General features: G+C 37.6%; 1 protein-coding gene across 5 annotated transcripts; it reads right to left on the bottom strand.

The window, feature by feature from the left end:
- Window positions 1-497: 497 nt before the first annotated feature.
- STK24 (serine/threonine kinase 24) lies at window positions 498-51,650 on the bottom strand. 5 transcript variants are annotated; one of them, XM_079306911.1, is made up of 12 exons: window positions 51,209-51,606; window positions 38,515-38,563; window positions 26,771-26,908; window positions 16,864-16,920; window positions 13,984-14,092; window positions 13,713-13,870; window positions 9,259-9,444; window positions 8,863-9,008; window positions 7,860-7,983; window positions 6,835-6,903; window positions 5,818-5,954; window positions 498-3,490 (listed from the first exon to the last, which is right to left on the bottom strand). In XM_079306911.1, the coding sequence occupies exons 4-12, from the start codon at window positions 16,897-16,899 to the stop codon at window positions 3,454-3,456; spliced, it is 1,002 nt and encodes a 333-aa protein (XP_079163037.1). In that variant the 5' UTR covers window positions 16,900-16,920; window positions 26,771-26,908; window positions 38,515-38,563; window positions 51,209-51,606; the 3' UTR covers window positions 498-3,453. The 5 variants fall into 5 exon arrangements, with proteins under 5 accessions (XP_079163037.1, XP_079163034.1, XP_079163036.1 ...); XM_079306908.1 differs by lacking the exon at window positions 26,771-26,908 and having other exon boundaries at window positions 38,333-38,563; window positions 51,209-51,650; XM_079306910.1 differs by lacking the exon at window positions 26,771-26,908.
- Between the last annotated feature and the right edge of the window lie 6,781 nt (window positions 51,651-58,431).

Here is a 58,431-nt window from a genome sequence, read left to right as displayed (position 1 = left end):
GGTTACCGTAAAACTACTACAAACCTGGTACCATGCAGTTTAAAAAGTAATACAGAACATCACATAAAGCTGTGAGAGCTAAAGAAGACATTTCCCAAGTACATAAAAAGCACTTTAAGAGGCTTTTTAAGACGGGGTGCCAGGGTATAGGAGGATGAGAACTCACACTGAGCCAGCCACTTCTCAGTGAGGTGCCAACACACCCAGCCTCACCTTCCCTCTCCACCCACCCCTCTTGCACAGTGGGTCCAACACCCCAGTTAGGGAATTCCACAAAAATCAGTTTATCATCTTTTGTTCCCACAAGCTCACACACAATGCTGGAGCTGCACAGGAACCATGGCACTGTAGAGTGAAGTTAATGCTTTGTTACTGCACCTAAAGCATTCTGTGCACCAGCACCTCATCCTTCAGTAAACTGGTCATCACTACAAAGTGCAACTGCAGGGAAAATTAAGGTAAAGAAACAGACTGGAGCATTATAAAAAAAGCAAGCCTTCAGTTCAAATAACTGATTTTATTGTTTTTAAACAGTGAGTTTATTTACTGCCTAATCATGAAATCCCTGACAAATAAGCAGTTCTACTAATTTAAAGGTTTGCATAAATAGGGGTAGCTTGTCATTTAGTATAGTTAAGACTGTGTGAAGTACTACCTGCACAGAAAAATTATCAGTGCAACATCATAACATAGACATGTTTTAAGCATGAAAAAACCTCTCAAAAATATCAATACACTTTTTCTCTGAGAAACTGAGGTGGTGCTTCTTTCAAATGAAGCTCCTCTTCTGTTACCAATATAGACCTGATTTTTAAAGCATCAGTTCTTTTCAATAGCAAATGATTGTACTTCTACATTCAAGATACAGCACACTTTTTTTCAGTGAATCTCAGTTTAAGATAGTCTATATTTAAATAATCTGTATATTACATATAAAAATACACATCTCTACCATAAATGAGGTCTTGTCTTCTAAATGCCCAAGCCTTTTGCCCACCTGCCCTCACCATAAGTTTTACTCAAACTCTGACACATTCATCAAGCAAATTCTGCCACCATCTACTCAGAGAAGTACTTCCTCAACATACAGTCCTGGAACACAATTAAAATGCAACTCAAAACACATACATATAACTTTTCAAATGAGTGTTCAAAGAGTGTAGTTTAGAATTTAATTCAACTTGTTGATTGAGAAATCCTTGACATTCAAGCCAGCAGCATAAATTTTAACTTCCCCACTATGTCTCAGAGTTCTGTGTATCTCCAAGTAAGCTCACTTTAATTTCCAGTCCTTACATTAACAGATGACTAAGGAACAGCTTACACTGGTCAATTTATATTTCCAATGCAAACACACCTGTTGATTTCCTTGTGCAGACACAGCACATGGATCTATTGAAGGCTGAATGTTCTCATACTGAGAGATATCAACAGGTAAATTTCCCCTTGCACTACATTCTGATGCACATTTCACAAAAGTAGTGCTAAATTTGTTTCCTCAAGAGTGAGCCTATCCATAACACTTAAGAGCACACTAAACAATATAATTAAAGATATTAATCAAAGTGGAGTTGTAAAACATTGCTCAGATTTTAGCATTGTTCAATTTACTTTAAATTCCCTTAGCCACAAAGGAAACTCATTACTTCATTAGGCCAGCAAATGAGTAGTGCCTCAAAGTATGGCCACAAGATGAACACACACCCACATTTCTTCCAACTGTTGTTTCAACCTGGGCAGAAGTTTATTAGCTCTATTAGCAAGACAGTGTCCTCTTACTGTTAAATTCTTAAATTAATAAATTAAGGCTATTAATATGCATAGACTAAGGGCTACCATGGTGATAGAAGTCCTGGAAGGAGACCTCACCAGCTTCCACAATGGTTAGTGTACCTGGGTTTCTTGTACCAGCACAGGCAGATATGCCTGTACTTTTAAATGTTAATCCTTTCTGTTCAAAGCTCCCATCTATATATTTTTAAAAACGTAAATATATGTTACCTCACTGTCATGCAAAGCATAAAGTCATCAATTTCTTCATTAAAAGAAGGCAAAAATGCTCTCTTAGCTACTGGAGTAAGTACCTGAATATAGTCTTGGTGAAACCAAGATAAACCTCAGAGTAATACTGTGGGGGAAAAAAAAAAGTAGCAGCTACCTAATCAACTGTGCATACAACTAATGAACTAGTGTTACTATTTCCAAGATCTATTAACACCTGAATCAGCTATCTAGAAGTCCTCACAGGAATAGTAGGAATTTCAAAATTCAGGATTTCAAGAAGTAATTTTTCTCTGGGGAGGCAAGAACAGGGCTCAACACACTGCACTCTGGCTGCTTTGCAGTGTCTCTGTCCAGCATCTGTCAGTTTTGGTAAAGAGATGCACAGATCAAGGCAGCGAGACTGAATATTGAATCTATGGATAATTTTTCTTTTATGCTGAAAGACACTTGTTTTAATGATAAAAATAGGCATTGATAAAGAAATATTTGCCACTGCCTCAGAATCTACACTTTAAGGAGATACTTCAGAATAAATGAAGGGAATAAAGATGTGTGAGCATTTAAACATTTGTGAAAAAGAGACTATCTGAATTTCACAAGCTTCACAAATACCTGTTACTAAAACAGAACTACTTCAGAATTTGCCTTGGCACAATTTGAAACTGAAGATATGAAAGAACTCATTCTCTAGGAAAAACAATAATTTAAATGTAAAGCTTTGAGAGACCAGATGTATGAAATTTAAAACAACTAGAAGTAGTACCATAAACAGAAATTCACACTCAGAATATAAGTAAAAAGAAAGAAATGCTGGAGAAACAGAATAAAATTGTGTCTGTGCTGAGGTACAAATAGAAGGTTCTATAATAAAGGATTAACTCTTTCAATGGCAAATACTTCACATACAAAAATCTAACAGAGATTCACTTACCACATAATTCAAACTTTACATGTAATAAAGGCAAGGCAATACTCAGTTATGGCCTGTCAAATGTTTACCCCACTAACATTATCTACAAAAGCACTTGACCATTTTGTACACAGTGATTCCTTATGCACATTGAAAGGCTTTCTGTTAAAAAAGACATTATATACATATCTGTACACAATTCCAACAACCATGCTCCATCTCCCAGTGGAATTCTTAAAGCAAGATACCTGAGGTTTCTCAATATCTTCAATTTCTCTATCACAAACCTAAATATACATTTCAGATTTTACAAAAGGACACCTCCCTGGAATATGTGCATTATAATTTTAAAAAATTATAGCTTTAAGGAGCTGAAAAAGATTGCCTCCATCCAAGAGACTTCATTTTCACTCTTAGGAATGTCCTTCCTCCCAAGGACTTTTGAGAGACTGAGGCAGAACAGCATTAGGGTGCACACCTCCAATGCAATCACCACAGGATCTCTGCTGTCTTCGGAAAGCCAGGAAGGAAGAGATATGTCAGTAGGATGAAGAACTTCCTCCAGCTAGGGAATATCTGAAGAGGAAAAGAAATAGTTACTGTTGCAACTTTTAGAAAGGCATTCTACAAGAAGCAGCAATGAAGTTACTCCATTTTATGCCATTGAAGTTCTGGCCTTTTTCCTTGCACAATGGCACTCACCACTGCCACCACACTTCAAAGAAGAGCTGTGGAACTGAACAACCCTGCTGAGTATCACTGCTTTCCTAACAAACAGCAACAACTTCTGCTCAGGTGTGTTACTGAGCAGCACTTAATGATGGAAGAACATTGAGTGACTCCAACTTTTCTACTTTGCAAATTTACATCAAATCTTTTCAAACTATTACTGGGCCAGGAAACCTGTATTTCTTGATCTAAGCGGATTCTTAAATCATCCAAAGAAATAAGTACACCTTTTAATCACATTAAGCTTCTGGTAAACTTCATCAAACATACAAGATCAAAACTGGAGGAGGAAGGTAACTAGATTTACTCACATTACTGGGCAGCTCATCTGAGGGTCCCAATTAATTCATTCAGACAAACTGACAAAATCCAGTTCTAACCAATCATAAGAAGGAGTAAAAACTTCTTATTGAAAACCTATCTTCAGTAACTAGCTACCAAACTCAGAGGATATTGAATGACTTAATGATGAAACAGAACATACTTCTTGTAGCACTCAAACAAAAAGAATTCTTTTTTTCAGAATTTGACTAGCTCCAAATAATAGCTTTATCCCCAAGGGAAACCTACTAATCTATGGAATGATTCAAGCTCATTTTTAATGGGAGTTCTTGCTATTTATTCTTTTACTCCCTTTCTGGGGTCATTATCTCATACTAGCTGGAATACCATCCCTGAAAAAAAGAGAAATTTCACCCAGATGTGATCCACTGACAAACATTCTCTATGAATAATTTCTTCTCTCCTTGAAAGAGAATGAAGTTGCCTGCCTTCACTGTTCTAAGACTTTATGACCAAGAAAAATAGTTACAGTCCAAGGAAGCAGAACAGAAGGAAAGCAATGCTAAATAGGCATATAAAGGGTTCTAAAAATCTTTCTTGTAGCACAAAAATTATTAATGTTGCTGTAAAGACAGAACAAGTAAGATCACTTCCAGCATCCCTAAAAGTGCTTTATGGTCTGGGAATTGTCTCCACATGGTCATTTTCAGCCTCAATTGCAGCATCAAGTCTTTGAGGTTTCCATTTCCAGGAAGATCCCATACCAGACTGATAAAAATATGACACTGAAATATTAGCTGATGAAAGACTGGATGCAATTTTGGAACCACTAATGGAAACAAACTGAGATGGAAGTTCCAGCAACTCTTTCAAGTCTGCCAGAATCAAAAGAGAGGACAGGACATCTGGCACTAGAAGTAACCTTTCAGCACTAGAGATGCTGACTGGGCTTCATTCTTAACAACCCATAAAGCAACAAACATGACTGCTTGCAGGTTTCTTGGCATTGGTTTTTACTGAAGGGGAAAGTGTCAGCCTGGAAATCCTGTGCTTCAACCTCAAAGCTGTGAATTCCTAAACTTTACCAAGCTGTGGTTAGAGACAGTAGAAGGGAGACACCTGCTCAGAGTGATCTTTCTCCATGTAGTGGTCCATGATTAATCATTCACATGAGGTTTTTTTCTAGTACCAAGCAATCCAATCTAGCTGCTGTGAGATTCACAACAGCTGTAGGCTCCTAGATTCAAGGTTGAATTTATAGCCTCTTTCAGCAGCACTTCTGAAATTTATACCCCTTATCTTTTCTTGTGCAGTATTTAAAGGAACAGAAAATTGAGTATTTGTCCATAATATATTCCTAAGCAAGGCAGTTAGAAAATCTCATTACATTTGGCCTTTTTAAGTTAAGACCAAATATTGATTTTGAAGCTGCCACCAAAAGGCCATACAGACTGTGTTTCATGAATGAACAAGGAACCACTGACTATGTGAGTGAAAGAAACACAGACCAACTGAACAGTCACTTTACCCATGTGGGTGAAAGCAACTAAGAGTGACAGAGTGCTCTCTGCAACACACACCCAGACACCAAGAAAGTGTGTGTCCCTTACATGAACTGCAAAGGCAAAAGCCTGTCCAGTCTCATTTGACACACAATATGAACACCAACAGGATGAACATACATATGTGCTATCATTTGAAACTAAAAATTAGAACTGCTGATGTGATTAGGTTTTTTTCCAGTAAGCAAACACAATTGCACAAACTGCAAGCACAAGTGGTTTTCTTGTCCATTAGAAACAGAAATTAATGCTTTCAATTTAACATAAGGCAGATATTTATAGAATCAGATTTGCAGCTTTCCTTAAGCCATACTGAAATAGTTTCATTACCTCTGAAGCCTCTGCACAAGGTGTGACACCATAGTATCTGCAATGCCTGGACAAGCCTCTTCAGCTAAATAAACTGATTTCCTCAGTTCTTCTATGGAATCTGTATTACCACCACACACCTCACTCTTCTCTTTCAACTGAAAGGAAACCAGGAAGAAATATATTAATATGATAATAATAAATATTTCTATACATAATGTAATACAGAAGTTTGTTAGGAAGTGACCATCAGTGTTTACAATGTCAGCATTTGACTTTCATCATACACCCTCACATACTGAAGACTTTTTTCAAGCAGAAGTTCATATTAACAGTACTTATCAGGATGTCATCATCTTCATACATCTTCAATCCTCATATATTCTTTTCAGAATGCTCACAGTTAAAATGACAACATAGTACACCAAGAAAAAAAGCTGTTTGGTTTCAAGATGTGCTTCCTGTACTTTAGTATCCATACTTGCACACCTATAGCTTATACTTACATCCTGCAGTAATTTTATCAACTTTTTAAAATAATCTTATCTTCATAAATTCTTCTCTTACCCTTCATATATTCTTTTTCAAAGTTGCTTTTAAGTATTCAGGGGTAAAGTATAAAAAATAAAAAAATCAAGAATGGGAACAAAATACAGTTTTCAACACTGAAATTCAAAAGTGAAATTCTTGATGATGTGGTTCACAACTGTATCTTGGAACAGTGAAGAGCTTGAAATTTTTAATAAGAGGAATACATAAAGCAGTGTCAAAAACAGAATGCTGCAGTCCAAACATTTACACACCTTTTTCTTGTCATGTTCATTGCTTTAGGCCAGCATGGCTGATGCTATTACCATGCACATCAAGTATTGTTAGGAGCAAAATGCAGATCTCAGAAGCAGACATACCAAAGGCACAGCTAAAACTTAACACAGTAAGTTCAGAATGGGTAGTAACAACCTTAGGTGCCATTTATTAAATTTTTCAATTTTTTAAATATAAACCTTGGAATTGTTAAGTTTTAAAGCAATGACTTACCTCTGCAAATAAAGGGGATATAATTGTAGACAGGCATTGGGATAGAGGCCTCTTTGGGATATCCTTTTCCTTTAAAGAAAAAAAAAAAATCTGACCAATTTTATTTCTGAAAATAAGCATCCTTATTGTATTCTAATTAATGACAAAATGCAGTTCCAACATGCTACACTTTATGAAAGCTCTGTTTCCATATATGGAAAATGTTCCACAACATACTATTCCAAAGCACTGTGGAAAATAGAGGCTCAATTAAAATTTGAGAGCACAGCACCTCAAATACATGCAAGTGCAGAATCAGAAGGGGAAAAAAAACCCCAAACCACAAACCAAAACCACCAAACTCCTACAGTCCTACTGAGCATAAACTAAATCATAGGTATGGTGATATTTACTAGGTTCATCCTATATGATACAATATTTTTCTTATATTTTTCCAGAATTTTTAGAGCCAGCACAACAACAACCTGCTCTGGCCACACAGGTTTCAGAAAATACAATGGAGCAGTTCCTAAACATCCCTTATTCTGGGTTGTTTGGACTTCTTTTCCTTCTTCTGCTTTTATTTTTTTTTTTTTTTTAATTTTGGTTTGGTTTGGGGTTTTTTTGGACACAGGCACATTCAATTCTTTGTTACATTGGTAGTCTTTTTCCTTAAAAGACGAAAATTCCTTCTCCAAAACTCCAGCCTAGATTTGCACTGTACTGGTTTTATTTTACTGTTCAGAATGAAGATTTTAAAAATACAATATTACCTGCTCTTCCTCCAGTGGTTGTATTTCAGAAACTAGGGAAATATTTTGGTACTTATTTTGTCAACTACAAAAAAGGACACATTAACAGAATGCCCAAACTTCAAGACTTATTCAGAAAATTTTGTGAAAGGCAACTGTAGAAAATATGTTCTTAGCAAAAGTTCTGAAAATTTCACAATATAAATGCTTTAAAAGGCACAAAGTATAGTCACCCCACTAAATTATTAAAGCAAGAATTATCTCCTTGTATTATGAAGTCAATATTTTGAGCACCTTATTTCTTTGCAACTCCAAAGGCTGGGCTGCTCCATTCTCTAGATTCTTGGGGTCTTTTTCTCTTATTGTAAAGATCCACTCTTCTGAATCACTCCCACCTGAAGCCTGACCATCTGCTTCACTTCAAGGGAAAGGGGGGAAAAAATATCAATTTTTATTACCTACATCTTACCACTGGTGTTCACTCAATATACACACTAAACATAAAAACTACAGTAAAGACCAAGACCAGGATTCTATTGTGCAGGCCACTACATATAAAGATAAGTATGAAAATAAGGGTAACTTATCTTTCAGATAAATTAAAAAATTTAAACCAAGATATTCATCAAATACAAGGAAGTGAGGCATTACAGATTGAAAAAAATTTCTAAGTCACATTAACAAGTTACATGAAGTGTTTTATTGCTATCTGAAAACTGATTTTAGCAGAGTACTTCAAATCATTAGGGAAATTAGAAAATTTAATTCACTTTTCTTCCCTAGAAAAATAGCTAAGACACTGGAACTGTGGTCACTGGAAGGCATGAAGCCATTAATACCATAAAGAAATACACAGCTGTAATGTCATCCAAGAAATAATCTGATGCTTGCCACTAGCAAGCAGCCTGGAATTGCAGAGAATAGTTGTGTTTTCTTTACTATGAGGTATTCAAGCCATTTGTGAATAAGTTGTAGCAATCTCTTCACTTGAATTTCATTTTCACAGTGTTACTTGGCTGTGCAGCTTGAGACCTTCTGCCTGCAGAACAGCTGGCCTCAGGTCTGGAAAGAACCCTGAACCCTAGATAAAAGAGAAGGCCCCCCAGAATATGGGCCAGAAGAGTTTTTCTCAGTGACTATTACTTGCATGAAATCCCTGGCAATACTAAAATTAAGCCTGCATTCATTTACCAAGGCTGCTAAGCTGAAAAGCTACAAATAACAGAGCACAGGAATATATGTGCTAAAAATAACTCCTTGGCTCCTCACAAAGGATATTTTATAGACTCAAACTTACGTATCTGAGTCATCAGAACTGGAGTCATCATGACTTTGCTCAGACTTCCATCTCTTGTGCCTGTCAATGAGGTCAGCCAAGTACGATGTCTTCTTGGAGTTTCGTAAAATGAATTTGTGTTTTAAAAGCTCTTTTGCTGTAGGTCTCTTAAAAGGAAAAAAAAGAGAGTTGGAGGGGGTTTTTTTACCATGTTGAGAGCGTTGAGTGACTCACTATAAAAACAAAGAAATCCAGAGTTTAGTCTTGATACAAAATGAGATTTTAAATATATACAGTATCTAAAAATATACCTGTCACTTGTGTCACGCCATATTAGAGAAGCTGAATGACACTTACTCATGCAATTCATGTAAAGCAGTCAAGTTCTCTACTACACACTGACAAACAGAAACTCACAAAGCTTGGGTCCTTGTTTAAGCAGGCCTCGACAAATTCTTTGAGGGATTTACTGAAGTTTCCTTCCAGCGTTGGTGGATTGTTCTTAGGAATGAGGAACAAAACTTTCATTGGATGTAATTCTGAATGAGGTGGCTCTCCTTTTGCAAGTTCTATGGCTGTTATGCCTAATGACCAGATATCTGCCTGTAAGAAAGAATGCTTTTAAGATTAGGCTGGAGACAGAAAAGAAAATAGCTGGCTTGCTATTCTAGTTTAACCATCAACAGAAATCTGCTTGCTCACACTGTCCCCTGGTGGAATGGGGGAGAAAGAGAATTTGAAGGGTAAAGGGAAGAAAACTTGTGGGTTATGAACAGTTTAATAATTGAAATAAAGTAACAATAATAATAAACTAAAACCCAAGAAAGGAAAGTGATGTAAGTGGAAACAGCTGCTCAACACCAACAGAAAGATGCTCAGCCAGTCCCTGAGCAGCAGACCCCAGCCCACCTTCCCCTGGTTTTATTGCTGAGCATGGGACCATATGGTGTGGAATAACCCTCTGGTCAGCTGGGATCAGCTGTCCTGGCTGAGTCCCCTCCCAGCTCCTTGTGCACCCCCAGTCTGCTCACTGCTGGGTGAAAAGCAGAAGAGGCCTTGACTCTGTGCAAGTGCTGCTCAGCAATAAGGAAAACATCCCTGAGTTATCAACACTTGCAGCACAAACCCAAAACACAGCCACATACCAGCTACTGTGAAGAACATTAATTTTACCCCTGTCAAAACCACCACACTTGTAAAGGCAGATTTTTAAGTTTTAATGTAAATAACTTAATGTGTAAATTGGTTTTGTTACCACTGTTTTATGTGATTAGCCACATATCCCAAGTAAACAGAGCTTCTTGGTTGTCTCCACTTCTCAGCATAAAACAGTTCTACTAAGTAGAGTTTAAAATTTTTTTTATAATCAATACTACTACACCAAAAATCAATGGCAGAGTTGTTATAAACTAGCATTTTATCTACCATATTCAAGCACACTGTAAATACAGGGTAAATCTAAAATATTTGCATAAAGTAAAATGTTTTAACTTGCACAAGATCTTTCCTCAACAAAAATTAGCTAGTACAACCACCAGAAATTTTTATATATCATTCTTATTCACAGACTAGAGAAATGCAGTCTTGAAAAATAATATTCAGCTTTTTCATTCAAGTAGCCTCTGAAAGTTTTCACTATCAAAATGTGCTACTCTTTCTAGGGAATCATGTCTCCCTTGATACAAATCCTACTGCAAATCTGCCTGAAGTAATGTGAAGTGATGCATTATAATTCTCTTATGTTTTGCTGAAATCACAGACCCAGTAGTCAAGAGAATAGAAAATAAACCTGTCAGAAAGGTAAAAGAAAAAAAAATTCACAGAAATGTCTGTTTCAAGGACAAGATACCAATTAAAAATATTTATGTTTGGGTTTTTTCTGTTTCTTTTTAAGTGAAAGCAGAACAAAGACTTATTCTGAGGAAAAGAGGAAAGATCTGACATGAGCTGTCTGGTTTTATTCCCAAACAGAGCAGTTGGAATTTTGCTATGTTGTAAAGACATCTATTTCCAGGTACTGAATAGAGCAGAGATTTCATTTGTCACTGCTATCTTTACTAAGTACCCCTCAACCCCACCTGTATCAGCCCTGTGAATTCTCATGGTTATCATTGACTGACTTGCACACATCCATTCCACTATCACAGCCACAGTGCCTGGCCCAAAACAAGCTCCTCCTTACTTGTTCAGACAGTATCCTACTGTTAAGAGCTTAGTTATTTAATTTTGCAAGTAAGAATGAAAAAAAAGCAGAGTCAATTAGCATACCATCGAATTTATGAAATGCCGTTTTGTTAGCCCATGTTACAGAACAGTTCCTGAGCACAAAGAATTACATAAGCACATGAGCCCCAAGTTTCATTTATCTTAATAAGAGATTTATCAGCTAAGCTCTTCTCAAGCCTAACTGTGAGTAAATTCCTTCTAGCAGGAAAGCTTTTCTTTGTTACAAAAGAAAAATGTCACCTGGAAAGATGAGTCTTCATGTTAACAACTAAGTATTAATATTTCTGATTTATTAATAATTTCAGTTTCTCAAGAGTGAAGTGTTAAAGCCACATAAATGGATAGATTTTTTTCTGCCAGACTTTCACTCACAGGTGGAGCATGTGTATATACAAGTATAAACATCAAATTTACATGTGTATGAGTACATAAATATTCACTTGCACACACACATATCTATATAAATACTTCCTTTTTTCCCCATGTATTTACAACTTTACTGCTAGTGACCTTCCTCTACCAGAATCAACAAAAAGGTGCAACAAACCATGGCTGCACACTAGACTCTTTGAAGTCCAAGATGGGTGTTAGAAGTCTATTCCTGCTGAAAACATCAAAAATAACTCATCCCATATTCCTCTAAAACCATATCCTCCCCTTTCACAGATAAAAAAGGAAGTATCAATTGCATGTGTATCCAATTAGGCATTTCTAGGATGCACTTGACTGTGACAAAGAAACCCCAGAACAAGCACAAATAGTTCTCCAAAAGGAGAGGGATAAGCATGACCTCAGGAAGTGGTGACACTACGTTATCATTATGTTTTATCACATTTTGTGATTTTTAGAGTTTCAACAAAAATTCTTGAATAAAAATTCTTCTTCCAAGTTGACATGACAGTCAGCAAGTCACTGTTATTGCAATACTGTCATAAGCCTTCCCTCTTCTAATCTAATGACTAAAATTCAGCCTGGCTCTGAAGTTCTTGTAAGTCAAAGAAAACAAGTTATGTGCAAGAGAAAACCATTTTCAAATTAAATATCTGGTTTTTACAGTACAAGTTTTATGGTAGAAAGAACAGGGAACTAGATATATGAAAAATTAAGCATGTTAAGAAAATATGTTTTCAGATAAGACAGGAATCAAAACAGGAAGCAGAAGCACTGCCAAAAACTGCAGCCCTTTCAAGGTTTTATTGGGAATCATTCATCAAGTATCCAAGACTCTTATGTCCATGTGACGTTGCAGACTGAAACAGCCAGAATGGAAAACTCAAGGGCTGAATCCTACTTTGTCCAAGTGATGGTCATTGCCAGGAGGCAAACCTCAGAAAAACAAAAAACCCAAACCAACCAACCAAAACCAAAACAAACAAACTAAAAACCCCCCACAGAAACATACGAAGGGGAGAAAAAACCAACACCATTCAAAAAAAGTTTGCTCAGTTTTAAATTGGGATTTTGGGGTCATCTAAGCTTCTACAGGTTCTACAGTGTTTTGCTTATTATAGCCTCTTTACAGAAAGATATTAAATAGGGAATTAAGCAATACTGCAGCCTAGACCAGAGTGGAAAGTGGAAAGAAACATCCCAACTTTTCTCACTGCATGGAGATATGGCCAATCAACAAATCCCTGCAGAGATGGGCAAGGAAGATGAGCTCAGGGAAGAATATAAGGAAATACTGCTAATTATCATAAAGAAAACTGATCTTAACACAAGTTGGGCTTGAGGGTGACCTTTGTTTAAGACCTACAGCTGCAGCAGTAGGTTGGACAGAGAGCCTTTCCTGATAACATGGGTGTCCTGCTGAGCTAGCCAGGCCATGTGGGGCAGGGAGAAGGCAGGGGCAGCAAAGAGTTGTGTATGTATCTCAAACAAATAGAAGCATAAAAAAAACAAGTAACCAACACGATGAACTTTGAAAAATGCAATAGGCTTGAGCTGGCTTTAATGGCATATTCCTTCCTGGCAAGTAGGGACACACAGTGCCACACTCGTGAGAATACAGGGAACAGTAATGGAATCACATTTCTATTGTGACCCAACTATGTATTACAATTGATATATCCTGCTTGTGTTGAGAATTCAATATGCTGATGTGCCACTGTGTTAAATCAAATCCCATATATAGATAAATATGGTATTAAATATTAACACCTCCCAAATGGCAAATCTGAAAGAACATGGTCAGAGTAGCACAGACCCACGCAGCACATTCTGTCAGAGATGAGTAACAGCCCTTTCAAACAACACTTTCACATCCATCACATCCATATTCTTCAACTGTGTTGCTGGCTATTTTTTTCTAAAAACAAGTGGAAGAATGTTAACATTTTGTATATATTTGGACTCTTCTACTTTTAAACATCCAAAAATACTCATAAATAGAGTGGGATAAACAGTGATGGGATGTACTCGTGAATACTGTATCATATCTTGCCATCTGGATTACCTTAATAAACTGGGAAACTAAAACTTAGGATACAAATTAGGAAACCTTTCCTCACTAACAGCTTTAAGCTGCTAGGGGTCACCTGAACACATTATCACAGTCAAAGTTATTAGCTGCATTCTGAAGACCAACTTATGTAACTCAAGATAGAAAAAGGAGGGCACTTTGGTAATACTTTGGAGTACCTTACCTTAGAATCATATGCTGATTGCTTTATTACTTCAGGTGCCATCCAAAATGGTGTTCCCACAAAGGTATTCCTCTTTATCTGTGTATCTGTTAGCTGTCCAGCTACTCCAAAATCTGCCAGTTTTACTTCCCCTTGTTCAGACAGTAATACATTAGCAGCTGGAATAGAGAAGAGGAAATACCAGAAATGAAGATATTTGACCCCATTTGACAATGTAAGGTTGCATGAGTTCTTCTGATATTCTTTCATCACAAATAATAAAACAATTTACCTTTAATATCTCTGTGGATTTTCTTTTCTGAATGCAAGTAATCGAGTCCTTTGAGTATCTCCCTCAATATTGTAGCAATTTGAGTTTCATCAAGTGAACCAGGTTCTAACTAGAAGAAGCAAGAAATGTTTAAATATGCATAAAAAAGGGACAAACAGAACAGAACAGAAATAATACTGTGACTATAAAAAGAAATTACTCCTACTGTCACCCCTCAAAATTTCCAATTTTCTAACTTCACAATGTGAGACAAAACAGAACATTCTTTTTAAAAACATATAGTTCTAAACTAAGTGGCCTAATGAACAACAGGCAAAGAAATAATTTATCTAAAATATTATGCAAAAAAAAAAAAGAGTCTCAAATTACTGCTTTGTGGTCAGGTCATAGATATACTATGCCTTTGAAAAGCATCTGATTGTTAACATTACACTGAACTTAGATGTGCAACTACAAAGAGCCTATGTGGACCCAAAATCTCAAAGCCTGAGCAAGAAGCTAGGGCATTCAAGGTACTAAATCAATCAGTCTATAACTACATACCACAGTGGATTTTGAGAAACTCTCCAAAACACAACTCAAATTGATAGGCTGAGAGAACACTACATATTTTAAAATGCTAACTTTCTTCGTGTAACACTGGAAATACAGATCTGCTAATTGTTAAAATATTCCAAGTAATTCTTATGAGAAGAATCAGTAGTGTTAGATGATTCCAAGATCTTTACATCTGCTATGAATTTTAAAAGTGAGACTAACAGAAGAAAGGTCAATACCCAGAGAAATTCAAACAATAAGGGCATCTTAAGAGAGACACTGAAACTTTGTGTCCAACAGTTAATATTGGAAATATTTCACTATTCTAGTTTACTCCACAATAGCACTCACTGAAGCACAATCAAAACATTGTACCTCTAAAGCTTCATTCTGTGACAAGGAAAGCATTTCAGATAAAGATTTTCAGATGAAAATTAAAAATAGTACATCCCTCAGAAACCCTCATGCATAGCAACAGAGGTAATATTTCATGTAACAATGCATTTGCTTTATCTTTGCAGCTTTAGTTACAGTATTATTTTCCTTAGCCCTGATAATACATACCATATCACCACTACCTGAAACCCACTAAAATATTCTCAAAGCTTTGCTCCTGCCAGGCTGCAAGCACCAGTTTGAGATCTGGGAATATGACACAGCACATCTAATGGGGGAAAATCTCTTACCAGCTCACCTTAGTGAGGAGGAATTATTGAATAGAGCAAATCTGAGAATATGGTCACAAACTTGAACTATACTCAAAGTCTGAACAATAAAATGTACATGCAGTTGTATTATATGTACTTTTTCTTGTGAAATCATTCAATGTATATTCAAGTACAGAAAACATCAAGTTAGCATGACATTCTCTAAACACAGAATTCAAGGTACCAGGTAATCCTTGCCTCAAGTATGAAAATGTGGCAAAGCATGCCAGACTCTAATTGAGAACCATAATGTGCATGTTAGAACTAGAACATGCACCAGAACATAAACTGAAAATTAATCAAGCACACAAAAGGTACTTAATAGACACTTAGATGATTATTTCAGTTCTGTGGTGCAATTTCTTCAATAACATTTTAGGATGTGAGTAAGGACTTTCTACTATTTCTAAGCAACAAACTTAGTGAATAAACCCATAGTCATCACACAAGTGAAATTTGTGTGATGAAAATAAAAGAAAATATGGTAACGTGTTTTCATTCTGCTCTTTTATACCTTTCATTCTACCTTTTATACCTATACCTAAAATATTAGCTAATTTATAAAAGTAAACCCAATTTCTAATTGCTCTAAAAAGCAATCACAACTATAAATAAACATTTTTTATCATATGTTTATGGGGAACAGCATGAATTTTTACACAACCACAGAACAACCTAACAGATGTGGGAACTAAAGGTATAAATGGGTTAAAAAAATACACAACTGCAGGGCACCCACATTGAATAACCACCCCTGTCTTCTGAATGTCACCAACAGAATCCCTTTAGAGTGACCTTTCTCCTTTTGCTCTTTCCTCAAGCATTTATCAGTTACCTCATTTGACAACTGCAAACTCTGCTACAAAGACATTCTGCCTCAATTTGTATAACAATTTTAACATACTTAAAACATGCATTATTATTTCTATTATATGGTTTTAAAATCCACAATGAACATAAGAAGGTGTGTCCTTTGGGAGGTGGCTTGGGTGCTTTTTAATAGCTGAAGTGAATGTCAGCATCCAGTCACAGAAAACATGATCTACACTGACCCTTTGAATTCCAATTCAAACCTGGGTACTCCATCCCAGGTGCAGAATGAGGCACTTGCTCTGGTTAAATTTCATACACTTGGTGATTGCACAGCCCCTTGGTCTACCCTCCATGCAGTCCACAGCTTCTCCTATTTCTTTGAAATACTATTTTTAATACCAGCCTAAATTGTATTTCAGTCTGTTTAGACTTCAATCAAGGAATCTTTTGTTTATTTGTTTGGGGGAGGAGGTGGTGAGGAAGATACATTAAAATGTATAAACTAAGAAGAGTTGTGGTGGCAGAACTAAGAGATACAAAAAACTATTTTCAGGCACTAGTGCTCTCTGGCTGACTGAAGATTAGTATTCTGAGATGTTTATATCCTGCTTCCAATATTATGTTGCTTAGTTCCCCTCTATTTACACAAATAATCAGTCATGCCTCATGGAAAGTAACATTTTTCTGGCATTGACAAATACTCTTCTTCTTTACTGAAAGTGAACATTGCCACAGCCAAGTGATCTACTCTAGTTTCCAGAACTATAAAGTAGGAAAATAATTACAGGAAGTAAAGTAACAAAAAAAAAGTGAATTTACTTACTAGATCAAGGGCAGAGCCTCCACCTAGATATTCCATTATTATCCATAATTTTGTATCCTGCAAAACAAAAAAAAACACCAAAAATGTACTAAGGGAAAAAAAAAAACAAACAACAAAGTAGTAAATGGAACTTGCTCCATTCTTTTGGCTGAATAAATTGTCCGTAGTTTTGAAACACTACTAATATTTAACTGTTCCTCAAAAGAATCTTTGGACTCTTTACTCAAAAGTGTGTGCATGGAGGAGAATGCAATTTCATTTTCAAATTAAAATTATGGACATTCCAAATATTAATAGTGTTGCATATATTTCCTTTTGTTACAAAATATTATCTCAATTTTTTTATCGTCTTTATTTGTACAGATACCTCAAAATATTTTCTTTAGTAAGCTTGATTCCTGTCTAGTTTAAATTGAAATAGAATTTACTCTTCATATTTGTTTCATTTTCTTGAACAGTCAAGTAGTTTTCTCCACTAATGCTTATGCATCTGATATATGGTATAGAAATTTGCATAGCTGTGTTCAAGAAAGAAGAAGCAAGATTGTTTAAGATGATTGTAACAATTTACTAGCTTCAGCTAGTAAAAGAAAAGGCAACAACAATAACAAGCTACTGTATTTCTAAAGAAAACCTTGATACATATTCCAGGACTGTTTAACACAGATATACAACACACTGTGCTAAGAGATTGGACCCAACCATTTCTTCCCACTGTTTGCTGCATTTTTTTCCCAAATACACTAAGAGAAGTTCATCCACCTTTTCCTTGTAGTACCAGCCTTAATACACACAATAAAGCCAAGCCACAAATCTATTCTCTGTCTACTACTACTGTAGAATACAATAGTATTCAAATGAAATTGCTGCACAAAACACACTGGTGGTTTAGTTCTTCTGATTATCAAGTTACTTTAAGCTTTATTAGTTTCACCTCTATGGTATGTACCAAACTTTCACAAGACCTCTACCATAATAGTGTAGATATATCTCAGACCAAGGAGCACATAAATAGCAATAATCTTTATCTGACATAAAAAAACTTCATGTAAAAATAATGGCTCACAGCCAGGGCATCTGACTCTGAATTCTCATCTGTAAGGATGGATTCAAATTTTTAGAGAAGTGGTAAATGTATTGCAGGACATAACTTCATCTAAATCCTCTGAGGGATTAAGATTTCAGTCCTTAGGACTCACTTAAGTCTTTTAGTCATTATTATATCTATAATTCACTGCATGCACTCCCTCTCTGGACTTAGAATGCACCTGCTGGAGGTAAATGTGCATTTTTCCTACCTCCAGTTACACATACTGTTCTATTTTTAGATAAGACCCTGGATTAGAGTTCCTTCATCATCCACTATTTTTAACATACATATTCAACTAAATTTAGACACCTTTCTTCAGGAATCAACTCATGCTATTTGACCAACATAGTCTTGTTAAAAATATTTTAAGAGAGCCAGAACACATTTTTTAGGAAGAAACAGTAATTTAAAAATACAATTTATCTCAGCACTGACAAACAACAAACTGATAGTGCTTACTTCTGCAGACACCACAAATATTCCAGGAACTGCAACTCATCTTGAAACAGTCCCTTTATAGTACTGAAATACTTGTTTTTCTGCTAAAACTTTTTCATGTTTTTCCTGTCCCTTCAAGGCTCCAGGTCCTAGCACTGATAAAATGTGTTTTAAACATACATGGAATTAAACACAAACATGTCAAGTCATCACTACTTCCTAGTTCACTGAAAATGCCTGGCTGGGAAAGAACAAGGTAAAGGAAGTCCTTTACAAGGGCTTTACAAGGTAAAGTAAATCCTTGACCCTTTCAAGAATAAGGAAGAAAAGAAGGGAGGGAAAAAAAAAAAAAAAAAAAAGGAAAACCCCCAAACATTCACAACACTTCACACAAAGGTCAACAAGAGGTGCATCTTCCCTTTTTTACTACCTCAATTATCTCAAAGATTTAAGGAGTTAACAACTCAAAATAAGATATAATTTCCCAAAAAATAAACCCTCTAGAATGGAAGGTATCAAATTCTCCAGTTGAAAACTAGAAATTAGAGGTAGAAAATAACTAACAAAAATATTTAAGAATATAATTTTAATTACATAGTTACACAATTGCACTACTATGTTATATTACTCATAGTCTTTTAAAATAATCATTTATCATTTTAATTATTTTTCTAGTTCAATTGGTTTTTGCACCTGAAACTTTCATCATCAGTTACCAGAGGCCACATGTCTGAATTTACAACACAAAAGCCATAGATTTAGTAAACTTAGTAATTCTACATTTTAAAACAAATGAAGTATGGAAATACAGTTAAGAAAAGCACATACACACAACTGTATCTGTAGACCCGTGTAAAGCTGAATAACAGCAATCTATTACAATGATGGCATCTTTTTACCTGGATCCCTACATTCAAAATTATTTTTAATTCTCTACGGCTCCCCCTTGCCTCAGAAATATTACTCAACTTCACAGATGGTTTTGGGTTTTTCTTTTTAAAGTTTCCATCATTCATATGAAGTATCTGAACACATTCATATGATTCATAGAGGTGAAACTAATCAAATAAATTTAATTACTATGGTAGCAAATCTTACTACCATCTTTCCCTAATAATTTTGGGAATTTTTTTAAGCTTTCTTATATAAAATCTGCATATATTGCTTAACAAGAAAATACAAATAAATCCTTTTGGTGAGACAACTGTAATGAATTTTTCAATATACATTTCATCTTAGAGCAAATAACCTATAATATCTACTGACTTTCTGGCTGTGGGGGCTTTGATGCTAGGTATCCCCCAAAGCATTCTGTCACTCCCTTTCTCACCTGGATATGGGAGAGAGAATACAGCAAAAGGCTAATGGGGTGAGATAAGGACAGGGAGAGAACCATCTCCAGTTGCCCTCATGGGTAAAGCAGACTAAAACTGGGAACATCAGTTTAATTTACTACCAGTCAAATCAGAGTAGTATGATGACAAATAAAACCAAATTTTAAAACCCATTCCCCATTGCCCCTCATCCATGGGCTTGAATTTCTCTTCCAGTTTTTTCCATCTCCTCCCCCCAGTGAACCAGAGGATGGGAAATGGGGACTGTGGTCAGTTCATCACATGCTGTCTCTGCCACTCCTTTCTGCTCAGAGGGAGGGCTCTTCACACTCCTGTCCTGCTCCCACAGGAGACAGCCCTTCATGGACTGCTCCAACATGAGTCCTTCCCATGGGCTGCACTTCTTCATGAACTGCTCCAGTGTGGGTCCCTTCCATCGGGTGCAGTCCTTAGGGAACAGTGCCATAAGTCCTGTCAAACCTGCTCCAGAGTGGGATCATCTCTCCATAAGGGTAGTGGTCCTGCCAGGAGCCTGCTCCAGTGTGAGCTTCCCACAGGGTCCCAGGCAGACCCACCCATGTGGATGGTGTGGGTCTCCCCCACGGGCTGCAGGTGGATCTCTGTGCTCCCACTGACCTCCATGGTCTGCAGGGGAATCTCAGCTACAGCATTTGAGCACCTCCTCCCCCACCCCTTCTCCACTGACCTTGGTGTCTGCAGGGCTCTTCCTCTCACTTATTCTCTCTCCTCTCTCCAGCTGCAGTCGTGCAGGCTTTTTCCTCCCTTCTTAAATCTGCTATCCCAAAGGCACTGCCACAGGCTCAGCCTTGGCCAGCAGCACATCCATCCTGGAGCCAGCTGGCACTGGCTCTATGGGACTTGGGGAAAGCTTCCAGCAGCTTCTCACAGAAGCTGCCCCTGTGGCCCCCCACTACCAAAGCCTGAGATAAAGCCTTGTAACAACAGCACAAGGCCAGCACAGCACTACTATCAATTGGCTTTGGCATCACCACAGCAACGGGCCTCCTCCTTTCCTTCTTTTCTGAGTATCTCTGGCATGCTTCACATTCCCCAACACCTACCATCACTTGCCTTTTTAAAGCTGCCCAAATTCTTTTTTTGCTGAACTTCTCACCCTCTTCAGCATATATTCCCCTTTTGCACTCAAACAGAACTCTGAAAGCACTACATTTTCATCCATAGCCTAGATTAGTAATTATATATTACACATAATCACACTTTCAAGAAGATACAACATTTATATACTGACACTAGCAATATTCAGTGCTCCATTTTAAGATCCGAAACTAGACCAGCTTTCTTCTTTTAAGCATCAGCCACAATGCAGTATTACATTTTCTTCACAATACAGTGAAGCTATGGTGAGTCATCCATCCAAATTTAGGATTATTATTTCTCCATAAACTTAGATGAGCAGATTAATGAGGGCACATGGAACATTTCCTCTTCCACAGCAAGAACAAGAGGCTTTCCTCTGATACCCTAAAAATGAAGAAAGGAACAGCTTTGGAATCCAGAAGAAACTCTTAACAGAGTTTCTGTAGATCCTTTCCAAACTATGTTTGCTCTTCTTGAAGTCTGACTTCTGATTTTAACTCTGGAACCACAGATAACCTTACAATAGCACTTTACCTTCATCAAGTTACTTCTATACCATGAAAGCATTTGCAAAGTAAGTGCAGATACAGTAGGTGGAGAATTTCTAGTATATAAAAACTGAAGAGTATACACTGGGGGAAAAAAGGGCCATCCACCAAAAAACTCCTATAGATTCTCAACAGTATTTCAGTTTAACTGAAATATGAGGAAGACAGAAGACTTACAAAAACAAGTAATCAAGGACTTTTAAGTTAAAAAAAAATCTGAATAAGCATGGGAGAAGCCTACCTTCAGAGATGCTTCATATTTCTTTTATGTGAAGAACATACACATTTCTTGGCACATTGATATGATGCAGGAGAGACCACGCTAAAGCAATCAACACAAGTATGTACTGATGAAATTGTTTCTAAATCTCCTTCTTGTGGGAAGGAAAGACTGCTGAGGAAAATCTAACACAGTCACAAAAGAGAAGGACTGGAAGGACATTGAAGTAAGTGCATTGAATGACCCGTGCAATTTGAAAACCGTAGTAACAATAGTAAGCATATGTTTGTTTTTAAGGGAAATAAAATCTCCCTACACCTATTGTAAGAAAGAGAATTTCCCAACTTGAACTCATTGTGGGAAAAGGCATTTCCCACCCTAAATTTACAGTACACAATTAGCAGCAGAACAAAGTTTATTTATAAACGTATGTAAAAAGCTTGTTTAGTTATGGACACAAACCATGTCCAAACTCCACTTAGAATCTCTATTTACAAGCATTTAAACTCCAATGAACAATCAGAGGCTAGAGATAATATATTTGTTTGATATAATAGATTTGCTAAATTGACCTATATACAGAAATTTTACCATCACTGCATTAGGAGACCTAGAATACTGAAAAACAAAAAGACAGAACTTAAACTGATCTGAAAAAAACAAACTAGTACCAAAACTGATATTCACCACACAACTTGAGATGTGATAATTTGTTTAATATTTTTTTCAGTTATGCCAAAGTAGTAAGGCCCAGGAAAAGACTCTTATATTTAAGTACTGGTATAAATTTAGTATTGATATTCATAATTCTCCAAGCATAAGAAAATAGATTAAAGAATCCTGAAGTACACAATGCATGCAACAGGATAATTTCTCTGAATTGTATTCCTGCGACAAGTAGTTGGGGATTTGTCTTCTGTTAATCTCATATTTAAAAACCCAGAGAAGTCTAACAGGTGTAGCAATCAGAAGTTCTTTAAATACTTGCATACTGATTCTTAAATGCTTGACTTGAAAAACGAGATGCAGACATCAAGGGTCTTGTCTGCCATATCTACTTTAAGCCACCTTTCCAACTGATTCCCTCCATTTTTGAAATAAAGAAGGATTTTTTTCAGGATCTATTCACCCTGGTACTTTTAACTGCATCTGAAGCCCCTGCTGTTTGTCAATGCCACCAGGTGGCAGAGTCATGTAATGCCAAAGGAAATGCCAAAGATACTTTCACCCATCTCACACCCACAAAGAAAAAGAAGGGCCTGCCCCAAAACATGCCATGGTAACCCACCAAAAACAGAAGCACAAATCTACCTGTCTAAAATGAATCTGAAAACATTTGTAATCCTGCCACCCTTCATAACAAGAGGAACAATGATTAACCAGAGAACTATACCTCCTTAAGGAATACGATAGTTCATGTATCTGAATTTTTCAAAGTGCCACCCTTTCCTCTCAGTCATCAAGCACAGCTTCAGGCACCTTCTTATTTATTCACCCTCTCCCTTCAATACCAAGTCACAACTGTAGACCCTGTCTCATTATACAGGATGAAGAACCCTGGTATTTGAGATGATTATTTATTAACACACGTGGACATTGGGAGATTACACACAAAGATACAGATCAGACATAAAAAAAATATTACATTCTGTGAGATGCCATAAATGATGAATTTGGGCAACGACAGAAAATGGCATTTATGTATTTGTGATTCCTGCTCCCAAAACTTTCCACAACAATAAAGGTACCCAACTGTCTCAAATCTGAGAACACACATCAAGAAGTATCAAGACCTCCAAAACATTGTAAATTGTCCTTGCCCTGGAGCTCATCCTATCATAACAAATATGACTCATACAAGGAAATAATTATTTAATGCTTTAGAGAGAGGATGCCTATGAGTTGATGTATTGCCATTACATCATTGAAATTCATCAGGATTTGCAAACTTTCCAATAGCTGACTCTTCAATTTGTAAACCCACAGATTATTATTATAACAGGTAACAACTGCCAAAATCAAGTTCTTCAGGAGTAAGTACAAAGTGGCTATTACTGTTATGCAGCAAATCAACAATTTTGCTATCTACCTCATGGCTTCAATTCTTGCAATTTTTTTACTAGTTATAAATGTTACATATATATATATATATATATATATATATGTATATATAGACACATGTATTTTTGTCTCAATTTAAATCAAATGAGATCTACATCCAGTGCTGCCATATGTTAATAGAACAGAATGAGTAGCATATCACTCACTATCTGCTCTTTCATTCCATTCTTTCCAATACACAATCATTGGAAAGGGACAGAAGGTAAGCAATGCACCCCTAACTTCAAGCAGCCTATCCAGAAGCCAGTCTGATTGCTCAATGCCATAGAATAACTCTTTCAACAGACAGCAAGGATTTGACAAAGATAGGATCACTGATACCAAAAGGCAGATACTCACATTAAGTTTCTCCAAGATTTGAACATTATAGGCACCCAGTTCTGTCAGTGTAAGTAGTAAATAAAGTCCTTTGCACTGCAAATGGACAAACCAATCCTATTACTCTAAAACTCCAGTCCAATGGCTGTTAACAGTTTCAGGAAAGGCTACAATGTTTTCAAAAATTTTTGGACTTGTCTTTGCAGAAAACAAAGTCAGAAAAAAAATATCTTTCTATACTAATTCACATCATCTTTCTAAGACGGTATAGTTTGTGCTTGATGGCAAAGGCATTGTAATTTTTTTTCCATATCTGAAAGAACAGCAAAATTTTAGCCTCATTAATAAGAATACCACCATTATTCCAACAATTCCTTTGAAACACAGAATTCCACAGAGCACCTAATCCTTCACTTGAGCTTTTCTTTGACAACCTAATTGCCTGCTAATGTTTTCCATCTGATTTCTCCTACTACTACAACATGAATTTGTATAGATTGGTATATTATTTGAAAGCTATCTGCTTATGCTATTTCAAATTTCATTAAGTAAAATCAAATTCTAGTATTATCTAAAGACACTCGTTTCAAAGCATTTGAAAGTCAGATGGCATAGAAAGAAAACTGCTGGTTTCAAAGAACAAGAGAAACTATTTTGTGCAGCAACAACACTACACATACACAGGTATGCCACCAAAGACATCCTCTGAATAAACTCTCCCCATCCTGACACAACTAACAATCCATGCTTTAGAGCAGAGTCTTCAAGTACTGTCCAGTTTTCTTAGAAAGGTGAAAAAGTACTGAAACACTAACAGATGCCATGAATTAGTTACCTTTAACCTTGCAAATTCATACACCACCTTGGGGTTTCAAGGTGTAAGAGAAGCAAAAGCAGATGGTATGAAATAGAGATTAAGATAAACTATTCACCAAGAAAGTATGACTAAAAATTTTGCCATTCTTAAGTAGATCATCTAGTATACTAGTAAAGAAAACAGTTAAAATCGATTTTGCTTCCCAAATGAATGATTGAGTTCTAATATCAATTTGAAAGGCTCCAAAGAGAAAGAATGTTGCCTTGAATATCAGCTTCCTCCAGAAAAAACTGATGAGAGGAGTAACTAGATTCACCTTAAAAAGGAATTTTTAAAGTGTTTCACTTCCCCTCTATAGCTAGGTCTCTCATTTTACCAGAAGAGATGTCCATCAACAGACACCTAGTTAGAAAGCAGCCTAGCAATTCTCAGTCCTGCTTCTACTCTTCCTTGCTGAATTTCTAAAGAAGCAGGAGTAAGACCAAATTTATGTAAAAATACATCCCTGCCCAAAAAGAAACCAAAATACACATATAAAAAAAACCCAAGCAAAACAAAACCAAAAAACAAAGAAACACACACCAAAATAAAAATCAAACACAACTACCTCCACTTTCACTGATAGTAAAAGAGTAAAATGCAGATCAAATGAGGGAAAGAAAAGTTGCCTTTGTTTCCAAATATGTTAAGTGTAAAATTAGGCAGGATATTATTTTCCAGGACAATTCTTTACTATCTCAATATATTAAATATACTAAATAAAGCTTAAATGGTCTGAGTGCCAACTACACTCTCCAAATTTACACTCTTAAAAAAAAAAAATGCTAGCTGTTCAGCAAACATATGATCATCTTCACTAAAGGTCTAATACATGCCCAAATACTCCTACTAAGAGAAAAAAAAGAAAAAGACAAAAAAAAACCAACACAGCAAAAACCCCTAGAAGGCTCTTCCTTATGATTCCAGTCATGATCTTAGTTTTCATGTAATAAGAATATACTGAAATATATATAATTTTATATATATATATATATATACACATATATATAAAATACACATAATATATACTATATACTGGAATAAGAATGTGAAAAGAAAGCTCTAGAGCTGAGTATTCATACAATTCACCTGAACTAGGTGGAGAAGGGGTCAATGTCATCCCTGAAAACTCTGCTTTTGCAAAACAGTAAATTTTAAAGCTATCATGGGCATTTTGTATTTAAACTTATGATATCCAAGGAAACTTCTGTTTATTTTAAATTGCTTTCTCTTCTAAAATATTTTGCCATAAGCATTTGGAAGGCTGTACTTCACATAAGTAGCATCTCTAACATGGAAAAATAATTCCTAAGGACATATTTCCCTCAAGGAGAATAAAATGCAGTAATTTACTTTTCTGGAATAATGCTCACTAGAAATTCAAGTATACAAACTGTTAGGTGGAAATCATCTGGATATAAAGGGTTAATTTAGAAATCTATTTTTAAAATGGGTTTAAAACTGTGTGAAGTAAGCAGCATTCGGTTTTGGTTTCTTTTTTTCTTCCTCCAACTTTAACCTTAAGGAACAAGAACTGAGAAAAGTACAAGTTTGGACCTCACCCAAAATAGGAAAATAAAAAAACTAAGGGAATGAGGGGAGTATATGTCTGAGTTATACTCCAGAAGTGTAGCATGTCTTTTTGCTTTCCACTGAGGGCACATTCTTAAGCAAATCGACAGCAATGGGCAACTTTTGTGAATCTTAAGGGGGCTGCAACGAGCTGATGAGGCCTCACAGAGTTCTCAAAAAACTGTCACAAAGGAGCCATGAATGATGGTGATGCTGTAGTAAAGAATATTACCACGCTGGGGTGCAGGACTGACAAGTATTTTGTCTGGGGAGCGTTTCTGAGGCGCTTACCTCCTTTGAAGTCTCTTGGCGTCAGGATGAATGCTAGCTGTCCTGGGGCTGCCATCCCTTTGAGGGGAGGGAGATACAGATGAGCCCAAAGGTTCTCTTCTAAACACAAGTCCTTACTGCAAGCTGGCCAAAAGGTCCCTGCAATCAAAGAAATCATTGTGGTTTTGCATGTGGCGCATTTATGTCCTTTCATCAAGGTTTGTCAGCCATCTAACATGTTCAACCACAAAGGAAAGAATAAAGGCATCTGCTGGGTAGCCAATGCAGAACAGAAACTAAGTAAAGAGAAGAACTGTTCATTCCAGTTTGGACTGTGAAGTCCATGAAAAACAGAGGTAACATGACACTTCAGACTAAGCAGAACCACCTCAGTATACAGTATTTTATGCATCTATATGTGCATAAAAAAAAAGCTGTTTGCCTTTGGAATCATTCTCCAATGCTCTCAAACTCCTGCCTTCTTCAGGTCTCAAGAAAAAAAGTCACATTTTAATTCCTAGACATACGTACTAGTCAATTCTACTATCTAACACGACACGCTTCAACAATTACCTCTTGCAATCACCACAGCAGTATGCAATTAATCTTTAAATACATTCTTTTTGCCATAAGCTAGTTGTAGCAGAGCTTGCAGAGCCACTTGCTTGCAAAAAAACCCACAACAATGAATGTTCTGTCACAGTGCTGAAAAAAGATTCCTTCTGCAGAGCATTCAGCAGACTTTTGTGTTTGCATGCCAACATGCTAAAGCCACAAGCTCCATGTTTTTCCTAACATGAGTCATCTCTAACAGTGCCCATATTCACAGCCTCCTTGGCACATTTCCTGGGCACATGCCCTTCCACCATTGAAATGATTCTTTATAGCCCAGCTGTCAAAAGCTTAGGCATGTCATATTAAGCACATGATTTCCCAGAGCTGCAAGCTAGTGGGCAATCTGGATCTGTAACTTCTTTTAAAGTATATTACAGTAGAAGCACAGACATTTCTTGAATTGGCTGCAAAACCAGCTCCTAGCTACGAAATTCAAGAAGCTTGCACAGCAGAAGAATAACACACATTTTACTTCATAAATGAATGGGTAACCATTACTTTGGAACACTAAGCATACACAAAGCCATACTCTTCCCATCTGCCTACAGCCACTTTCCCTTTCCTTGCTCCATAACATAGTGGTAGAAGAATAAAAAATCCTGTCCTTTACAGCCACTATCCTTTTAAAAGTTATGTGTTTTACTCTTAGTGGGAATGACAAGATTTATCCTTCCTTTCCCTGTTCACCAGGTAAATAAGTACTTCATAACCATACCTACCAAGCCATTGCCTGATGGGGGAAAAAACCTAACTGCTAACTGGGGTAAATCTTTTCCCAGGAAGTCCACTTACAGTGACACACAAAGATTAAAATGAATGACTTAGGTGGTCCTATGATAATCCCACCAGACGATCTACTCACCTCTTATAAATAGTCACCAAGAAGCCAAGTAACCATAATCAAAGCTCCAAATGGAACTGAATTTTATTAAGTGATACTAGCTATTGATGAACTGTACAAGGTCCCAAAACAGAGAATTGGAAGCAAAGGCAAATCAAGAAATTGGACCAAAAGTAAATTAGCATTGGTTCACAGAATTCTTTATCTCAGATAAATTGCATTACATCTAAAGTAGAACTAACAAAAGAACCTTGCAGCCAATGAATACTGAGATTAATAATTCCCTCCCCACCAAAACATCACTCTATACCTGTGTATCTTAAACCTCCATCACTGGAGTAGTTCATATCAATAGGACTCAAGGGGTTTATAATTACTCCCTTCTCTATACCAGAAACAAAATTCCAACAGCAAACAGGAAGCACCAGAACCCCTTCTTCTCCACTGTCCAAAAATACAATTGCTCTAAATTGCTTACATCTGTTCCTGTTCACCCATTACATCAAATTAAATTCAAAATGAAAGTTACAAATCAGATTTACTTCTTAGCTCAGATATCAATCCATTTATCACTTTAATTGCTTTTTTATGATTTACCACAACTTTCAACATCTTCTGTACCCCTGCTCTGCAGCTTATCAAGATATAACCCTCTTTTCCTACCCTTTTTGCATTCACATGCTATTAAATTCCACTACTCCCTTTATTGAACACACATGGGCCAATTCTTCTTCAAAACTCTTACTACTAATGGCATTGTACACATAGATCACACCTACAATAGTTCAGGATCTTCAAGTTTCAAGGAACTTTTGAAAGAAGCAAAAAGGGAGAAAGCTCAGTACCTCCAAATGATAATGTTTATCCCAACTCTTATGTAACAGCTTTGAATTTAATAGTATAATGGAAGAACCTTAAGAATTTGTTTGAAAGCCCTGACTACTGAATACAGGAACTGCACTGTTCTAGAACTAGTACTGTCCTTAAACCTATTCACTAGGAAAGTTCCCTTTTGAAGTTCAGTATTTCCAAGTCTAACCAACATTTTCCAAAGAACGAGTTCTGAAAGTTTAACATTCAACCATTTTAAAATGCTGACTAATATGTTTTGCAACATGCCATAATGTCCTTTAAGAATGTGACTCTTCTGCTTTTATACCACTGTGTGCATACAGAGCACATGAACACTTAGAATAAGTAATTTGATCCAAAAAGCTGTACAAATGCCAAAGTATACTTAAGTAAAAAAAAAGTTAACTGAGTAACACAGACTAGCTAATTAATATTCAAGATGCAATGAAAACATAGTAACTATGTAAAAGCACCAGATTATGATGAACATAGGTAAAGAAGTCTTCAACAAAAATGTTTTAGAGGCTCATGAGAACACAGATCAATAGGCTGGTAGCCACCTGATGGCAGGACTAATCACATTGTGGATGAAAACAGAGAACCAGTCCACCAAACTAATGCACCTAAGCCTGGAGCTCCATAAACAATGTATTGGCAGTGGGCTTGAGTAAAACTTCAGACTAATCTGAACCATCAGCATACAATGCTCTAATCCTTAAAACAAAAGATTTAAAAATATAAATAAAAAAAGAGGTGATTAGTCCCCTGCCTATTTAGTGAGCTGAACCACTTCACTGAAAGTTCCAACAGCCACTGTGGCAACTAGCAAGGAAGAGTTGGACCTCCCCTTGGCAGTAACAGCAGCAAAAAGCTTGCAACTCAATGCCACATTAATACTCTCTTTTCAATAATTTCAGAGGCCTGCAGCAAGAAGTTAATGCACAAGTTTACAGAAGGACATTTGACACAAGAATACATATGGTTAGAAAGCAATGCTATGCCATCCTGATCTGTATGGTCAAACTGAATGCAGGCCTTCATGTTACTGCTAATGTAGAAGTAAGTCATTACCAAAATCTTTTCTCTCCCTCCACCTCCAGTTTTTAGGCCACCTAAGTCTGCTTTTTTTATTTGTTTTGGTTTTTTGGTTGTTTTTTTTTTTTTTGTGGGTTTTTTTTTTGTTGCTTTTGTTTTTTACCTGACCTAGCAGGTCTGTAGACACAAGATCTGTTAGTTCACAGAATTCTTTATCTCAGGTAAATTGCAGATCTGGCTGATCTGTTAGTGTTCAGGGTTTGCTCTTCTCAAGAGCCAGGTTCTTTTTGGTAGGGATGGGAGAAGACATTGAGGAAACTTGTTTCCCAGGGGAACTGTGTCATGATGCAGCACACAGATCCAGAACAAGTTAAATGGCAGGAACATGTAAACAGGATGGGGAACAAGACACTGCTGCATCCTATTTTTCATACCTGTTAGATCTCCCTAAAAATCAGGTACTGAGTTGTGAAATTGCACACATACCATGCAGAGGTCAGCAATCACAGCACTACAGAGGCAGCTTTTAAGGCCATCACAAGGACAATACAAACATGTTACTTTCAAAAACGATATTTTACATTTAAGTTTTCTAAATTTTTATTTAAAACAAGATCAGAATAACATGATACAGTTAAGTACAAAATACAAAATATAGTTACTACAGACTCTCAGTTTTCTTTGAGATACACTAGGCAATGCTTCCCAACCTTGATATATTTGTACAGTAAAAATTACTTAGCCATAAAAGGCTAAAAGTGCAGAACTGATTACACTGATCAACAGCAAAATTCTTGAAGTCACCATTGCTTTCTAGGCAGATTTTTCAACAAATGTGAAAAAATATGGCAAGATTATGCAGATTCCAGAAAGGGATAATAATTGCTTCAACTGCTGAAGGAAAATAGAGGAATAACAAGTTTCTAAAACTACAATTCAAAACAGTACCTTTGAATAAAGACATTGCAAACAAGGAATTTTTTTCTCATTCAGAGCAAAAGCTTTAGACTCTCTCTCTCTCTATCAGTAATCTGACAAGATCTGAGAGCCTATCAGAATCACTACAGAAATCTTCCTACCACCCTCTGAGCAGTCCAGCCACCTCCACATTTACTATGAACAAATGAAGGCAGCACTCACTCAACTTCTCTGCAGGCTAGGGCTGCCTATGAGAACAGGGGGTTACCACGGCTTCAGAAGAAAAGTAAGCACACCAGAACTTGGGCTGGCTCACAGAAGAGTGAGCTTCATTTTGTTCTCAACATTGTCACAGTAACAGAATTTGCAACCTTAGCCTTCTTCTCATTCCAGTTGCAGGAATTCCTAAAGATGAAGACAATTCCTTCTAGCTTTGGTAAAGAGAAAAAAGAAGGCTTTTCAGCACCTCAACCCCCCACAAAATGACAACATGGCTGCAATTATATCAGGAAAAATGAAAGATAGTTATCATTTTTTTCATTTAATCCTGCATAAGTGAGTCCAGAGAAGTGGGGCTAGGGAAGGGTGTGTAGCACAACTCTCATGAGGATCGCCTGGGGGAGGTGAAGGAGAAAAGGAGGCTCAAGGGTGACCTTATTGCTCTCTACAATCACCTGAAAGGAGGCTGCGGGATGGTGGGGGTCAGTCTCTTCTCCCAGGTAACAAGTAACAGGACAGCCACAAAGAAGAAGAAACTTATTGACAGAAAACTTTCTTCACAGAAAGAGTTGTAAAGTATTGGAACAGAGTACCCAGGGAAGCAGTAGTCACCATCCCTGAAAGCACTCAGGAAATGTGAACACATGGTTTAATGGTGAACATAGCGATCGTGGCGCTAAGTTATGGCTGGGCCTCATCTTGAAAGGTCTTCTCCAACTTCAACAATTTTATGACTCTACAGTTCTAATGCCCATCCCAAGTTCAGGGACTGCAGTTTGCAAGTCAGGTCTGCAAAGGCATGAGCTGCTGCTGTGAGGCAGGGCACAAAGAACAAGGACAGATCATCAAGAAACTACTCGCATGTTTCAATTCTCTCTGTACTGAGGTAGCAGACCCTGTGGGGGACTAGAATCCTTGCAGTGGACTCTTCAGCCTTAAAGCTAAGCAGGAAAAATCTTTGTTCCATCTGCCACCCCAAGAAGCATGATGAAACCTGCTGAATGCTGCCTGCTATATCAAACAATGACACAATGCACCAAGTCCATTAACTTCTGGCTGACCCACAGCATACATTTAAGGTCACATCAGTTCAAAGATGCTGATAAATGTTAAAGTAAACCAGCTAAACCTGTAAAGCAAAAGAACATCAACTATAAACTTACTGAAGTCCCACATAAACACCCACATTCCAAGTTATATTGCCTAGAATATTCAACACATCCACATTAAAGTTCATGAGTCTCCTAAATGTGAGCTCAGGCTTCTCTAAATACAGCAAATAATGACCTATAATTCCCAAAACCCAAAAAGTCTTCCCTTTAAAACAGTACATGAGATTATCAGATGAAATTTGCTTATCTTGACCACTCAGCAAGTACATTTTGTCATATTTTGGCATAACTGATTAGAAAGCACTAAACTATCAGCCCTTAAACACAGAAGGACTGTCCTATATACACTCTGAGTTACTTCCAACCTTCTCTTGACAAAACAAAACCTAGTCTGAACTTCAGTCATCCTCCAGAATACAGGCTTTCCAAACGTTAAACTGCTGCTGAGAAGTTCTTTAGTGACTGCATTGCAGTTTTCCAGCTCACTGTGAACTCACTGTGTTATTCTGAGAAGATTATCACTGATCTTGTGTATGACAAAGCCCTAACCAACACAAGACTTGCTATGGCTCAGCCATGGCACTGTTTACCAACCTCACATTCATCTGATTACCAAAAATAAAACCACAGATTGATTTCAGAATCACCATTTTTCATAATTAATTTTTTGTTCTTGCCAGAGTTCATTTGCCAAAACTCATTGTACTACAGAGTTCAGTTAACTAAACTTCATGAAAGCACTTTTCTTTTTTTTTTTTTAAGTTATGGTAGACTGTGTCACTCATAAAAGTTAACCAGAAGCCATTTTCAGTGTTCTTGCTGTCTATAGAAACACCAACTTGACTTTCAGCAGTAGGTACATCCTGGACAGGAAATAAAAAGCCGTAAGAGTTTTATGCAACATAAAGCCTAAAGTTAAAATTATTGGCAGCTATTCTTTATGAACCTATAATCACTGCTTCCTAGAAACTTTTTTAAAAGAATCCTTAAAATGCATTTATAAAATGGGAAGCTGTCTGTGTGAAATAAAGAGGGAAATATACTATAAGTCTTATTCTTCTTGGGTCAAAAGATTTAAACAGTTCAAAAGAAGGTATTCTCTGAAGCTCCAAAGTGTGCTAGAAAAATATATTTGAAGGATGAAGAAACACAAGCTTAGACACACTATGTTTTTTTAAACACAGTAATATTTTTTGAAATACATCCTATAAAACTAGTTCAATACCAGTTTGATGCCATTTGCACCTAGTTATAATGGATGATGAAAGTACTTATAAATTATTTTCTCTGCCATTACATACATATGTACAGAAGATTAGGACAGGGAAATGAAAGAAATTTTTAACATATACATACATATAAACACATAATTCTCATTGCTCATAATAATAATACATGATCAAGAAATATAAAAATATTATTAAGTTACAATAAAGCCATACTTGAAGTTATTAACAAAACTGAGGAAACGTTACCAGAGAAACATCTGAATCTTAAAAACTGATTTCAACAACAAGGACAGGAGAAACAACCATAGAATCAAATCTAACTAAGCTCTTGAAAAATTGGTCAAGCAGAATAAGATGCAAAAAACAGACCTGACAAGCTTCTAGACTAAAAAAAATTTAGAATAAGAACCATAGCAATACTCAGAAGAGACAGCAAAATTCAGCCAAATTTATAATTTTTTTTTTTTAATTAACAGAATGAAAAGAATCCCTAATTCATTACAAGGAAGAATGTGGTTAACCTGAAGTCTAAAGAAGTAAACAGACCCAGAGAAGTTTTATGAATTCTAATTCTAAAAGCATCTAAAATGAACTACTGTTCTTCTGTCCTTGGAGCATTTAATCAGATCATAGAGGAACAGATGAACCTTTCATTTGAAAGACAGCAAGGAACGTTAGTACAGGTTTTTAACACACCAGATAAGGGACAGAAATCCCTGTAGATATCTGCACCCATGTAAACCATGACATTGCAATTTATTTTAATTTACTTTAAAAGAAACACTGCAATTACTTACTACATCCTGCAGTAGACAATAGAATGGGAACATTAAGATATTGTATTTATTAATATGCCTTTAGAACAGGGCATTTCCATTTCTGGTTTATAAAAATACATCTTGATTTCTGACAAAAAGGTGTACCCACAAATAAATTCATACTCAGAATGACAACCTAAACTGATACCACTTCACCACTGCTTTTACTTTATTTGCATGAACTCTGGCCACAGCAAATGCACACAAACCTCCAATAAGAGATGCACAGAACCAAGTCTAGAGGGAATGCAAGACTTGCTTTATGGGAGCAGTAAGTTGCTTCTCACTTAAGACCCATTGTGCTAAAGCATGAATATTTCATATGAACAGATATGGCTTAGTTTCTGGATATGAAAGAAGAATTTGCTATAAAGCAAACACATTTCCAAAATATTAAATTAGGGTATACAGAGAACTGCAGAGTAAGAAAATTTAACAAGGCTTTTGAGTATATCACACTATTCCAGATAGAATCTAGAAATTAAACAGTGTTTTTAAAAAGTTACTAGAACAAAGTAACTTTCATTAGCTCATTAAATTGTAGTAGTTATTTCAAGCCGTCCTACCACGAATATCATGCAGTAGGCACCAAAGCCTTGACAAGCTCTTCTCACATCATCTCAAAGCAGCAAGAGGCAAGCACAGTAGTATTTTATATAAGCCTTCTAAAAAAAGCAACAGGTTCCTGAACACACTGACAAATAAAATCATGTAGCTTATTTGAAGAAGGTGTGGAATAATACAGAATGAAGAACAATATAAAGATTTCTCAAAGACAGATGATTTGGTTTATTAAAAAATAAACAAATATAAAAAAAACTCAAGACCAAAACATTCTGCCTACCTAGAGAAAGGACAGTAAATCCAAAACCAATTTTGATCTGTCTGCCAAAATAATTAACAGAAAATCAAATTAAGAGTTCCCTATAAACAGTACCTCTTTTTATCCAAAATCCACCAGAAACATGGTCAACACACATGAGGCTGCACAGAGTAGAGGATGATAATTGGTGAAGTGGCTGGCAATATAAACTGAGATCCTATTGTTTCCCTACTTGCTTACGTCGAAGAACTTTGTTCTGTGACAAGACGCTATTATCTCTCTCGTAATTAGTGCTAAACTGTCCAATCACAGAAGGAATAATGTCTCTTAATCACTCAACACATGGAAAATTAATGTGTCGAACATTCTCAGCAACAGATTATCTGCATTGTTGGAAACAGAGCTAAAAGATGGTCAGACCCTTAAAACTACATATGGCAATCCTGGCTTTCAAATACAACAGAGACCTGCAGAAAAATACTTAAGATTTCTAGCCAAGAATATGAACCAATTCATTTAAATATTAATACTGTCCCTTTTGTGCATGTGTTTACATATATATGATGACACGTTACCTGATAACAAGACCTGACTCTTATTTTAGAAAGCAAATAGAACTACAAAACATTTCCTTTGCAAAGATTCTACCACTTCAGCATCATCTAAAAACCACCACACACTAATTTTTAACAGCATAAATAAATAAGTGTTTTGTTTTGAAGACAAAAAGTACCAAGTATCTTACAAACAACACACAGAGATTCACAAAGAACTCAAGCAATGAGTACATGAGGAGTTGCACATTCTACTAACTGTAGAAAGTGCTGTACTTCACAGCAAAAGAGAATCACACACAGCCACTATTGGTGGAGTATCTTAGGAAGCTGACACAAGTTGTAAAAACTCACAGGCTACTGCACTGAACAGAAAAAAGGGATGTGGAAGGTATCAGAGGGTCCTCCTCACATTAAGAAGCACAAGTTTCCCTAAGGACACTCGGACCCAGCCAAACCCATATTCAGGGTACAGAGCCCTACAATCCCCTCTCACCTTCCATCAGGAAAAGCAACCACTGCCATAACGCCTTCAAAAAACATGGACATCCACTTAGTTCAAATCTGAACACTGGATTTGCTTTTTCAGCTTCATTGTAATTATACATTTTTAAAACTAATAAGAGGTATTCCCATCAGACTTTCTCATATTCTGTTTCTTATTCTGTAAGAGCTAATACCCCTTGCTGGTTTCTCACGGGGGCAAAAATGACACCAAGGGTAATTAAAACCATCACATTCAATTTCAATGTGAAATTGATGGAGATGTTCTGGAGATCAAGGGTCAAGTGTCTGGAGGGCCAGGTAGTCTTTGCCTTGATTATGCCAGTTTGGGTAAATGACAAGAGAAGAAGTAAATGGATTTACAAAGTAAAAGGCTGCACCACTGGTGCTGGCAACAAGGTTTTGGATTAGGACCCTGCTAATTGGAAGAGATGGAACCCACCTCAGTAAACAGGTCACACAAGCCTTTGCCAACAGAATTTCCAATCTGGCAAAGTGAGCTTTGAACAAGGAAAAGTGGGAAAAGAGGAAAGGACTGTATGACATTCCCTTGTACCCCTTCTGAGACACAATTACACAATTACTTCAAATACCTCTGTAAAGTGCTGGCACACCAATGAAGGCAGTATAAGGAACAAGCAGCAGGAATCTGAGATCCGTGTGCAGTCACAAGGCTTTGATCTCATTGTGACTACCAAGACATGACGGGACAGCTCACACAACTAGAATGTCACAGGGAAGGGCTACAACTGTTTAGAGAAGACAGACCAGGAAGGCACAGTGGTGCAGTCACCATACTTAATTTAACTATCAATCCTTGACCGTGTAATTTCAAACATAGAAGCCATGAGGAAAAATTTATCCAATTTACTGTGCTCGATTAACTGCCTACTCATGCTTCTGAGACCAAACCTATGTGTAACATCTAAGTCCAGTTCTGGTAACAGGTTATCAGGTCTAAAAACCATTACCAAAGCCCTTCACTGATAATATATGCAAGCAAACTGGTTCAGAGCACAAGGAAGAAAGGAAAAATTGTTTCTCATTTGAGTAATGCACCTCCCAGATCCAGAAAAAGTCCTTTTTTCTTCGGAAATTAGCTGGCAATCTCAGAAATAAAGAGATAAAGCAGGGTCCCCCTTTCAGAACTTTAATGTCTTTGCTAATAAATAGAATACTTCCACAAAAGCAAAAGCAGACTGAATTAAAGTATTTTCCGCCTACTTCTAACTTCAAATCCTGCCAAAACAACAATCTCTTATCTAGATTCTCATCTCAAGATTCTCATCTCACTGTCATAAAAGAAACAGCTATCAAGTCAGGAACAAAGTCTGCCCAAGGAATAAAGTAATACCAAAGGCTTCCAGATATTTCCACTACCTTCAAGACATAATAAATCATAACATCCATCCAATTAAAAACAATAACAAAAAAAGAAAACCTTAACGAAAGAGGAAATTACCTGGCACACTCAAACTGAATTGTGACAATAATAATATGGCAGTGGGAGGAAAGGGAAACAGATTCAAAGGACAGTTAACTGAAACCCCGTCCATTAATAGCTTCATTTATGTCTAATGTGCAAAATAATTTACCTACAGATTTTAATTTTTAAATCACTCAGACCAAGGCTGGATTCAATCTCCTCAGCACAACCTAAGAGTTTAATATGATCAAGGAGCAAACCATGACAAAAGATGTGAAGCTTCACAAAACAGCTGGTACTAATTGCTTTTAATATTTTGATAATTCAAATGCAGACTTAGATTGAATCTTCTGAATTTAAATAACCTAATATGAAGAGACTCTAAACATATTAGAGTTCAACAAGCTCATATTAGGTTTTTTTTGGACAGAACAGACGCGCATTTTTTCCTATTAAGTTCTGCCACATACTTCACAAAATATAGTAACACATTCTTTCTTCTGAGTTGAAAAAAACAAAAATATACTTTTCTTCCACCCAGGTTTAACAAACCTCACCAAAAAGAACAGGCACAACTGGATAGTCTGGAAAATAATTACTTGTAAAATCAAATCACCACCATCTGTGAGTATCTTACCTTTAAATAGGATCCATAATATTTAGTTACATAAGGACTGTCACACTGACTCAACACTGTGATTTCTTGTTGGATGTCTTCTATTTCATCTTCTGCTTCTTCTAGGTCAATAATTTTTATAGCAACAACTTTCTGAGTCCGATTGTCAATTCCTTTAAAAACTTCACCAAAAGACCCCTTACCAATTCTCTCCAGTTTCGTAAAGAGTTCTTCTGGATCTGCCTTCAGAGTCTGTTAAAAAGTAATATAAAGAGAAAAGTCACTCATTATTTGTAACACTGGTATTTTTAAAGGCAACAAACACTTCAAATTCCCTATATTCCTATTTATGTAGCTACCTTTTTCTACCTTTATCATTGTCATGTTCTTTCTAAATCCCTTATGTGCACACACTGATAGATTTATGTTTTGCTATATATAAAGAACAAATTTAACACTGTCTGTATTTCAGGGTTTTATCCTATTTGGCAACAGAAAATGCTGCTATCTCAATTTCCTTTTCTTTGCCAATAAAGAGTATCCAGAATGAAAGATTGTTTTACAACAAAGATTTGGTTTTTATTAGAAGCAAATAGATCAAACACCACTTCCAATAAAAGTAAGCCTTTTGTCTAACCTTTTCTCTTGAAATTGGTTCCCTCCTACATCCCAGAGTTCCTCTTTTGTATTTTTCTCGTATCTCATCCTCCTAAGGATTTCATTCACCTTCTTCAGTGCACAGAGCACTATTTCCCATTGTTTGATGTGACAATCCTCCTCAATTTTCTCCTACTAAGGATCACTTGCATGAATAGTCATGCTTTCCTCCTTCTCCCTGATGCCAAGGTTTTTCTCCATCAGGATTTATTTATCTTTTTTTTCTTCTCTCAGTTGTGTAAAGTCATTCACTCCTAAAAAACATCCTGTTCCCAGCTTTCTTGATTTGAGCAGTCACATTAAAGCCACAAGTGCTCACCTAAACTTGCAAATGTAAGACTTAAGGTGGATCACACTGCCACATTTGTTTTTTCTCCACTATTAAGTATTCAGCTCCCTACTGCTGCTCAGACTTCTCACTTTTACTGCACAGATGGTAAATTCCACAGTATACCTTCTTAACCTAACAGCATGGAGCCTCATTAGCTAACAAAAAATACATACATTACAACTACAGAGGGGTTGGACTGTATGACCTTTAAAGGTCTCTTTTGATCCAAACTATTCTATGATTAAACTGGAAAAGCCATAAATAGAAGGAATAGTGATGAAATGAAGAAAGACAGAATAGGATTACCTAGAATCTTGTCCTTAAGAAATAAAATGAAAACTTTAATAGACTTGTTTGTGTTTTTAAAAGGATGACACTCAGGCTAAGAGAAAATACATCATTGATATGTAAAAAGAATTCTGTAATGCCTTAATATTCATAAAACCATAGTTTCTACTTTGCCCAACTGTGAAGTAGCATGAAGAGGGGAATAGAAATTTGTAGGTTACCACTTGCAAGCACTGAAACAACATTTTCCTAACATTTTCCTAACCCTTAGCTTATAAAGCACCTCTCACATATATTTTTCTGCTCTCACATCTTAAAGATTACATAATTAACCCATACAGCTGCAAGAGGAAGATATCCCAGAACATAGTTTCTCTGGAAGTATCTAAATTTTACAGCTGAAAGAGGTGTTTTGAGAACCAGGTAGCTAGGACTGACTGAACCCAAAGACAAACCCACTCAGTTCTCAGAGCATTTCATCATCATCTGGCACAAACTGGGAGTACACAACAACTTTTAGTACTTCAAAGTCAGCTATAAGACATCATAGCTTCCAGATAAACATTCAGGGAACACATCACAGCGAGATCAACCCAAAGCAAAAACAACCCAAGTGTACCTACTGCAAGACTTCACCAGCCCCATGAAATTCCCCTTGCTTCACATCTTACTGATCCATCCTTTTATCCAAAGTCAGTTCCAGGAACCAGACAGAGTGGCATGGGGTTATATCACCCTTTTGCCATTAAAGGAACAGAGATCCACATCCCTTCCACCAAAAACAGCTTGTTCCTCCTGTAATTTCAGTGTAATTAGAACAACATATTATTATACACCATTGAATATTACATATATACCTATACATGTATATATCTTCCACTTGGAAACCAGACCAGGACACTTCATGTTATTCCACAATCATCCCTCAGCTGCACAGTAAACCTTACCAACACTTCCAGGGACATAATTTCTAAGAGATCACAAAACTACAAACCAAATTGTGCTTACTGGTTCTTCTCATGTCTCACAGAATGTTCTGCTGTCAATATTCAAGCCAGTCTTCTCTGAGAGCTCTTCATGAATAAAAATAACTTTAACACCTGCATTAGACATTTTCTCTTGTGGAAAACAATTATCCATCTACACTTTCCTACATCCTGTGTTGGAATTTGAGATGATGTGCTGTAGAGAGCTGTGCATGTCTAATCTGTCCACACAAGCCTTCTAGTTCCATTCACTAGCCACAGGAATCTGAGCATTACATCATTACAAAAGTATCTGGGTAAGCCACAAACCAACCTCAGTTGCAGCTGCCCAAAAAATTCCATGTTTCACCTCCTGAGACTAAAAAGCTAGCACTGCTCAGTTGCAGTGCAGTGGTTCATGTGGAGAACATACAAGAGCTACCTGCCAGCAGCTTTTTAGAATTCTGCTGGCTGTATGTATACACCCTCTACCTTCCCTTTTCCCTTTAACAATCTATCATTGTCATATATTAAATGCCCTTGTTTCACAACACCACAGTCTTCAGAGACTTTCAGCAAGCTCTAAGATTCTTTTTTAGTGTCAGGCTCTTGGGATTCTGATGTTAGGCTGGTAGTTTTATAAGACAATTGTAAAAGAGAATTAACAATTGCAGAAAAGCAAGGAAGATAACTGTTCCTGGAAGACCCAAGAAGAAGGGAACAACAAACTGTTGGTCTGCTTTTTTATAATCAAAATTTTGCAGCCATTTTGAAATGCTAATTGTATAATAATAGCAGGACTTAATGGGATCAAAATTATTATCAACAATAATATTATTTTAGAAGTTTCCTGTGAAATGGCTAACTATTAAACAAACAAACAAACCAACCTTTCCTCTCCAGGTCACAACTTTTGTAAATTTATTCCTTTGTTCTAAAATGCAACAGTTGCCATGCCTGAATTTTCTTCTGAGCAACAGGCAGTAGCAATTGTTTCAATAAACACATACAACACCTTCTTGCTCTGTAAGAAGGTCTCAGGTTTTTTTTCAGAACACCAGATGTTTGAAGTGAGAACTTTAAACTACAAGCAACCTATGCAAAAACTTAGAGTTGGGCTCTTTAACGACCTGCTGTCGTTCAAAAAAATATAGAGATCAGGCCTCCAGATACATAATGAACTGCTTGAATCTGAAAGTACATGAGCGGCCAATTCCCACCCATTTTTCCAAGATCACAGCTGGAAAGGATTCTTGCCAAATTTGTTCTTGCTTGGTTTTGTAAATACTTCCAACAGAGACAAAATAAACAAATAGCATTATAAATATTCTCTCTACACAACTACATAGAGAAAATTACTTCCACGTAGTTTTGCCAGCTTTATTCTTTTAGTAAGCAACTTTTAGTAAGCATAGAGTTTATTCCAACTAATATTAAAATAATGAAGACTGATAAAAGAACCTTCATGTAATGAAGGTAACATCAAATATTGCTAAAAACCACAGATTAGAACATCAATATCTGTTGCAAATGGGTAAAGCTAATCACCTTGATAAAGAACTAGATCTCTACCACTACAAGATTTTTTTTCAAAGTTTGTCACAGATTACATACTGCGACAAATCAAATTATGGAGCATTCAGATTGAATGATTCCAGAACTTTCAATTTTCATAGACATTTGAATTACTTTGCTTTTTATTTCAAATAGTTTTTCACACTTCTGAACACAAACTGCAACCATCTTGTCTCACTGTCCAGCTTGTTCAGCCATGCAGAACAAAGTCCTTTTCACCATAAGCAAAGCCACCATTCATCCAATAATTTGAGTAATCTCTCTGTACTTGTTCCACATTGGATTCATTACTTTTGACCTTAATCAGCCAGAAAAACATACTCCATTTAAAATTAACTCTTCTTAGTACCTAACAACACTGTTGCCCACTTCTACATAATAAAAACAGTCCAATACATTCTCAGATCCTATTTGCTCAATTTGGTCTTAAGGCTCAAATTGAGCTGCAACCAGCTAAATCAAATCACCTCTTCCTAATGCTCTGCATTTCCAACTAATGAGCTCCCAGACTTTATTACAAAGAGCAAAGGCTCTTTGTAATACTCATACTTATGACAAGCTGCACTTTATGCTGTTTTGTTCAGTAATTCCAATGCCCAGGGTTGCACAGTTCTTCAGCCCTGCCTCTCACGTGTAACAGGTGCCTTTCAATTTTGTCCTTTTCGGGCATTGCCTTTTTCTATGCAAAGGTCACTCTTCAGTCAGCAAACATCAAAAACAGTCCTGGAGAAAACAGCAGTATCACCCACTCTGACAACACGTCTGCAGTACCCTCCTCACAGCCAGGATTACACACATCCTGCAATGTATTTATTTCTACGAATCCCCAGTTCTCATCCACGCTAATTGTCCCTTCAAGCTCAATGGAAAATGTTCTTGCAATTCAAACCAGTTAGATACAACTTTATCTATAACTATTCTGAGAGAAGATACAGCTTAGAGCCTTTTTCCACATCTCACTCCAGTTCTTATTTCTAACCTCTTTTTATGAAGAGTTATTCCAATTATTGTAGAAAAACATTAAAAATATTTCTCTTTAACTTACAAAAATTATAAAGCATCTCCATAATTCAAGTTCTTAAGCTTATATGTGCAGCTGATTTTACTTGCAGATCTGTAATTTCTCTATGCAGCTCATTTGAAGTAGACAATCATCTTTTTCATCTTTTAACACTTCATTTTGTATACTTTTCACATCACCAAATCAATTTCCAATTGGTCAGCCAAGTTCTCATTCCCTATCAAGACCAAGCCTAAAATACAAAAATCTGAAGAGCTTCACAGATTTCTGGGGATTGCTTAGCTTTGAAAAAAAGAAGCCTGGGGTGCTGGAAATCTTATTGTGTGTGAATACCTGATGGAAAGGAGTAAAGAACACAGGGCCAGATTCTTCTCAGTGGTGTCCAGCAGAAGGACAAGATGCAATGGCCACAAATAGAGTGATAGGAAACTTCATTTAAACTCCCAAAAATAAAAGGGGGGGGGGGGGGGGGGGGGGGGGGGCCGAAACTACAACAAATCCTCCCCCCCCCCCCCCCCCAAAAAAAAACCCAAAAAACAACAACAAACCACCAAAACAAAACAACCGCAAAGCTGAAAACCCAGCCTTTCTTCATGTAAGGACAGTCCTATACTGGATTAGGGCTGCCCAGGGCAGGTTGTAGACCCTTTGAGATATTCAAAATTAGGTTGGATGTGTTACTGAGCAATCTTGTGGACTAGATGCGCTCCACAGCTCCCTTACAATCTCAGCTATTCCATGATACACTTCCTATCACATCAAGAATTAATTCTGCTGCTAAATTCACTGTGCAGAAACATAATTTCTCCAAAATTGTGACACCACTGCTGCACATAATTTCTTTAATTTTTTTCTGTGGTCAGACCAGAGAACAAAAATCTGCCAGAGAAGTTCATACAGGACATTTTCCTACATACCCTGAGAACTTTGAGCCTAAAGGCAGTCAAAGTGAACAGCAGGCACAGTTGATGCCATACTCCTTCACACAGCTCCCCATTTCAAAAAAGCACTGCAAACGTTTCCCTAGATCACCACTTGCAATCTTTCAAAACCGTTTAACATCTCATTTCAACACAGACCAGTATTAAGCAGCTCCCCTATTTACTTTGATCCCCACAAAGCCAGCAGCACAGGGGGCAGCAGCAGAGATATGTAAATTTGGATACACTGCAGAAATTTAAATCAGCCCTCCCACAAACTTCGGCTACCAAAACAGGGGAATAAACAAACACACGATTTAAAAAAAAAAACAAAAAAAAACCAAACAACAACAACAACAAAAAAAAAAAAAAAAAAAAAAAAAAAAAAAAAAAACCAAAAAAACAACCCCAAACAAAAAAAAAAAAAAATCCAACAACAAAAAAACCCCAAACACCTATATAAGATGGTTTTGCAGAGATAAAACTGTCTCCAGGAAGGGGAAGCCTCAAAGTTTGCTACCCAGAAGTTTCAGCTTTCTCAGAAGCTCATGTGTTTTCAGCAAGATTTATACACTATATATGAATATATATGAATAACAGATACAATATACAAAATTATAGATAAAACACAAAATTGTTTCCTGTAGTTGCTATGAAATTGAAATAAAACACAGGCAATAGACAGATTATAAACTGTTCAATGGTCCAATTGTATCAATGCCTACCCATACTTTCAAAGTAACTAATCCAAAAAGATAAAATATAATCAAGTAATTGGATTTATGGTCTGGGACTTTTATATAAACAAAGGAAAAAAAAGACATTTTTAAGAAACCTTAAAACTGGAACCAAATTTGAACCATGTCTCAGTCTTATTTACCAATAATAAAGTAAAATGAGACAAAGTACCATAGCCATCTTATAATTATCATGAACAGCAACAATTGATTTTTATTTTGAGAAGACTAATCAGGAAACATTGAATAAGAGGTACAAAGACTAGAATGAAAGTATTCATCTGTAATAACTAGGTGTAGAACTAAGATCCAGCTCATTCACTGAGAATTTGTGAATTATAAAAAGTAACACATAATTGTTTTCTTTTTTTTCTTCATATACATTCCATCTTTCTCACTTTCCATCTCCAATACTATAATTACTCAATTCATACACCTGCTACCATAAGAAAATTGTTTTTTTTCTGGGAGAAATAAAATATACCAAAAATACAGAGAATTAGCAATAGCAATACTTTTACTATCGAGATAAAGGAACAACTGCCATAAATTCTGCTGCGAAACTTCAGTGGGGGGAGAGAGGAAGCAAAAAATAAAGATGTAAACCTTGCATCTCAAACACTGAAGGCAAAAACATTTAGCATGCATCACTATGGCCTACTAATATTCACATTTGTCACACAGTTCAACTCTAGGTCTGATTTCTGCCTAGATTGAAACAGGGTGTAAGCACATTTCCAGCAGGAATAAAAAAGTTGCCTAAAGTTAGCCTATCATAAAAGTATTCCTCAGCCCTTGTATAACTCCCTTCCCACTTATTTTCAAGGAAGGTGCACTTATCTTACATTCAGAATACAAAATATTCGATTCTTTACCAGTAACACAAATATGCAAAGCATGCTTCCAGATTTCTAATTAACCAATACCATTTCCTGGGTGCAATGCACCCTACACAAATCAGTCTGAAATTTTCTGATATCTTTCATTTGGAAATCTGCTTAGTGTGCAACCCTAAGAGTTTAATACCAAAATCAATAGTTACCTAACTGCAGCCTGCATCCAGAAAAAATATTTAATTGGAATTTATTCTGAGTTTCTGAAGCTTCCCAGTTTTTAGTGCAACATCACTAAAAACTTTCGTACCTGTACCTGACTCTTTCTCTTCCATCCATTACACTTCTAAACTGGAAATTACTGCAATTAAAAATCCCTCCATGCCTTGGGCACACAGTAAAAACAACACACAACTATCAGCAGTAGGTACAGTATGGCAGTGAAACACAAGATGCATTTTAGACACCAAGAGAAAGACAGCTAAGAAAAAATGTCCCAAAAACAGTTTTAGAATAATCTCTCACTTGTTCATACTTGCTAAAAAGCCAAAACGCTGTAAAAATCACTCTTAATTAGCTAAGCTACTGATAAAAAGAAAAATAAAGTAGTAGCTCTTTAGGGAAAACCCAATCACTGACAAATGGCTGAATAAAGAATGCTAATAGAGGCAATTAGAAACTTACAATGCATTAATACTACTTGAGAAAAATAAAGAAAAATAGTGAATTTTAGGTTCTACAGCAATCCCATAATCTGAAGGGAGACTCTTCTTGCACCCAAGGTATCTGACAGAAAACCTAAGTGTCTGTCTCAAGAAGCTGCCAAGCAGAGCAACTAATAATACAATAAATTCTCCTGATTCAAGCCTCCCTTTTTATCAAGCTACACTGCAGAAGGCCGTTAGTTCTATACTAATATACAACCAGCACACTCTGACATTTGTGCACACATGCACATGGAAACTTACCCAGATCAACAAAGAGTTTACAAATAAAACCAGTTTTTATTATATAGTTGCATCCACACAAATTATTACTTTTAGGCACACAGAACATCACTGAATTAAACAGTACTCCACGAAAGGTGTATCATCATAAAAGCAATAACCAGATCAAATTCAATCACAGGACACCGGGGAAGGGAGCTCAAGGTAGCTCAGCACCCTGTTCAGGCAAGTCTTAAGAGTCCAGCATCAGGGAATCCACCACTTCCCCAAGAAGATTATTCCAATTGTCCTAATAGTGAAAAATCTTGCACTCACGTACAATCAGAAGCCTCCCCAGGTATAACTTGGACCTCTAACCCTTCATTTCCCATGTGATTCCTAGTAAAAAGGCAGTCTCCACCTTCTCTGTAGACATCTTTCAAGTACTGGAACATAAGGTCTCCATCCCAGGCCATCCTTTCTCAAGGTTAAACACATCCAGCTCTCTCAGCCCTTTAGATCCTCTCCAGCTGTCCACATCTTTTTGGTATAGCAGGGACCAAATTACTATAGGATGGATGTAGTATTTTATATTATTAATTTATATTAGATGCCTTGTTGACTTAGTCCATCAATGCTTTGTGCATCCTCTAATCCCCTTCCCACCCCACCCCCAAGAAAGGGAATACGAAAGAATTTAACAAATTTTGAAAATGCAGCTAAGATACATACTTACATTTTCTACTTCAGAAACACAAAAGATGGCACTATGTAAAAGCTGACACCAGAGCCTTGTACACCACTCATAACACAGGGCCCAATATTTAAATGTGTTCACTACATCAGTAGCCTTTTGTCTCTCTGGGGAACAAAGATGCCAGCTGGCTAAGAGGGTATCTTACTCAAACATGAAACTGGTACATGAAACTTACCATGACACAGGGCCAGTCTGACTGGTCTATGAGGTTACCTGAAAGACACAGTCACCATAAGCTGTATCTATTTACCTATTCTGGAAGGCAATACAATGGAAATAGGTTTTCCTGACTCCTCTCAAACAGCTCCATACATCTATTACACAGCCTTCGAACAGCCTTTGACTACAGAGTGAGAAGATGCCCACCTCATTTTCATCAATTGAAACGCTTCCGTCCTGGCACCCAAGGGCTGAGCTTGTAATACGTCAAAGAACCATGACATCTCTATTCAGGAGATTTTAAAACTGATTAGCCAAAATCATAATGGTCCAAGCATCTGTCCAGTATTTAAGTGCTGTCAATTACTGCAAAGTATTTGTCAAACTGTAACATAAACAGTTAACAGTGAGCACAAACTCAAAAAAAAAAAAAAAAAAAAAAAAAAAAAAAAAAAAAAAAAAAAGGGGAAAAATGTTGCAGTTACCAAACACAGAGCTCACACAGGAAGTAGTTAAACAGCTTATTGTAAAAGGAGAATGAGTTACAATAAGGAAGACAGTATAATACCTATAGTGTGCAACTATGAAAGAACAGCCATGCCAGATCAGAACAAAGGCTCCTCTAGGCCAGGACCCTTCTCCTGCAACAGTCAAAAGGGAACATCTTTGGAACAGTGCAAAAACAGACAAGTAAACAGCAGTATTTCCAAAAACACCCCTCCAGTCTCCAGCAAATGACACTTCAGACACCTTCTGAGCCAGAAATGGTGCCTTTATACTTAACAAACTTTTCTGTTCATTTGTCAAATTCTCACTTAAATTTAATTCAACTTCTAGCATTTCTTGAAGCAAGACAGCTTGAATGTCAACGCTTATTTACATTTTGCATGAAGAACCTGTAGCACTTGTACTGAAAATACAATGAAGAATGAATAAAAATAACTTATTGCATAAACACTGTTATTGCTACCAAAAAAAATGAAAAGGGAGGAAGATAAAAAAGGGCTTTATCATAGAGAAGAGGCTTGTCTTAAAGATGATGGAATTTTTAAAGCGCCACAGGAATTTATTACCATAAATTTATAAACACTTGATTATTTAAAATATAGCTTCCTTTAGGAAGCTCCAGAAGCTTACTACAGCCTTGAAATGCAGGCCAGTCTGAAAATCAAGGTCATATACACTTACTCCGAGCCAGCCTTGCAGGAATCTCACACATTTACAGGCAAACACGCACTCTCCCCAGGCCACTTCCACAAGGCATGCAGAGAACCAAGACAACACCTCCTCATTCAGTAATGATGCAGCTTCACCCTCAAACACACTCAAACTCATATCTACACAAAGCCCTTAATGACAGCAAAAACTTTGAGTCTAAACTTAAACTGCACACACAGAAATTTAGGTCAAAACCCAACTCTGTTTTTATTCAGGTTACAACATGCCCACTGTGCAGCAGACAGCAAATCTCAGGTTTTGACAACCTTCCAGCACCATCCTACATTTCCTCCATAGTTTTTCATTCCTTAGGCTCACTCCCTACCCACTCACTTTTTATGCATCACTCTTCAAACATTGATCAGACATCTTGTTCAGGGAGAAATATATTAAACCTTCACTCCTCTGCTCTATTGACACCACCGTGCTCACTCCAAACAGCATTTATAAAGTGATGTCCCTTCAAGTGATTTTTTGGGGTCAAGAAGTTATTACTCTGCTCACACAAGCACAATGGCTGCTCTCTTGTCTAAGTACAGCAAAGAACATCAGAGAAAGCTGCATAACTTGATCACTGACACTACTTCCACCGTTTGTGGCAGAAGCTGGTAGGTGGGGAGGAGGGATCACACTGCAGAAAAAACAAGAGACAGTCCCGTGATTTAGGCAATTTAATTATAACTCAGAGAACTATGCTCTATTCCTCTCTTCTACACAATGAAAAAGTCCCAAGCCTTTTTCTTATCTAGCAGATGTCACATATTGTATGCACTTTACTTTTCAAACATTTATTTGAAAGTAAAATCAAAGAGAATAATGTACTGAAAACAGACCTTAATAAAACTGTTATATATTCTGACATAATGGAAATGGATATAGACATCTTGAACTGGGCACAGAAAGTTAGCAAGCAGCATTCACATTGCTCACAGACTTTATGCCACTACCTATCTGCAGGTCTTTAGTTTGGTGTTCCAGGGGTTTTTTTAAGACTATTAAATTGCACACTTGAACAACTGTCATAAGAATAGAATAAAAATCATGAGAAAAATAACATCACTTGGGAAAAAAAAAGGATTTGAAGTAAAGTCCCAAATTACATGGACTAACAAGAACCCTGAGGATCCATCCACCCATTTAGTACAGCTAACAGTACTACAAACTAAATAATAAATCAAGTCAATAAAAAGCACAGATCCTCGGATCACGCAGCAGCACGCATCATCAGTACACACATACTGATGGAATAATCTTCATTCACTCACTCCCAACAGCTGACAAATCTGACTTTTAAATGCTAAACTGTTATAGATTCTGTCTCAAAGTAGGTAGTTGTCTTAGTTCCATAGGTCTCAAAGGAATAACAAAAAAAGCCCAAACAATATCAATAGCCAATAAAGAAAACCTCATTTCTCTGTCTCTAGCAATCAGCAAACTGCTCATATTTGGAAGGTGAACTTGAAATCTCAACAGCAGGACCTACACAGCAATAAATTAATTAGCTCAGAGAGTGGGGGCCTATGTAGGCTACAGGGCATCCAGTGATATGCATAAACACATAATTCATGCTATGCCTAAGCATGCAACATTTTCAATTCAAATCCTCAGATTTTGCAAAGAAAAGAGATTCATGATGTAGAATCTTGACTCACAAGAAAACAGACCACAGCAAATCAATACTCAAACCAGATGATACACAAACACTTTCAATCCAGGAGGCAAATTTGAGAGAAACTCTTACGTGTCATTTATAAGTTGTTTCTTTGGAGATAAGGGCAAGAAAGTTTCTAATCAGATGTGGGAAATATTAGAATAACAACACACAGATACCAATGACCTTAATGTTTTCCTGGCAGCAGTTTCCATGTAAAACCAAGAAAAACGGGGGAGAGGGGGGGGAAGCCAGCTCAGTCAGACAAAACCGCAGTAGTTATTTCAAATACATAGTTAAGACACAGAACGAGCAAATTCCACCGTGTAACAACAGCAGCTCTCGGAATCAAACACAGGAGCCAAACGCGATTCCCGAGCACGCACCTCAGAGCAGCACCACAGACATGGGCACTGCAGCATGCGCTGAAGGTCAACATTTCCAGGCCCTGCTCGTACGGACCGGTTTTGCGTATGCTTCGCCCACCCACCTCAAATTACCGGGGCCAAAAATCGCCCACTGAGCCGCGGTTCGCTTAGGAATCAGAACAGCGCGGAGAAGTCCCGGCCGGGGGAGGGGGCCGCCCGCCCGCAGCGGCACAGGCTGCCCAGCACGGATGGACAGGGACGGGGACAGGCAGGGACCCGCCGGGCGGAGGGACCGCCGGGCACGGCGCCAAGCGCTGACACACGGTTCGTCTCCATCGCGCTCCTCTGCCCCCAGACCAGCCCCGCGGCCGAGCCAAGGCCAAGAGGGCCTTCTCCCTTCTCCCTGTCCCCCCGGCCCCGGGAACTGCCGCCTTTACACCCACCCCGGCCCGAGGTGCGTGTCCGCGCCCGCCCTTGGGGCAGCTGCTCACCTGCATCCCCGGCAGCCCCGCCTGCACCGGGGAGTGAGCCATGGCGGCGGCGAGGGAGCCTGGGAGGGAGCCGGGTCTCCTCAGGCGGCTCCAGGGCACAGAGCTGAGCTCATCTCCACGCTCTCTCACACACAGCACCGCCGTCCTCCTCCTCCTCCTGCCGGCCCTTCCCCCGGGCGAGCAGCGCCAGTGCGCCGGCGGTGGGAAAGGGGCCGTCCCAAGCCCGGGCTCTCCAGGCCCCCGTCACGGATGCAAAGGCGGCAGCGGCTCCCTCATCCCTCCTCCTCTTCCCCCTCCTCCTCCTCCTCCTGCGGGCCGTGCCGGCGACACGATGACAAACCTGAGGCGGGAGGAGGAGGCGCAGGAGGAGGGGGCGGAGCGGCGGCGGCCCCGCCTCGGCCCTGAGCGGTACCTGCCCGCCCGCCGCCATGGGCGCGGCCCGGGCCCCACACGCCGCCCCTCGGCCGCCGCCCCGGGAGGCAGCGCCGGAGCCCCGCCGGAGGCTGCGGGGCCGGGAGAAGCCCGGCTTCCCGCCGGGAGCTGCAGGAGCCCCGGCCCAGCATGCCAGCCCTGCTTCCCTGCAGTGCCGAAGCGGGAGCAGAGTGGGTCGGCGCTGAGGTCTCTCCCACGCAGAAGTTCTGCATACGTGCAAATCCCTTGAGATGTTCTGTTCTTTGTTAGAACGGGAATTAAACAGCTCCGTCACACAGCTTCCCATGTGTCATGGAATGCCCTAAGATTCTCGCCTTTTTCTGCCCCGGTTCAAAAAAAGCCTAGGGAGTTTCATGAGTGTTAAGGTTTTCGAAACCTATCAGCCGGTGAGGCTGGGATCCATAGGACAGCGTGGTTCGCTGCCTTTTCAAGTGATTTTTCAAAATTATGTGAGCATCCACTGCAGCATGAACTGCTTTTCATTAGATAATTCACTGGAGTTTCTACAAATCTCTTAACTGCAAGAAACACTTGAAAATAGAAAATTGTTATTGAAAGTGGTTGGAACTTCCACTAAAGTTTTTCCTATAGTTATGATATTCTTTGCTGTCTTAATGCTACACAATCTGGTTTTTCTGAAACTTGAAGACACATAAATGTTCCTAAGATCTCTACCTCCAAGCATTATTCAAATAAAATTAGCCAACAGCCTTATGCAAGCAAATAAATGTGCCCACACACAAGCACATTGTTTTTTTACCTGAGAAAATAAACTAAATATACCAGCCCTTGAGTACAATGAGACAGGAAAGGATGATGGCGAGAAACTGCATAGAAAATTGAATAAGTAGAATTCTTTTTTCAATTGTTCATGAAGGAGTTGATAATTTCCTTAATACTGAGATGGAGTTGACATTCTATGGGGTTTGGCTTCAGGAAATATGAACAACTTTCTACTGTTTATTCTATGTAATTTTCAAAGTAATGTAAAGTCTTTTCATTTGTGTTCTACCTCAATCAAAAATTAAATAACAGTCACAAGAATCAGTGCCAAAACTCTCTATTTAGATTGTTTTCTAAAGCATTTTTGCAATCTTCTTTAAAAAAAAGAAAATAGTTTTTCTAGCTTGCTAGGGAGAAAGTTAGTGTGCTACAAGTGAACTTTTTCCTTTGTCTCATGAATATCATTGAGCTGTTGCTACATCACATAATATTAAAAATCCTCATTGGAAAATGTCAGTTTTACCATTGCCAATGCAGTTTTATTTTGGGTTTTTTTTTCTATATTGTCATTACAATATGAGTTTTATCAGCTGCTTTACTTTTTCTGCAGTTGCACATTCAGTGTGGAGTCAAAATAAAAAGATACCCAAGTTTTTTCTTTTGTATTAGGAAAGGCGTACAACTGTTATTTTCTGTCCATGAGTATATTCGCTGAGACTTAAATAATTTTCACAGGGAATATATACTTGACTTGGTAGAGGTGATTCTGGTTTATCTTGTTAATTCTCTTTCTATGTTTAGGTTGTAGATTGTCTAGCTCAAGGCACATAAGGACAAAAAAAGTTCCCCCGCTGCTGTGAAGTGACTTCCACCATGTAAGCTCCTGGCCTGGGGCCACCATGAGGTCTTTCTGTTGCTTGTATACCATCATGGATTTATTGCATCTCAAGGCTTTGAAGTTCTGCATTATATGTTCAGCAAGATTCTGTGCCTGAAAAATTATGGTTTGAGCTGTGGAATAAATTCTGTGGGCAGATTTACTTGTCAAATACAGGAAAGCAAAGGAGTAGATTCAAAACTCTTCAGTCATAAACCAGATACCAGTCCAAGTTCTAGTGAAGTCAAAATGATTTATTAGGTCTAATATCTTGTCAGCTTCTAAATTTTATACTGTATCTCATGTTCTGATACCTTTTCAAATTCTCCCAGGACTTGTAGAAATATTTTAAAAGTAGTTTTGAATGTAATTTTAAAATAATAAATGTGTGTGTTTGCTGTTCATTTTGTAAATGCTAGTCTTTCAGTCTAAATTTCAACTCCATCTCACAGACTAATATACAGATCCTTTCAAAATTTCCTCTCCTTTTCTCAGCCTTCTGTGGTTTTTTTTAATCTTTTCTAAGAAAAAAAGATTTTGTGCATTATAGTCCAAAGAAAGGCTAGTATTGCAAAAATCTTTATTAAAAGTAGAATGATTACATGTTATGCTAGCCAACCATCCTAACATAATGACTGAGACTTCAAAAATGAACACTTCTTATAATTAAGATGTTCCCTGATGTATCTCTTTGAAACCAGATGTTCCCAGCATTCAAAGATTCAATTTATTTTACGTGTCAACTTCTCAGTAACTGGTTTGCTTTCAATTTAACATAATACTTTCAATATGCAGAGATTTTCTGCCTTACTGATTATGTTTAAGCCATAAATTATAACATTTCAGTCTCCAACAGTAAGAAAAGAGTTACAAAAGAAAAATATAATTACATAATTGTAAAGGCTGTGACTGTGAGCTTCTGCTTATAAATAGCTATGAAGAAAATATGATTTCCTTACTGACAAAGACTGAAGCTTCTCAAATGAATGATGTAAGGTCATTGGTGTTTTCTAAGATGAAAGGTCCACTGGGAACCCAACTATTTTTAAATTTATAATAATAAATGTGTGACTCTTGCCTGTATCACAAAATGCATAGCAGCTTTAATAAGGCTCTTCACAAATTGACCTTTAAGAATTTAAGTGTTCCTGGGACAAGAGGGGAGGTCCTCACACAGGTCTCTAGCTGATGATAAAGAGGAAAGAAAAAGACAAAAAACTTTCACAGTGGGGGGTGTTACCAATAGGCTGTCACAGGACCGATATGGGATCCATCTTGCTCAGCACATCCATGAATGAGCTTGGAAAAAGACTAAAGAAAATTGACACTCTCACATTGCCAATCATCATGAGGAAGAAAGCCCAAGGAGTTGAAGAAAAATCTCAGAGTGAGTGACTAATAAATGACATGGCAGCAGATGGAGGTCCAGCATTGAAAATGTGCTCCTTCAGCAGAGTAGAAGAATGTCAGAATATGAGTGCTGTAAATATCCTCAATGTGGCCCTACATAAGAGCAGCTTTCTGGGAAAATTTTATAAGCATGAAGTACCTAAATCAGTGAATTAAACCCCAAAGGTATAATTCATTTTCATTTCTGCACACTGACTCATCCTGACTATGGCTTCTCTTTTCAGATCAATGACCAGTCCTTTTGGCTTTGCTTTCTGGGAGATCTGCTCAAACAGCAGCTTACTCTCCCAGGAATGACCCAAGGAACCAGATAAGGGTAGGATGTAATTTTATTTTTTAAAATAATATGGTTTATGAAAAAAAGCACATTTCCCTGTAAATAACAAAAAATATCCCTGCATTGTCCAGGACTGGTATTTTCCCTGCCTTTGGTTGTGTATGCTTCACAAGATTACTGTACTTCCAAACTATGCAGCAATGATACATCCACAAAATATTGGGGTTTTCTCTGTTTCAACAAAAATTTTAAAATTTCAGTTTTCAGTTTTGGTTGAAAAGGCTGTCCCTTCTACCAAGTTTGTGATGGAGACTGTCTTCTTCTCAAGATGCCATGGGTAACCCTGCAGCTGTGTACTTCTTCCAGCAGAGGAAGCTTGTGTAGTTTCAAAAGCACACAGCTTGCCTTCCACAGCTAGATTTGGCTGTGCATCTGTTCTGGTTCAACAAGCCACTTGCCAGAAGATGGTTTTGTCAATTACAGTAGAGCTGGAAGTTGAAACAATGACACTCCACTTTAGGTCTTGTGAATGCTGAAGGGGCAAAAAATGGTTATTAAATTATGTTCCCCAAAGAAAACACCTCTTTTATGTTTAACATAGATAAAACATGCCATTTTGTATATATTTCCCTTCCTGCAGTGATGTTATTAATATAATTCATAGAAAAGGCAGGTTTTTGAGATTTGTAATAGAAAAAAATTCACTTTCTTGTAATACTGAGAATCATAATGGATAAGCCAAAATGAGGCAGGAAGTGAAAGAAACGTCTTGAGTGTTATATTCTGTTTATTAATAACAAGCAGAATATAAGTGCCTGAAAGTATTTCAGTATTCCAGGCAGACAATTTAAATTAGATGGAGACCTAGAGCTCATTAAGAAACATGAGATTGATTTTACTGTCCTATGCCTCTGCCCCTGAGGAGCATTATTGCATTATTTCTTGCTTTTTATAAGCCTTTTCCTTAGCCCCTTGTCACACAAACCAAACGTATGCAAATGGAAGAAAACATATCTTTTCCATCTTCTCACATTTCACATTTTAAAATGGAGACATCAGTTCTTATCTCAGGCTAATGTCTGTGTAGACAGCAGATGAGCAAACTCTCTGGACTAAATGGATCCATTAAGGGTGACCTTTAATGGTTTTCAACTAAAATAGAGTCAATTTAGATTAGATAGAAGGAAGAAGTTTTTTACAATGAGGGTGATAAAACACTGGAACAGGTTGCTCAGAGGGGCAGTGGATGCCACATCCCTGTAAACATTAAAGGTCATATTGGGCTGGGCTCTGAGCACCCTGGTCTATTAGAAGATGTCCCTGTCTCCAACAGATGACCTTTAAAAGTCCCTTCCAGCACAAACTATTCTGTGATTCTGTAACCCTATAATCATGCTGAGACACACACTTTAGACAGTCCATGTCATCACAGACATGAAATGATTGCTTGCAGGCTACCATTGTCCCAGCAGAAAAAGTTGCACTGTATCTCACTGATAACTGGTAAGTAGCAGTTTTACAACTGTACTACTTCACTATTTCAATTCAAGGATTATCTCATTTTTTTACTCTTCATTAATTTCATTATATACCTGCTGTTACCTGTAAAATATTGTGTTGACAGAAGTGTATTGTATTCATCTGTTGAATAAATAAACATATGGATTCCTGCAATTACCAATTGTCACTCTGGGGTGTTGTTACCAAATGAAAATCGTCATGATGTGATGGGTTTTTCAGAGTACAGCTTTGTGCTATGTTTAATCCAACTTAACTGCAGTCTACTGCCAAAGTGCTGATCCCACTCTTCCTTTCTCTCAGCCCTGGCTCCAGTCCTTGCATTAGCAATCACATGCCTGCTTGGTGATTTGGATCAGTTCACTGATCCCACGGGAAATGCATCCACATCCTGCTGGATTAGTCTCCTGTGGCAGCAGACTCTGGGTGTCACGCAGCAGGGACACTATGTGTGAAAGGGCAAGGGAGGGAGGCCAACACCTCCCCTTCTCTCATAGCCCACAGTTAGCTCAGATGCTCCATCCAGACTGTCCTCCATGGAGTGGGGTGGTGGCTCCAGCACTGTCATACCACAAAAGCCACCTTCTCAGCTTGCAGGAATGAATGCTCCTGCCTGTGGTTTAAGCCCAGAGCTGCGTATTCACAGCAGTCTTCACAGAGAATGTACAGAAGGAAACAGCAGAGGGTTGGCTTTGCTGATAGTAAACCTCTGCTATGCAGAGACCCTCAGCCTGCAGCCTTCATGGTCCAAAATTTAACACTCCAACAGGAAAAGCCAGAAATCAGATATCCTTAAAAAAAGTGAGCTTGTTATTTCGGGAAAGTTTCTATTAGGCCATGAGCTGTTGTCTAGCACTTAAACCTGCCATCATCCCCACTAGGTATGTGTGGGGGACAGCTACAGCTTGTAACTGTGCCCCACAAAAATGCAGCTCCTGTGCATGTACCTTCCTAGTCTGCCCATCATTCCCATTCCATTCAGCCTTCTAAAAGTAACTACCCAGCAAGTTCCTGTTGTGCTCACAATGCTCAATGCTCTGACACTATCCAGCCATCTTCCACCTCCTCCTGCATACCTCCTCTCATTCACAAAGATCAGCTGCAACCTCCCACTTACATCAGACCTTTGGCAAGATCCCAGAGCCTTGTGCTCCCTTGGCATCTACGGTTGCCAGCTTAGTTTTCCTCCTATGTTTTTCATGAGAGCAGGCTTCCTGGGGAGTATATCTCTTCTGCCAGCTGAGGCAGTGGATACCTGATGCTTTTATTGCAAAGAAGTGCAGGTCTTGTTGTTCCACATCAGCACTAGTGTTCTTCCCTCCACAGGAGAAAATTTACAGGGTGAGCTATGGGCTGTAGGCTTCTATTTACACTTCAGTGGAGTAGCAGAACTTCACAGTTCTCCCACCCCACTGTCTCCTGACAGCAGAGGGATTTGCCTCAGCATCACAGCTGCAGAAGGCCGCAAATCTACATTTTACTCTGTTGAAGCTTAAGTGAGGAAAACACATATAAGCCCTTGAAACTGCTACCAAGAATTACCATAATGAAGAAATACAGAGATGACTCTCCTAGACACTTTGTATACAAACTTACTTGAGTTAAATGCAAATCTGCACATTTGACAGTCTGTTCTTCCTTGATGAGGTTCCAGCTTCTTCTGGATATTGCAGTTTTGTCAGACATTTACTCTCAATTCTGATCATTCTGCATCTTGGACCTGGAATATATTCCCGTCCCAAAGTTCACCTTCTTCCCAAACTCCCCAAGGTGCAATGATTCAGGACCTTCCCTTATATTCTCTTGAGAAACTCTTCAGTACCAACTAACAGATACTGTGGTATTGTAGATATGATAGATCATTATATATATATATAGATATAGATATAGATATAGATATAGATATGGTAATATGGTTCTGTGCACTGATATCATACTGCTATCAGCACAAAAATTCTCATCAACTTCACTGGCCTCTTGATTGCT

The sequence above is a fragment of the Erithacus rubecula genome (genome assembly GCF_903797595.1).
Source record: "Erithacus rubecula genome assembly, chromosome: 1".
Taxonomy (NCBI): Eukaryota; Metazoa; Chordata; class Aves; order Passeriformes; family Muscicapidae; genus Erithacus; species Erithacus rubecula.
This window is presented reverse-complemented; position numbering and strand designations above follow the sequence as displayed.

What these genes read in the sequence shown, in the direction of transcription:
- STK24 (XM_079306908.1), bottom strand. Translation starts at nt 51,250, where the DNA reads ATGGCTCACTCCCCGGTGCAGGCGGGGCTGCCGGGGATGCAG. An exon ending in CGGGGCTGCCGGGGATGCAG is followed by an intron (nt 38,564 to 51,208) that starts GTGAGCAGCTGC and finishes ACTTTTTAACAG; the next exon opens with ACTCTGAAGGCAGATCCAGA. An exon ending in AATCAGCATATGATTCTAAG is followed by an intron (nt 9,445 to 13,712) that starts GTAAGGTACTCC and finishes TCTTTCTTACAG; the next exon opens with GCAGATATCTGGTCATTAGG.